Raw genomic sequence first — 72,089 nt, forward strand, 5'->3', positions numbered from 1 at the left:
ACCTCAAAATTAAGTTAAGTTTTTTGAGCGGTGTAAAAGGATTGCAGAGTGATTGGCACTTGGAATTGTTCTCTATTTGATGTTATTTTAGGGTATTTTCATTTAGTTTTGAAAAGGTGTTAGTGTAGTGTTGTTAGGTATTCCCTTTTGGTAGAGTGTTCATCGAGAAATACGGGGAGTAAACAAAATAACACTTTAGTTGAATTGTAATTCAGCTCCCCCTGCAATCACTGCAACAAAGTGGGTGTTATTACTGTAGAATACACTGAACAAGAAGGAGTATTTGTCAACTAAAAGCACCAATCAGTAATGAAGACATATCTAGCTAATAAAGCGGGACGCCTCTGTGTGTGTGTATATATATGTATGTCTGTTGAATAAGGTTGGACAAAAAGGCTCTACAACGCTGGCTTTTCCGTGTCAATAATTTCACTAAGAGGAAACTCAATAAAAAGTAATTTGCCAACATTAAATATCCAACAAAAGCCTTATAAACTATATCGTATTAAGTTGCTGTAAGCTGTACATTCACAACTTCTAAACAGAGGCAGAACATAACGTAATCTCAGAGCTTTCTCCACAGCGCTGTGCGAAACTATCTCGGAGCTGACCGGAAAGCAGTTTTCATCTGACTCACCCTGGGTCCGGTTAATTAAGTTTACTGCTAACTTATAACACTAATAACACTATTGTTGCCAAAATATCCCCGCAAATCAATACTTCATACTTCATACGTCAAGCAACAAGTGTTAAATTTGTTAACGAATTATGAGAATATGAGATTATTATGATATGTCATTATAAACGCTGACTGTGGTGATATCAACATGCAACATCGTTGACGAAAAAGACAACACTTAAATTTTCTCTCTCTCGCTCTCTGTCTCTCTGCACGCACACACAAACAGTCCGGTTCTGGTGGTTGATCAACGCAGATATGTGCTGATTAGCTATCATAACGGGCCGGATGTGTAGCACACCGCCATGAGTCCATGGACGACTGTCTGATTAGGTACCCCACATTTTCATTGGGATATTTTGTCATTTAATTCTGAATCTGCAACGTTCTCTGTCAGGTAAATGATGGTACAATGTCTTCCTCTGATGTAAACGTAGCCTACACTGTAAGTCAGTAGTAGGCAATACAGTGGAGTTGCATATTAAGTGGTTCGGGGTCCTTCTGTAAGTAATTTTGGGGTACAATTTGGTTTTGGAGAAAGCGTCAAGCAGCAATACCACAGGCCAAGCAATCGGGCCGTTCCAAACAGGCACATTTTGAAAGGGCACTGTACTAGTACATTTAAAATTGAATTATCATATATAAGTGAATAGTTTGTTTTGTAGATAAAAAATCTCCATTATTCTCAAGTTACCATACTTTAAAATATGCTTTCCTCCAGTGTTCACAGGCTTACGTAACTACATGTTTAAATAGAAAGGTCACAGGATTAAAACTTCCGTCACGTGTTACGGTCACCGTGCGGCAGTAAATAGAACCACCATATGCATGTATGGTGGGGGGGGGGGGATACGAGGGAATACTTATTTTCGTAACAATTAAGTATCAAAAACTGAGGAGGACACGCTGTTGGATGCTGTCCTCCTCTCCTACTTCAATGCCTAACGAATCTATCTCTCTCTCTCTCCCTGACCCTGTCTGTCACTGGTTGAAACCTGAAAATATTGTAAACAAATTAATAACATAACTAATTCCACTGGTCGGACTGTTCAGCTCTGTTTCAGACTGATACCTCCGGTTCAGGCTGGTCCTTATCCTCAACATGTGACTTTTTCAGTCGCAGAAAATACTTTTCAATACTCATCTGGATTGAAGCAGCAAACATTCAGTGTAAGAGTAAAAAATGACATAACATTATTTATAATACGTTTATTTGATTCACAGTTGCTAGTGTTTTGACCTCGACAACTCAACTGCAGTGGCTCCGTCTCCTTCGCTGGAGCTCACGCTAGCTGCATTTGGGTTAGCAGCAGCAACAAGTGTCGTGTTAGCATGTGTTGATGTGAGGTGCTTCATAAGATTTGAGTTGCTTGAGGCAGACCTGGATAAAGTCTTTTTTCCTGGGCATAGCGTGCATGTTACATAAACATTCTTGCCTTTAATTTCAATGAGGGAAAAGTAGTGCCGTTACTTCCAGTTCGAGAACACTACCTTTGAATTTCCCTGGCTCGTCGCCATTGTTGCTGTTTTGTGTTTAGTGGTAGTCAGAGCGTGCAGTGAGACAGCATGAGCAGGGCATCCGCCCACCCAGCCAATCATCATCGCATTTGCAACGGTGTCATCATCCCCACCCCTGCTCTCTCCAGGCAGCTGATGTGTAGCCATGTGTGGCTCTTTTTTTTTTTCAGTGGCGCACTACAAAGTGGAAACAGGAGGCCTGAAGGAGTTCGCCGACAACCGGATGTCAGGACTCTCAGAGTGAGTGCTAGTCTCTCTTGTAAACTTACTGGGTTAAGATGAGTTATTTTACAGTGAATGAAAGGCTTGATCCCGCCAAGTAGGTCATTGAATCAAATCGATGCATTGACGGCAATGCTGCTGCCAGTTCTGCAGTTGTTTACCTTTTTCTTCTTCTTCTAGTCCGTAGAAAGAGCAACGTCTGTAGCCTTTGCTCATTAGCGCCACCGCTGTTCAGGAGAAGACTGCAACTAGTGTCGCCAGCACCAGCGCAGGTATAAATAGTCACGGCTATGTATGCAATGTGCGCCGGTCGGTGTTGATAGTGTCTATGTGTGGGAAACACTGTGGTTGACCATGTAGGGAGGAGGTCGGGGTGGGTCATAAAACACAGGACTTTCCAACTCAACTGAAATGCCATTTAGAAATACTTTTAGGGATAAGATAAAATGTTTCGTGAATGCGGCACAAATAGCAATTTCACAAAGGCATGCAGAGTTGGATGACGCAGAGAGGAGTGATTTATCCACAATTGACACTCACCTCCAAACTAAAACTTTTATTGTTGAGTGATCTTCAGCAGAGGATAATCCTCTCTCCTGTCATTGTCTTGTCATTTAATAAGGTTGCCCAAGTTTTCTCATTTCCTCTGGATTTGCATTCAAATGATGGTTGCCATGGAAGAGATCAACACTGACCATGTAAAGAGACACTAGTCCCTCTCTCCCTGTTTCCACTCAGAATCATTGAGCTTTTGCTCATATTTCATCTGACTGAAGTTGCTGTTATGTGCAGAACAACGGCGCGAACACTTTGGTGGACATACTTTCTGCATTACATTTGGCTCTTTTTCTTTGCTCCTTTTGATCTCAAGCTTGTACTATATTGTGCTGGATATTCTCCTCTGAAGAAAGCTCCATAAAGGGGGCTTTAATAATTCATGACACCAGATTTAGATTTGTGCCTCACTGCTCAGAAACAGAAAATTCTCCAGTAAGTTACTGTGGATCAGCTTTTTCTATGTTTGATGTACAGTTAAACAACTTTTTACCAAGCATGATATATTGTTGATCACATACCACTTTATTGTAAATGCAACGGAGCAAGCACTGACGGACCAATTATATCCAGAGCATGTGCTGTGCCTCTTTTCATTATTAGGCTCATACCTCAAAACATTTTACAAAAGCCAATTTATTCTGGAAAAGGCTTCCTATAAGGAGCCTGGGAAAGTCTAGATAAATGCTTAATCAAAGTCTCAAGGCACCACAAAGAACAGACTCGTGCAGCCCTCTCTTTACGTCCACTAAACATAAACTACATTATGGTCAAACAATACATTAAGAATGTTATCTTCAGCATGTATGATAAAGTATTTCATGCCAAAGTGGCAGGGCTAAATAGGCATGTTAAAAGAACTTTATCAGCAGAAAGAAGTACTATCATCCATCATTCAGGAGTCACCTAAATGCTTTATGCTGTATTATTCTGTGCCTTAGCTTTTCCAACATACACATTGTTGTTATTTGATGTCCAGCATGTTGTAACATTAATCAAGCTACAGTGTTTGGGTGTAATGGATGCTCTAACTAGTCTTTAGGTGGATATGGTTTATGTATCTGGCCTAGTTGCATTTTAATGAAATGAACATGATTGAGGAATATGCACCAGTCAGTTTGCTGTTTCTAGTGCTAATGCAATGTAAATGGAGCAAAATAATCTGCAGTGAGTAATGTCTGTTTACATATGCATCATGCAGTCTGTGTTTGGCTTCCCTTGCATGCAAAGTATTACCTAGGTAATTGATTTTGCAGGGTTCATTAGGCACAATTTGTATATCAGATGGGCTGGAAAAGAGAGTCGTTGATTAGTTAGATCTTGCTTTCGGAAATGGCTTTTTTCACGTTCTTATCTCTGTTGTGACGATAATGGCACCGTACTTAAGTATTTTTGCTGTGTTAATAAAGTAACACTGGTGAATCTCAACAACTTGTTTTGTATTCATACATGGTTTGTACGGTTATTTTGTTGTGTATGTGGAGTCATAAACAAGGGAGATAATACTGTGGTTTATGCTGATGCTTATTTAAACACACACACATGGCATAAGTGCACACGTGCATACATTACACTGTAAAACAGCAGTAAAATGTTTTCATTTTCCTTGTTTTTCAGTATCCAAATTATACCAATGCTGAATATTTACCACCCAATGCCACCCAATTGCTTGCTATTCCTGTTTATGTTTAAACATTCCATTTCCAATTCCAATGTTGCCATGGTAAAGAAAGACTAAAAAGATTCAAAGTGTAGACAGAAAATGCAATACCAAAAGCAATACAGATACAGTTATTTAGCTCAGGAAATCAGAGGTGACCACGCGGGTCAGTGACCTCCTGGTCAGTGGGTCAGCGCTCCAGTTTCTCTAGGGATGGAGGGTGAAATATAGAAGGCAAATCCCAACACTGGTTCTCCAGAGGGTTTTTGTGCCAAAGATTGTTTTTTTTTCTTTCTTTGACCAGTTCAAAGCAAATTATCCATGAAGAAATAAATGGTAGTATGTCCTTGAGCAGCAGACAGATAGGTAACCAGCATTTACAAGAAGATACTTTCCAGTAATAACTTTTCAGTTCAGCTCTTGATGATTACTTGAAGAATGAAGCCTTATCTCCCAAGGATCTGGGTATCTCAAAAGGTTGAAACTACTGCTGTTTCTGTCTATTAAGTATGCCTTCAAAAATTAATTTAAATCTTATTCAGAGCTTTGTCGTTAATGATTTTGTGTACTATTTTGAGCAAGTTCTGGCTCTTACTGGCAACCAATTTAGCTGTAGATTGTTCACCATTTCAAGGGCCCCTTCAAACTCTCAATGGTCCTTTGCTGATGTTTGCAAAACCATTAGTGCTTCCTTGCAGAACCTGGTGGTTTAATAGTTCTCTACTCTTGCCGATTTGAGTTGAAGTGGTTTAAGCATTTGCTTTTAGAAGGAGTTAGCAGCTGAATACCTTTGTTTGAAGCTTCATGCACCATAATGATTCTGCTTAGAGCCACTACTTGCATAGAGAACCTGTCTACATATTTCTCTATAGCACTAGGAGGGTTCAGCAGTTGTGCAAACCGAGAAAACCTAGTTTTCAGAATTACACAGAATCCTTATGGTGAGAACTGTGTTTCTCTCCATTCTGGGTATCTTAATGACCTATCTCTGTGGTGCTTTAGTACTTGCAAGCCCAATTTGCTGGCTCATGAGCCAGCTTGCCAGCATAATGTTCTTTCTCCTCCACTTATTAATAATAACCCTAACTTTCTGTCCCTCTGAGTCACTACTCATGATGCTTTGCTTTGAACAACATGACAGACTCCTAATACGAACCTGGCATGTTTTTAAGGTGGAGTTAGGTGGAAAATATTGAATCTGGAAGAAAAAAACTGTCTTTCTTCACAAAAAAGGTCCACATGGTAGCTTTAATTGATGGTTTGTGAACACTCAGTACTTCCTGTGTGTCCTACATGTATTTATTGTCAAGGAAACATTTTGAAACCAAATTCTGAGCCATAATTCTCAACTGTTTTCTGAATGAGTAGAGTGCCATGTTGCCTGCTTTATTATACTGTATGTGTTCAGCACAGGAGGGCACATTAAAACGTACATTCTATTTTGGTGATTTTCATGCTTTCAAATAAGTTGAAGGATTACATGCTCCTCCGACAATTTTTAAAAACCTTAGGCTCATGCAGTCATCCAAAAACACTTTGGATAATGGCAAAATGTGTTGTCATGCAGCTTAAATAAGGCTGCTTTTATTGGGTTCCTGATAAATTCCCGAAATAAGATTTAGAGAAGATTTAGAGAAGATATATATATATATATATATTGTATAGATCAATTTAAGCTATAGCTCCAACAACACCCTTTAGGTGTGATAAAGTCACAATATATCATGGACTGGAGTGAGCTATTGCTTTTATAAAACAGTCATCATGTATGGCAATATGTTATAGTCACATTCCAATTTAAATAGATTTTTAATAATAAATAATCAATTAAATAGGCCCTTCTGGACTGGCTACCTGCACATGTAATGTTAGCCTTCATTAGCAGCTAGCACAGACTTTTAGCACAGACTGTTTATTTTGCTTTACACTAAAGAAAGGCACACAATAACGCAAACAAACTAACCAATCGAGACAGCAGTATGAGCAACTAACCGATGGAGGCAGTGGTGGAAGAGCAACTCCCGTTTTCTGCAAGGTAAAATTGCTGTTAAATAACAAATGGAGTCTGGTGGCTTTAAAGAGAGCAGAGATAACAGCTTCAGTTCCCTGTTGAAAAGGATGGCAAGGTAAAGAGGTGAAAATATTCTAAATATAGCATTCACTTAAAGCTATAGTGCGTAGTTCTGTCGTCCCCATGAGGAATTGTAGGTAATTTCAACAACACTGGCCATATGACACAAGCCTTCGATGATGGCGCACCACCCCCACCCCTCCCCCACCACAGGACCGTAGACAGGGGGGATTCGGGTGGTTCGAAAGACCCCCCCCCCCCCCAACTGCCAAAAGATCCATAGTTTAAGTCTGTTTTTTTTTTGTTAACTAGGTTTTTGTTGTTGTAATAACAAGTGTCTTTTAAAATAACGACGGGCAATAATTCTATTTCCCCTCAAATAAAAATGATCTAAACCAAACCGAAGCCCTAAACTTGTTCAAGGTGTCGTAGGTAGGATTGCGAAGATCCAGGACTTAGCCAAGAACTTTGAACATCGACAACTTCTCAGTCCCTCCCCCCTTTCCACTAAAGCCCAAAATCCTAAGCCCCTCCCCCCACAAGGCAGAATGGATGCGTGTGCATGAGAAGTGATTGACACGCAGTTAGACACCCATCCTGGCCCTGATTGGTGCATCTGAACAGGGAGCGGTGGATTTTTGCAAATCGCACTACAGGCTGTAGGTGTTGCCAGAGGAGCCAGATCTGTTTTTTTTTAAATTATCTGTTTCATGTATAGTTCTACTTGAACATAGGGTCAGTTTCAGCAAATATGACAGAACGTTAGTTTTATAAGGCTTACCTACTGCACCTTTAAAAGCACCATTTCTGTGAATGTGTTAACTTGCACGTAACATGTAACAATCTTACGTCTAATGTATAAACAATCCACACAACTAACTTTATGCACTCAAAACAAAAACGGTGAGGCGCGCGTGCATGCCTCATAATCCAGCACAAATTAGTGCATAAAAAGTCACCAAAATGAAGTATTTGAACCTCATAATTAAATACAAAATGAGGTAAAAACTGCAAAAAAGCTCCACTTTTTAAATAAGATGCAAATGAACAGCTTTTCTCCATGGCACCAGCCATCAGTTTCTTTTTCTAATGTTTTTTTCTCAGACGCGGAGTGATACTTATTGTGCAAAGGAATTTGAATTATAGCTGTTGTATGTGGTTATTATATCACAGCTATGAAGCAATCAGATTGCTTGATTGAGCTACCCGTTTTATAAATATATTTATACACTGTAACTATGTGTTGTGCGTCTGCCAATTCTCAAGTACAAGGTATATTACATTGTGTTAAAAGAGGTGTATTGCAGCAGCGACTTACAATTATATCATATTACAACCCATGTTACTGAGATTGGATGATGAAGTCTTTACCCTACCTGATTAGAACAGCACATGAAATATGTAACTTGACTTAATTTTACTCTGAGCTATTTTTGTCAGATCCTCTTGTCCACTTTGCTGTGCAGGTTAATTGTCTCCTCATTTCAGCCTCTGTGTGTGATGCAACTTTAAAAGGGACATGATTACAAATTCAAATGCTAATTTCCTCTGAGGCTCAAGAGGTGAACATGCATGAAATACACATGCTGCTAGTAACTATTTATATGCAAGGCTATTAGAATAGGGACACAAATTAACCAGACATCACTCTGGATTATGTTAAAGTGACAAACTGCTCTGGTGGGGCCTCTCACTACCTCCACAATGCCTCAAGCACAGTGGAGTGGAAGCGTTTTAACACTGTGGGATAAGTACAGTACACTGACGTCTTACCCCAGAGCTACAAGAGCTGACCCTTGAATCCATAGACACCGTGGTAATCCATTAGAGGGATCAGGGACACACACTACTCAGCACACTGCACATAGATGCAGTGCAACGAAAATAATTGTCTTCATTTTGCTCGCAACATGTGTAAAGATTCACATTACCCCTGTGGCATCCTCCACTCAATGTCTGTTGGCTAATATAAGCTAACAATTGTACAGTTGATCTCTGCAGTGCCAATGGCATTAAAGTAATTGGTGGGATGTTCAGCATTGCTCGGGTGTAAATTGTTAGCAACTTTTATTTGCGACATACTAGAGATCATCCCATTTGTCCTCATTGTAGATATTATACGAAATAAATGGATTGTCTGTGGGAAAGTGATTGATTTGCTGAATTGAATTGGCAAATTGGGATCATTTTCCAGAAATTTCACACCATTTTTCTCTGCAATCCATCACATGGATGGATTTAGATGATGTTCATGTATTGTGACCTTGCATGGTGAACTCCCATTACTGTCAATCTCCTATTTTGCCATCTGCCTCAATACAGATCACCCAGTCCAGGCCAGAGTGATAGAGAAAGACAGAGTGGCGACACTCCCATTGGACTCCGTTGTGCGCTTTTTACCGCCTACTTCCGGGGTATGCAGTCTCGCATAGTTCCAAACAATCCATTCACACTCACGACATCATTCATTTTCATTGCTGGCCATCGAGTAACTTCTGAGGTAAGTTGATTAAATAGCTACCTCTTTTGAATTGTCAACTGTCTATATTTTATCAGAGGCCCTTTATGATGCATGTACTGATCATTATTTGTATGTGTGCACAGCGTAATTATATATATTTTTTTATCTTGGTAGCCGACTGATTGCCTGCTAGTTTGTTAGCTCGTTAGCTCGTATGTTAGCTTGACTTCGCCAGCTGTGAAGGTATCGCTACACCAACAATTACGGAGGAAAATAGGGGAGCGTCATGTCTTTTTATTCTTTGCTGAGGGGAGGATCATCCAACATTTTTCAGTCCGGGGGGGGCTCACCCAACTTTTGTATTCATGAAACAGCAACATTTCAATGTGGCTTGTTTTGGTGCATATTATATATAGTATATAGTATAGTCTCGGCCCTCCTTCGCTACCAGATGGGTCTGACCCATGAGTTTGCTGTGGGGCAGGTGGAGCTGCCCCCTGGTGGCTGAAATGGATAATTGCATTGTTTAAAAAATGAGTGGAATAATTACGTCTGACATGATCAGATATTTTATAAATATCTTAAATAACACAAAACAACTAAATGGTGGTAGGTAATACATCTGATTTCATATACTGCTTTAGTAAAAAAAAGTATTTCCTGGCTGACGATGGCAGCAGCAGGACGTAAAAAACGAAAATGACTTTTGCTAGTCTGGACATCTTACCGTGCCAAGGTTGCAATAAAGGTTTCCTAAATGCCACATTTGATGTCAGCTTACTAATTAATTGTGGGATTTTGTGTAGATTTGGACTTTTATATGTTTATTCCACTTTGTTTAAACGGCGAAGTGGATGAAGCCTAGTGACGAGTCCATAGCAACCAGTTTGTGTGTTGAATGTTACCCAGAGTGCCTTGCTGAATGGTCTCAATATTTTATTGTTTTATTTCAAGTGAATACAAGTTTACTAGAGGAGTAACTTAGTATTTGAAGTAATGCAGTAATGCAGGAAGTGTGCATTTAGTTTCCATGCTTATTGTGTTTCCACAACAATGTTAGTGAGTAAATCTACTGAAATGGCCACTACACCATAACAGAGGAATGGGATGCGTCAGATGAGAATGCAGAGGTTTAGTCAGGTATGTCATGGCTGTTAAAAAAACAATGGGAATCTGTATATTTGCCAAGTGCAAACCAGTACAGAAGGTATCAGTAAATTGCTGGGGGAGGGTCATGCCTTGTCCAACCAGTGTTGAATTTGTTATTTCCCAGTGTCCTTTGCTGAATGGTCTCAATGTTTCATTGTTTTATTTCATGTGAATACTAGTTTACTAGAGGAGTAACTTAGTATTTGAAGTAATGCAGGAAGTGTGCATTTAGTTTCCATGCTTATTGTGTTTCCACAACAATGTTAGTGAGTGAATCTACTGAACCACCACAGGTGCCACCACACCATAACAGAGGAGTGTAATGTGTAAGATGAGAATGCAGAGGTTTAGTCACATAAATCATGGCTGTAAAAAAACAATGGGTATCTGTATATCTTTGCGAAGTGCAAACCAGTACAGAATGCATCAGTAAATTGTTGAGGAGGGTCATTCCTTTTTTTACATATAATTTTGGAGGGTAATCCAAATTGTATTGCTGGTGAAGGGAGGGTCAGGTCTTTTTTGATTAAAGATCCCAAAACTCCTCGAGTGCCCCCTGAAATAAATAACGAACAGTTCCTGAAACATTTCAGACCGTCCTGCCAACCTGTATACATTTTAACATTAGTGTAGGCTGTAACATTTTTTCACTCTAAAGTCGCTGAAGCTGCTGCTGTTTCAATCCTGTCGGCTCTCTGCAGCGGGCGGGGCTGCTGCTCAGTTCCCCCCGCGACTGACGCGCCCACACACACAAACACACACAGTGGATGCAGGAAAAACCAGAGATGAGACGACACGATGACCTAAATTGAGGACAGCTCCCGCAAAATCAGGCATTTTGGGCCACAACAATCTAAAAAAAACGAAGCGAAATCCTGGAGGGACTGGTTAAAACGAGACAGATAAGAAGAGGCATTGCAACAATGTTTACAAATATACATTGTAATGCTGGCTGCACAGATTATGCAGACGCAGACTGCTACGATTGACACACACGCACATTGTTAAAATAATACACTGGACTATTAGTCTTTCTACATGGGTTTAGTTAATGATTGGGCTATAATAAGACCACGTTGGCTATGTAATCGCTGACAACCGGGACAATTTCATAGTGGTTGGTGTAAAAATATAATAACCATAATAATTAAAAAAATAAATTTTAGCGTCCCGACATGCTTTTGTCGGGACTCGGGATACGCAACTCAAAATCGGGACTGTCCCGGTCATACCGGGGCGTCTGGTCACCCTATGTTTAAAGCGCCCATATTATGCTCATTTTCAGGTTCATAATTGTATTTTAAGGTTGTACCAGAATAAGTTTACATGGTTTAATTTTCAAAAAACACCATATTTTTGTTGTACTGCACAGCTCTCTCTCACTGTTGCATATCCTCTTTTCACCTGGTCTCTGTTTTAGCTACAGAGTGAGACCTCGTTTCTTCTTCTTCTTCTGTACTATCTTTGATTGCACTTGCACATGTGCAGTAGCTCAGATGTAGATCATGTCAGCTAGCTAGCTCCATAGACAGTAAAAGAAAGGCCGTTTCTCCAACTTCGGTCAGTTACAAGACAGGATTAGCTGGGAGACTTCTAAATGAGGGCGCACATGTAAGTAGTTCTTTTGTAGATTATGGTGAACTGTGTGTTTTGTCGCAGTGCTTTGCTATTGAGAACGAGGTAGCATGTTTGTATGCGTGTGGAAGAACCAGAGACACAAAAGAACACCCCAAATCCCAGAAAAAGTGTTTTTTTCATAATATGGGCACTTTAACCAGAAACAGGTCTGAAGTCACTAGCGCTAAACCCACCAGATTCCATTTAAAAAAGCAATACTTTTAGCGTGTATAGAGCCAACATGTTTTTACATGTAAATCTGTAAACTGTGTGTTTATTTCAACCAACACTAGAGTTGTGATGGTTGGAAAAGTGAAAAGACAACCCAAAACAGTTTTTCACAGTTTTATTTAGTTTGTGTCTACTTTGAATGAAATGTATTTTAAGATGCTAAAATTACTATTTATTTACATGGAGTCTGGTGTGTTTAGCGAACGCAATTTCGCAGATGATTTTATGTTTAAAAAAAGATCTTACTCTTTAACAAAAAGGTCAACCTCCTTAGAAAACCTTTCCATAATGTTGTCACACTAATAATATTAATCTGAGCCTGTCAGTGGCAAAATGAGCACTTTTGTGAAGGTAAATACAAGCTGGACAATTGCCCTATGCCCAGTGTACATTGTAGCTTGTTTGATCTGGCTTAATACTGGACCAATTTCAAAGATTGTTTTCCCCATCAGTCACTTAGACACAAACAAATAGGAAAATAGGGTCCAGGTTGAAAATAACAGTAGTTACCCTTTAATGGCAAATGTCACGGCTTCAACACGTAGGAACAGCATTTGCTTATCAGTGCAAGCACACCACTCTGTTCCTCTCAGTTTTTTTTTTTTTTTACTAAACTTCCATTTGTCTCAAATAATAAACGTCTGATGTCTCTCCAGTGTCACCTTAGAACCAAAGATCTGGGTGACTAGTCTCCCTTTTAGCTTTAAGATTGTAATACCACTATAATACGTTTATCTCTCAAACCATCACAGCCTATTATTGTAATTTTCATCTGTGACACTGGATGTACATCATTTAGCTTTTATATATGGTCCTTTTTAACATCTTGAAAGCAAAGTATGTAAGAATGCTTTTTGCTTAATACAATTATAACATATAAAATATACTATACACACATGTACAACATGTAACGTTCATGCATTAGCGATTTCTCTTTCTGTCTCAATGACAATAACACAGCAATTTAAACAAAATGTGCTTAGGAATATCATTCTGTTTTTTTCACAGAATCTGATGTGGCTTATTACACTCAACAGCATTTACTAAACATCATGCATCATTTTTATTTTTGAACTTTATTTTTTGAAAATATAGTTTACAAATATTCAGTCATCACAGTTCGTAATCAAATAAAATTATACAAAAATACGTGCAAATAATATAATATGAAAGTAAGTATGAAAGTAATAATCTAAACAGAGAGAAATAAAAAATAATAATAATAATACAAAGGTAACATCATGCATCATGATGGTTTCTTACAATGTTGGGTGACAAATGCCTCCCAAAATAAATTTAAAAAAAAGGCTCCCTGCCCTTAGCTGGTCCTTGTGAGTCGTATCGGCAGAGGTCACAGAATGAAGAAGTGAAGTGGCATTAGTCAAGTTGTTGTTCAAGCACAAGATAACAATTGTTGCTACCATATTTGTTAACACTTACTGTTGATGCATAGGTGAAATGTTTTATTCTCCTCTAAAAAATGAGCTGCATACATTTCCTTTAGAAAACAGGAACCTTTTATGTTTTATAAGTTATGTCTGTCAGGTATATAGAATATTTACTACACAAACTCAGCTGTCCTTAGCGTCACCACTAAGTTACTTTTTTTAAAATCAATTTTACATATATACTATTACATATCTCTATTTTTTATTCCAGATGAAATGCTAATACTAAATCAATGTTTTAGATACTGTTTACACATTAATTAAAATGATGTTAAAGAGTGTACTATTACAGTGATATTAGCTCATATCTCATTATCTCATAGCTAATCCTTTACAGTAGTGGTTGTTGTTGATGTACTGACATAACTAAGTAGCTTTGTAGCTTAGCTACTTAGCTTAGTAGCTGAGTAGCATTGAGAGGGATAGGCTTTTACTGTAATATTCACTGGTTGAATAATGTGATGTTGGTATAACTTTACTGTAATACATGTATTAGATTGGTAGATGGCACACCTAATAATTTTACATGTAAAGATTGATATACTATTTAAAACATTTTCTTGATTTTGTATTTCTTTAGTATTGACATGGCCGATAGATGTCAGCTGAAATGGTCTCAGAGATGCTGGATGAAGAATTAGTGAAGGGGTAAGACTCAGACTTATCTAACATTTCAGATGGAGACTACCTGGACTAATCACTAAATCATCAAAGCACTTCCTCAGCCAGCTCACGAAGGAGCATGCCAGACCACACATGAGGAAGAAATTCAGTTAATCATTGAAGCAATATGAAGGTGTGGGGTGGCAAAAGCCACAAACCAGCACAGAAGATTAGCAAGTGTAAATAAAGTGTCAGATCTGCCCAAGAAAAAGTGAATGCAATAGCATAAAATGAAACATACGTGTGTACAATGATAACAGCCAGAAATAGGTAGTTTGTCAAATGCAAAAATCCTTTTCCTTTATTCTTTTCTTTTAAAAAGATAACTAAGACATCTATGAAAAATACAGATCCATCATAAGCTTGTAGCATTAGATTGCATATTAAAAGCTATTGCTTCTAATACAGGTACATTTTGGTCCACTAATGGAAAAGTGTACGTTCCAATGACGTATCTAAGGGTTAATATGGCTTCATACCAAATCCTACTCGCTGTCATATTTTAGTACAAGAAATGCACAGAAAGCTTGGAAAACTGAAAAATAAAGAATATAAAAAAATAAAATAAAAAAATAAAAAAAAGATATACTCCATCCATTATTTCCAAACACTGACACCTTTATAAAAGGTTGGCTGGTATCTAAGTAAAATCGGTTAAAAGCAGATGCCATAAAGTAGTAATGTGTAACTCGTGTTTATGTGTGCACCACTCACCACATTTCTGCTTCTTTTTTTCTGTACACCCCTCCCCTTGTCTCATTGTATTTCTCTTAGTCTCTCTCTAACTCTCTCTCTCACACACACACACACACACACACACACACACACACACACGTTTGTTTCACTATATTTGTGGGGACCTGTCATTGACATAATGCATTCCCTAGCCCCTTACCCTAACCTTAACCATCACAACTAATTGCCTAACCTTACCCCTAACCCTAACCATAACCTAATTCTAACCCTAATCCTAAAACCAAGTCTTAACCCTCAAACAGCCCTTTAACCTAGTGGGGTCCAGCCTTTTGGGCCCCACAAGACTGTGCAGACCCCACAAGTATACTGTATTCCCTGGTTTTTGGACCCCACAAATATAGTAAAATAAGCACACACACACACACACACACACACACACACATACTTATGTGTACGCACACACACACACACACACACACACACACAAATGCGCATGCACACACACAGAACCCCACTGCACCCTCTTTGCAGGAAATTTAATGGTCTCATGAACATCAGCCAGGGTCATGCTTGGGTCACAGCCAATTTATCTTAGCAATGCACTGTGAGGGGCGCTGTGTATGAAAAGCATCTTTACATTAGCTGGGGGTTGTAATTGATTAGCTAGTTTGTGTATAGAGAATAGATTGCTGTAGTGCCCTAAAAAGGGAAGGATGTGATCAAATTGAGCCTTATTCTCCTGTCAGAATATAATCATCTGCACTGTGCTATGCATTTTTCATACACTGTAGTCTTCATTGTTCACTCTCCTGTTAGCATTGTTTTTTTATTATTGTGGCTGCTACAACCACTAGCAAAACATATTTTTTGAATATATGGCAAATTAAAGATAGATAGATTTGCACATATCATGCAGTACATTTAATCCAGTGTCTACTGAGCAGTTATTGTGCACACAACATTTGACAGCTTGTTGGCAGACATATGGAGGGACATGTTTGACTTAGACAGCCATAGAATGAGGCAATCCTTTTTACCCATGTGTATCACTTATTGTATAAAAAAAAAAAAAAAACATACACAAATCTGTTACCGATCCGACTGATGTTGTGAGGCATCAGTTTCGGCACTCACTAGATGATAGTGCAAATAATGCAAATTCTGTAGTTTGCAAAACAGCGTTGGACTGGCATTGTCTATCTGCATTTACCTCTTTTCTCAGTTGACAAGCAGCTTCATTGTTTATTCCTCTGGTATCGTCTTAGTTGGCATGCGTAGTCTGCCGGCCAATCTTATCTGGGCTTGGACAAAAGCCAGCTGCAGATAGTTATAAGGAATGGAATTGCATTAATTAAGTTCCGGTAACCTAATATGTTGAAACGCAATATGGTAAAATCAACCATTGGCATTTCCAGTATGTGGTTGAGGCTCAGGCCTCTGCATATTCCATAAAAAGCATTCTGGGAAACATCTCTACTGGAAAGAGCGGAGGTCTTTGTGGCTCTGTGGTGACACAGACTCACCACAAGGCAAGCTTTCGTCTATGTCCTGGTTTTGTAATGACTTCTCATGTCTACTCACAGTTCTAAATGCATTCCCATCTGTGAAATGCCAAACAAATTAAATCTTACGCACGACGATTGGATTCAGTCATATTCCTCATTATGGCCATTAGAAGCCAATGAGGTATTGCAAATATTTTATTGCCAAATTTAATGAAGCTGCATTTCTCCATTTGGATTTCTGGGATATTTGCATATGCCAGCTCCACGCGGCTGACTGTAATGAAGCTATTCGGCAGACCCTGATCCACTTTAATGGCATTGTCCAGGTGTATGCAAGCAGCTTTAAGACTGTGGCGCACGCATATCAAAGGTGTATTTTTTGATCACAACCTCCACATACAGGTCAGCTGGGATGATTATCAATAATAGCAAAAGCTGTACAGCTTAAGACCTATGGAGGAGTGGTTAGCGCAAATCTATGCAGGTTCACAGGTTTCTACCCCAAAGGCCAGTTTCACCATGCCTAAGTGAGTTGCAGATGTATTACATATTTATGTGATGAGAAGCTTTGTGGGATGCATCTCCAAATGGCGTTAAAGCGCCTCATTTTGTTTTTTTGTGCACTGTTTGGTCGCATGGCATCTTTTGTGTGCCTCTTTTTGAATACTGCATAATAATTTGTACTGATACTGAATCGGTAATTAATCACTGCTGAATTTTTTAGCCAGCATAGTAGTAGTTGTCATCAGGGAATGGTGTTGACTTAAACAATGGAAACAGCACAGAAGCCTCTTCTCCCAGCAGCAGTGCTACACTAGTGCCATCTAGTGGAATGTTGCTGTTGCCAGGGAAGATAAATAGGTATAATGGCTCACAGTTTGTAGTAATGCACTCACCATGAAGCTTGTCGAGCTCTTCACGCCAAGCAGGAAAATGTTGATGCAAAAAGTACTAATAACACAAATCCCCACTAAGTCAGGGGAGGCCTATGATAGGGGACGGACACTTTGCAGATATGAAGTGTTAGTATGAAACTGGGGCTTATAATACATTGAGCTCATATCTCTGCAAATAAGGAAAACATGTCTAAATATCAGATTGTAAAACACATATATTATTAACAGTCCCAAATGTAAGAATTTTGCACACTGCCAGAGCAATATGTTTTCTCTCCCTTTTATGTGAATGGCAATCTTTTATTCTACACAAGGCAAGACCACCATCGTGTGGTCATCTAGGGGTTGCGCACTGAGGCAACTGAAATAAAAAGTATGATTTATTGTACACATCGAGATTACTATTCATCGCCAAACATAGATTCATTTTAAGCCCTGAAAATTAAAAACATTTTATATGAATATATCAAAGCCAGATGTTGTTAAAGCATTATACTGCACAATGGTGAATTTTTTTTTTTTTTTTTTCTTCATATCATTCGGATGTTGGTTGGAAGGATTAGGTGGAAGCATTCAGTCAGATAACTCACCTCAAGTGGTATAAATAGTCCAGAGTGTGTGGATTATTTCTCCTTAAATAAGTCAGACCATCAGTTATTTATTATTTTCTGTTGCAGTTGTTCTCTATCTGGAATCGCTGTATATATTTTACCCTACTCGCTGATATTGACAGAGTTTTTTCTATTATTACACTTTTGTATCATATGATACAATACAATACAGAAAATGTGTGTTCTTCAAAGTGAAACCAATGTAGTAAATCACATCTGGTGCAGTACCTTCCCTTGAGCACAGCATTGTAACAAAAGTGGAGCAATATTTGAGTCACTTGGCTCTGCTGCTGTTTTGACATCCAGCAGAGGAATGCTGTGTTGGAGTGGCTTTTCTGTCCACAGGTAAGCTGTACATCATCTTTTGTTTGCTGGGAAAGCTGCCATTACTCTGAATTTGGTCAAGTGTTACTCCAACAGTTAGCAGCAGCAGGTCCATTATATTGGTTTCTCTACACACAGCAATGTGAAAATGAATGAATATTGCTCTCCTCTCCCTCAAAAACCACTAATCTGTCTAAATGCCCTCCAGCAAGGCACTGAGAAGAGCTGCTCCATGGTTAACAGTAGAATGTGGTGACCTACCTACGGTAGCTCTCGAGTCTAAATATAAGTAATGGAAAGTGTATTGTTTAAAAAAGAACAAGCAAAGTAGCAAACTTCCCTTGAATAAAAAAAAACCCTTAAAAAATGTGATACAGGCAGCACAGTAAGATAATTTCAGCAATATTATCCTCATAATTGACGACGTACTGCTACACTACTGTGTTGTACGTCTTCAGATATTCTTTTCTTGAAAAAAGAAAAAAGCTGTGCGGTGCCAACAAGGAAAAATGTACATGAATGGCTTTGTAAGAAATAAAGGTGCCCTTTGAATGTAAATGTGCACATACAGTATGCAGCTTTAGAAAGAGAAGAGTACATTCATTTAATCTCAAAATACTTGCCTCCACCTTTATACCTCAAAAGTTTTTCTTCTGTATCATTCTCCTGTTTTAAAAAGTGCTGTCGTTGCACATACACTTCCCACTCATATATTTTACCAAATGAAACATTGATGTTCCCTCTAAGCCTCCATCCTTCTTACTACATGTTTCACAGACAATAGCACTTTGCCAGCAATTTGTTTCAGCTAAGATGTATGGTGTGATAAATATTTAAAATCAAATTTGGCAAAAAGACATAGATGGATGTGCCACCCCAGGCTGTCGTGGGAGCCACACACTGAAGTACAGGGACGTCCCTGCCGAACTCTCTTATACAGACCGCACACTCACACATATACAGTACAGTACCTGTAGATGTGCCAGACCTGTCATCATTACTATGTTGCACCAAAGTCCTCTTTTTTCCTGATGTTTTACTGTATGTACTGTAGGTGACAGTGCTTGCATGATTTTGTGGGCATGCTTGTGTGTGTGTGTTTGTGTGTGTGTCTGTGTGTGTGTGTGTGTGTGTGTGTGTGTGTGTGTGTGTGTGTGTGTGTGTGTGTGTGTGTGTGTAAGCAAAAACAAGAGATTGGTGGCGTGTGTAACAGATAAATGCAAAATGAAGTGTGTGTATGAGGGTGTACAAGCGAGAGAGAGTTGTTGGCATGGCTGTGTGTGCGTTTGTGGGTGTGCAATGAGGGTTGTGTTTGGTCGAAAGGAAGCGTGGTGGTGCATCATGGCTGAAAGAATGCATGTATGGATTAGGTAGAATAATGTTGGTGGTTTGTTTACATTCCAAACACTCCCGCTGTGTCTGCTGAGAGAGTTGTCGGCTCTTTGCCAAGGATTCGATTCACTAGCATGACCCCCACAGTATGGGTATGGGTTAAGAGAAATTAGTCAACAAGCAAACCCAAGCAGAGTGACTACACATTGATTTCCTACTCACTGATTGAGGCAAATCTTTCATGCTGAGCGCTAAGTTGAGAAACTAAAAGCATAAGCCAACATTGTGCTGCTCTTTAACTGCAAAATGTTTTCTCCTTTCAAAACACAACGAAAGATTGAAGTGGAGGCAGGCATGAACCAAAATACTCAATCTGTACTTATCTGCTCATTTTTCGGGGATGACACTAACCATTTAAGACTAAGGCAAAACTTCAAAAATTAAAATGATGTGCAGTATTTATCATACTTATAGTGGTATCAAACTAATGCAGCTATTAAAATAATTAAAAGCCTTATGATATAAAATTCAGAAAACACAGAATCCTGTATAGATAGCAAGTAGTTTGCCTTAATGCTGCCTTAAAGGTCCAATGTGTAGGAATTTCTCCCATCTAGCGTTGAGATCATACATCGCAATCAACTCTCTCGCGCCACGCAGTTCAAAGTACGTATTACAGCTACGGTAGCCTTCACACTTTTTTCTGATGACACCGGTCTCTTGCTCTTTTCAATATCCTTTTTCTTTTTTCTGGGCGAAGAAGAAGACTCCTGTTCCTGAAATTTGGATTTTGAATACCTGTGGTCCTCCATGCTTCTTCAAACTTGCCTCGGCCGGGAAGCTACGATACCCATTAGCAGCATTAGCAGCACCTGTGAGTTTATCATGTGACAGCGAAAACACGAAAGGCGGAGCAGTATTATCCTGTATGTCCTTTAACGTATTTCAAGATGGCGCATGAATATGGAGCGTCTACCTCAGTTCATGCAAATGAAAATGTAAAATTTCAAGTCAATAGGAATACTTGGAATTGATGGTGGTGGTAAATATTCATGAAAAAGGAGAAGTTTGTGAACGGGCAACACAGATTTTGATAATGAACAACTAAAAACGTTACACACTGGACCTTTAAACAGTAACTGGAACTATTAGTTTACTGACCTCTTTCATTAAGACTGAAAATAAGTCAAATTCAATAGGTATTGGATGTTAACTCGAGTTTCCCAGTATTACAGGTTTAACCATAACTGTAAATGTGATGCCAAAATGATGAATATACTAAATATTAACTCAAATATCCAGAGAAAGATGAGAGGTCAATGTATAGCTGATGCCTGGATGATGTATGACCATTGAAGTGCTGCTCCATTCATCACCATTTAACAGTAAATGCTCAGTTTCCGGGGCTTGTCGTCTGCTCTGTGATGACAAATAGCCTGAGTTTAGATGACTGATAAAGGCACAGTGTAAATAATCTGCTTGGGAACAGATGATGCACCCAGCACTTACCTGCCTGGCCCCTCAAGCGGCTTTTTTAAACCATTAGGAAAAGTACATGGAAGTGCCCACTTTGGGAGTGGTTTGAAAAATATATCCCTACTTCAGTCATTAATCAACTTACCTGTGCTGACCAAGCTTTGCCTTTATTAAAGTTGGCTGTGTTGGATTGTGAAGAATGCACTGTATCTTTTTAGTTTGGTAAACATTTCCCAGAATTTCTTTTGTGATAACTGTCATGAATGCAATGCAGCCCACTGAAGGGATAAAAATGAATTTTCCCAATGTACCACTTACTTCTTACCAATGATTTGCAATACTTTTGCAAATAAATAATCATTTAAAAAAGGTGTGATGTCATGTCTTAAGCTACAGTATCAGTAAATAAAAAATACAGAGGGACATTGCTGTGATACGCCAAACATTACAGATGGAGAGTTTCATGGACAATGTTCCCAGCAGCAGATACATCGAGTGAAACGTGCAAAATCCTATTTCACTGTCTCCTGGCAACAAGATGTTCCTGTGTGATTAACCCATCACTGCTATGCGAGGGTGTTGCTATCATTGTAGGCTATCCACAAAAATGTATTGGATCTTTAAGGAACACTATCTCAACTGAAAATGTCAATATATAGCTTCACTAGGAGAAATGAACTGGACATTAAAGTGAGAGTGCCTGTGTTGTCAGCCTAAATCCATAACACAGTAGCTAAGGAAAGTAGAGAAGGCAAGTTTCAAAATGCAATGTTGTCATGTAGAGATAATGTTTTCTTTAAATTGAGCCCAGTACCAAACACGTCCTGGAAACATTAAAGGTGTGTGACATGGTAATCAAATAACATAAGGGCTAGTAATTAAAAATGGTACATGATTGCTTTAAAGTAACCAGACAGAAGCCTTCCCACCATCTAATAAGTTGGGTTAACATATTCCCTCTGTAAAACAAATATGTTAAGAAACAAACATGTCTAAAAGTGTAAGTAATTCATATGTTAGTGACAAGTTTCTTTCAAGTTGCAATTTTATGTTTTTATTTCCAATGTATCCTGATGTGTTTTAATTGTAATAAAATGAATGGAACTTTAAAATAATTTTTTCATTGGAATATATTTAAGGACACATCCACCTCTGGATTCCTCGTTTTTGTATAAGCCACTGTTGGCCATATGATTGCCAAAGATATTTGACTGTTTTCCTATGACAAAGCATATTTCCGATCCGTTGAAAGCAGGTAAGTTAAAGTCAAGTTAAGTCAAGTCAAATCATCTTTATTTACAGCACATTTAAAACAACATAAATTGATCCAGAGTTACAGTCGAGGCAGATGGCTTAAGGTCCGCCTCAATACAAAAACAACTGCATCAATGCAAAACAATAGATGTAGCCTAACTTATTATATATTATATTATAGTATATATTATAGCCTGTTAATAATGTATACAACAACAACTTGTACTGTTTACAATGACAGTAGGCCTAGATAAAACAGGATCGTTGCTCTTTTATTCACTGCGGCGAGGCAACGAGGATGACGGGAAAAGGGGCAGAGGGCAGAGGGCAGAGGTGAAAGGTCAAAGGTCGATCAGACTATCTGAATGGAAAGAAAGTTGGAAAAAAATGATGCCCAATTTCGGCCATCTCAAAAGTGTTTTCTAGAAACGGAAGAGAAGAACACGGCCAGCAGAGAGAGTTTACAAAACTGACTGCGATAAACTGAATCACAGTAAGCCTTTTAATAGATGCACATGTTGTCGAGAGAAGCACCATGAAGACATTTAGAAGAGAAATGCTGCTAGGTAATGTTACGTGCTAACGCCACTTGCCTCTTGCTTTGTTACTGTGTTTACTGGGTGAAAGTATGCGGCTTCGTATGACGTAAAATGTTAACTGCTGGACATACTGTATTTTGATAATACGATATAGTTATTTAAAACACTAAAAAAAATGCACTCAAACTAAATGCCAATTAGTTATTTTGCTACTTAGCACGATAAAACGTATGTATGCTAGACCCCGTTGCCTTCGTCCATCTATAATATTAGGCAACAGTTGTTTTGGTATCATAGGTATGCTAGCTAGGTGATGATTATATCAACAAAACAATTATAGTTGTAGTAATTGCAGTTACACGATGAAAAGGCCTATTTTTTACTGTGGTGGTTTTGATGTAACATAGCCCACTTTGTTTCATTCAGTATGTGAAGGTAAAGACCAGTAACAGAGGCCCTTGTCACTGTGCTGTCACTAGACATTTTGGCTTAAAGTTAGCTGGAAAAGCACAGGTGTAATTAATCACATTAATAATGATGGCTGGATTCCACTTATGTCATGCTATAATTATCGCTTGCTGATTGGCATGAATAGCCATACTTCCATGAAACAGAGCTATAATTAGGGTTATTACTCACACCTGTGCTGTTTCTGCTATGACAAGTCAAAACATATTTTGTGCAAATTCCTATAGCTATGTGTAGCTATCTGATTAACTGATTAATACAGGTCTTTGACACATGGTGAATGACACGTTTGACAAACGGAACAGGCCCTGCTGTTTGAATACTGTTCACAGGAGAGTTCGTAGATCAGACAACATGAGACTAGCATACTTTTTTTATCCTGACTTTCCATGAGCAAATTTTGGCAAATTTTGTGACACTTGAAATTAATGCCAGACCCGGTTTCCTTTCAACCCAATGTTGACCTCCCTGTTAGTACTCTATTAGAGTATTAATTTCCACTACTTTGCCTGGTTTCAATTTATTAACCTACTTGACAAATTGTCTTCACAATTTTGTGCCTTCAGATTTAATAGATGTATGATGTAATATACAGCATTTATATAATGGATTTGAAAACACTCTCATAACAATGTCCCTCTGCTGTCAAGGGTTTAGATGGGTAGACCTTTCATGAAGCATAGGGAGTGTTTCCTAATAGTTACAAAGGTTTGCCATCATGCTGAAAGAGTGACAGTAAAGTAAGATTCTAACTTTCTTACATCTGACTCTCTGATCCTTTCTTCCTTTTGTAGTAGTTTTTGTACACCCTTCATAGCAATTTAATATGTTTTGCAAGAGAGGATGAGGCAATAACAATGCAATCTCTTTTTTGTTCTCCCTCCAGTATGGCAGAGTATTCCTTCTAATCTTTTGGAACTTCTCTGCAGATATTCCTGAAAGGCCTGAGATGACATTCCTACTGAGGTTTTGATCAAGCCATTCCCTTTAGGTGTCTAAGATTCTTAGCCTTCATTCATTATGACAATACTTTTCCTGAAATGTTAATGCTTAAGGCCCAATTGTTTCGCCAGTGATCACAGAATCATCAGAAAGTTACCAATATGTAACTGCTATATGTTCCTCTTTAACATTAGATATAAAACCAGTGTTGTTATGCAATATATCCATACTGTCACAAACCAAACAAAATAATTGGTTTCTTGTGTAATAATAGTGTGATATATATTTTTTTAAATTGTATGCAATGCTGTACTGTATTTTTTACATCAATACTTTTTGACTTGTAGTCAAGCATCATATTCAGTTGTTTTGGCAGTAGTGAAAACTATCTGATTTACTGACACACCAATTTCACCACACATGCCTTGGCTTTTTAAGAATAGACTGTGCTGTAATGACACATTTCATTCTTGGGAATTATAGCCGTGTATTTACTATGCTATAGGTTGTATAACAAATTATTGGCAGTTACTATACTACTACTGATGCAAAGATGTTCACATTGTATTGTATTTTATAGTCAAATGCTGTACACACGTCACCCAACATACATCATCCAAATATGTTGCTGTTAACATTCCTTTTGAAGATTTAAGGGCAAATTGACGCTTTACAAATACTGACAGTCTTTGACTCAGCTTGCAGACTGCTGGCTAAGCAGTTATTTTAGTACACTTATTCTACCCTTAATGGCAGGCATGTTTATCTTTTCCCTTAACTAAACCAACATCCCACTTGTTTTCAGCCAAGCAACTTCCTATAGGTTCTCTGACAGCATTGGCACACAAACGAGTAGGTTACAATGGAGAAGGAGGTGGACTAGGAGGCAGGCAGAAGAGGTGGAAACAGTAGAAAGGAGATTTTAAAGCAAGCTAAGCCACCAACTGCTCCTGCACATTTTTTCTCTTATCTTAATAAGTAATGAGGCTGCCACAGGCTGACAATGAAGTATTTTGAAAATAGTTCTAATGTATGGCTTTGAAAGGAGTGGTTGGGCATTGATGTATGGCACAAACAGGCTTGGAAACAAGTGAAATATTAATGGGCTGTTTCCCAGGAGTTAATGTGGGATTTACCTGATTGCTTTGGTGAGAGACCGGCTGGGATGTGGGTGGTGGGGCAGCAGGACAAGGATATGACTGAGAGACTAGACTTTGGGATTGGAGTGATGTGAAGGTGTGGATTGGCTTTCAGTTATCAGATTTAATACAGCCAGCCACCATATGTATTAACATTGATCATCGAGCCAACTCATTGCCGCAGGACTAATTGGCAAGTCAAGAACACTTACAAGAGGCAAATATCAAACCAAACAAACTGAAGCCTTTCTGTACAATTGTAGGATTGTTAAAATGTATCTAAAATCTAATATTTCTATTCATAAAGACTACTAATTCAACTTCTATTTATTAACTCTTGCAACAGGAATGAACACAACCATCCATCTCTTTTCTTGTTGCTAATTAATCACCTGAGACTATTGGATTAACACTTTGTCAAACCAGCCTATCATATCTGGATACACCACAAGGGAGCAGCAGTGTTAAAGGAAGAGGGCTCAGCAGGTTGTTAAAACACATCACATCATAGTGCAGGGAGGACAACTGAAGTCTGTTTCTGTTTTTGTGGCAATTTTCCAATGTGATAGACATGCAGTGAAAACAAAAGTTCACAGTTTTTAGTGAAAAGTCAGAACAAGTATGAAATCCCAAGTAATGCCTCCCTTTGCCTGAAATAAAAATCCTCATAACTGAAAGTTTTTTGGAATACATTTTATATTGTGTAAACAGTAAAGGAATAGCAGAAAGGCCAACTGTTCAAATAGTGTGGCAAAAGAGTGAGCATAGAGTAATAGTCTAAGTGCTTTACCCAGGAGATGAGGCCTAAAACAACACTGACACACAGAATTAAAAAGTTCCGTTTGAGAGCAGCAGTGGCATCCCAGAATGCTTGGAAATGCCATTCAAGCCCTGAGAAGGTCAATAGTTAGAATAACTTTTGTTAGAGGAAAAGGAAAAATTGGCTTCACTGTCACAAATTGCTTCCAGATTCTTTTTTTCTCGGAGCAAGTTATTACCAAAATTGAGTGCAGACACTGACACCGTTTTAGCAGAATCATACATTTCTCTTTGAAGTGTAGAATGAGTGGACACTCTCCTAAATCTGAAACATGGCCCTCTTTCTTGTCAAGTCTCCTGCCTCCTATTTGTTGCATGTGGAATCAGTGCTCCGCTGGCATTTTATGCACATGAGGTTAAGGAATAGTTTTAAATGATGGAAAATTGCCCAATATTTCAAGCAAATGGCCTAGTTTTCCTTCCGTACTTGTCTGTGGTTCCTGCATATGTTGCTAAGATGAATCATGTTTTGTTTTTGTTACTATGTAGAAAGCCTATTCAGTACCTCACCATTTTAGTGATTCATTTACATCAGTTGTGACAGTCCCTTATTTAATTGACATCAACAGTGGTTGCCATGTTATACAGTATACATACAGTATATCATGAGGCATTGATCATGATCATGATGATCATGCTTTGCTTTCCTGGAAAGCTGGAGGGTTGCTGCTTCTGTCCTATACTGTTTTCAACCTTAAGATCTTGATGTTGTAGTTTTGACCAATATATGGATATCATAATACAAAATTCCAATGTTATTTTGGTAACTGTGGACAAAGGCACCCTTTTGGATATTCATAGTTTAATTTGACCAAGGAAACAAGCTTGAAACCTATTTTCATACAGCAACAGACAACATTTGTTCTCCTTCGTTTCACCAAAAAGTAGTTCCATAATGCAAAAGGTAATCAGGGTAATAACTTTTAATGCTAAACTCAAAATTGCTTCTCTTTATAGTGTGGTTATAATTTAAACTGTATTAAAGCCATCTGAGCTTTACATGTTCTTGGCACATAGGGCACACAGGCTGCTCCTGCTGACCATTCATGTTTACAGTCGCTACAATAACAGTGATTAGTACAACGTTACGATAAACTTATAGGTAAATTGGCCATACTACGACAACAGGACCCAAGTTGTTAAAAACACAAACAGAACTTCTTAAAATCGGGCCTCCACTGTTGTAAATCACTTACAGATTAGTTTCCTTATGATGTTTCACAGTGTTTGGTGCTTTGGATATTAGCTCTCCAAACAGGTTCTATCACTCAGGTTTAAGTTCTCCGTTTAGAACCCAAAGTGCTTCAACTGTGCGATAGATAGCTCTTTTACGTTGGGATTGTTCTCTTTTTGAAGGGAAGTGTAATGTGGGGTGTTAAGTAAGCCCTTCCCAAAACTAGTGCTACTGCTTTCAGCTAGTCTGAGAAAGACTCATGGTGGCAGTTGCTGTGACAGGGCGACTTTCTCATCTTCTGTCAATCATCGTCTCCTGAACAAAACAAGCCTGTACTTCACAGCTTTAATGAGGCCTCACAATGTGAGTCTTCATTTTACCTTTGAAAAAAACATCCTCAATTACAGTAAACTTCTATTTCATTGGCCGATCAAGCACCCTTAGTCACTATAATATCCTGTCGGAAGGCCGTATTTGCCACACTCAGGCTCTCCTCCCTTTTTCACTCCTCTTGAACAGAGTACCACTGCTGCTTGAAATGAAAAGCAAATATTAATATTCGCTGGTGTTACTTACTGGAAGGTAAAATATGGGAGGCCCAGGGAGGTGTTATACATTCCCCATTTAATGAATTTCACTTTTTTTCTGTAGTCTGTAGATTTAAAGAGCAAATGGGTTGCTCATGCTAAATGGTAAAAGCAACCCTCTCTCTATAATATGTACAGTTAACCATTTAAAAACGTTATTGTAATCCTTTTAGAGGTTTGATAGTGAATAAACAGCAGTATCTCAAATAGTCTTTAAAGGTTTTTGGTTGTTGCATACTTGAGGTTTTCTGGGTATCACACAGCCAAGTCATTGAGTTTATGAACCAATGATAAGAGTAATTCTAAATTATGCATGAAATCAGAATTCACATATGGTAATGCTGGATATAAATTCCTGTTAATATGTGTTTTGGTTTGCAGTGATTGTATTGAGGGAGGTGTCTAAAGTAGTGGGTAACTGGCTGAGAGGATTATGTTTGGATGTCACATGTTTATGAGTTAGCTAACGATATATAAGTCAGACAACCAGCGGATTAGCCAAACTGTTTTGTTGTTTTACCGGGGACCACTTAACCTCTGGTTAGCTGGGCATAAATCTGGCCTCAGTTGAGCTAGCCAACACACATAGCCTCCACATCGTTCTTCCTCCATCCACCTAGCTACTCTGCAACGCTGCAATTTATTAAAAACCTGTAAAACACATTTGCAAGCTTTAATTATCAACAAAAGTCCTGTGCAGTATCTTTTTCAATGTTTCAGAGAACCAATCCAATTTACATTAACTCCAGTGCAAAATCGATATATAAGCAATTTATCTCCAATCTTTTGTCGAACACAGAGACACAATAATTTATAGCAGTTGGTAGCTATGAGTTTTCGGGGCTGTTTTTGTTCTATTAATGCAATTTTATTTGACCAAAGATGGACATCTTTGTACAAATGATTAAGAACAGTTGCTTAAAGCTCCAATCCCAAACACCGAAAGCTGGTTAGTATTGAAGGCTCTTTATGAGAAGAAGGGAGAGCATGCTCTGTAATTTCAGTCCGATGGATGGCTTTCACACCAGTGCGCTCACATTAGGAGACCAATTACTGCATGGGGAGATGAAAGAGACTTAGTAAATATGAAATAGGTCGTCTGAGGTGACATTAATAGAGTTAACCCAGGGACAGGGTGAGATCTAAGGGGCCTCAACCATATTAACCAATCTGTCTGTGTCTGCGCACACAACAGCTGATCGAAGATAATGACCATGTGTGTCATCAAAACACAATGGCCACTATCGTGTGTGTGTGTGTGTGTGTGTGTGTGTGTGTGTGTGTGTGTGTGTGTGTGTGTGTGTGTGTGTGTGTGTGTGTGTGTGTGTGTGTGTGTGTGTGAGAGAGAGCATGGGTGCTGGTGTGTTCATTTTACTTTGACTCTTCCTTATCTAGATACCTGCTGAAGAAATAGAAAATGCACTGCATACATTGGGCCTCTATAGGAAGGATGTCTGTTGTGTCTGTCAGCTCCTTACCTGGTGAATCTGTTGACATACCAGCATTGAGTACAGATGGAAACAGATCCCTAACCATGTTTTGGTGGTATAAGGGGGTAGACAGTAGAGGTTGTGAGTGGATGGCCTTTTATTACATTCATTGTAGCATAGGTTGTTTACCGTACTCCACCCTCATGCTCCTGACAGCACCTTTGAAATATGGCACTTTTGCTTGTTGGCTTTCTTCAGCTTTTCCGTCCAGATTTAAAAGCATATTGGTGTTTATGCACAGAGAGCTATAATGATCCATCCTACCATGCGGACGAGGGGACTGAGTCCTCTGCTCCACATAAATAAGCACCAATTTGGCCATCTGCTTGGATTCTTTCTGTCTCCCTGGAGACCCCCATCTGCCTTTACATTATCAATTACAGTTCTGCCATGCTGCTACCCCCCACTCCTCCACCACCACAGACTTGGCCACAAACCCCCCCCATGTACGAGCACTTTTATCACTAACACCAATATCCTCCAATATACAGCAGTAGCCCTTGCACTTTTTTACCTATCACTACCATTACCAAATACTTATCTCATTTTGTTGCTATCTAGTTATATGACTCGCTGATCATGTGATACATGAACATAATTCTGTTTAGACAGTACAGTGTTTTGACTGCTTTGACCTGGTTGATGGACACGTGCTACCACCCCACCTACTTCCGTAAATGTAACACTTTAAAGTTTCTTGAAAGTGTCTTCGACGTTTCTTTAAATATCTATCAGTTACTTTTCGAAATCCACATGAACCATTCTTCACATCGGCATGAATTAGATCCATCGCACAAGAGTTTGTCAAAATGTCCCAAATGATGTCACTTTTAAAGCTGGTTCACCCGTGCACTCCCGTTATTTCCTTCTTCCAAAACAGTGGTGAAGAACAGCAGGAGCAAATGCCAGGAAATCAGAGCACACAAGGCCAAATTGCCTCCCTAGTTACCCTGTGACTGGTTGCTGAAAAGCAATGTAGCATTTAAAAAGTTATTTTTAAATGGAGTCTGTTGCAGTGCTCACTCCACATAAAATGCACCAGGGATACATTACATCATACAGCAAACTTCACATAGAACAATGAGGGCAAAACACCATCACCGATTTGTTTTAACCGAATATTCTCTAATCCAGCTCAGCTAAACACACAAAAACACAGAATCCGTCAGCATGTTAGCGTGTCGTTAACTACCAAGCCTGTTTGTAACTGTTAGGCTACTTTAAGCTCTTTATCGAGATGAATTGTAGATGAGAATTTGTTTGTGTGTGGTGTGTGTACGTGTATGTACATGTATGTGTGTGTATATGTATATATTTGTATTCATGTATTTCTCCGAATGATTTGTATATGTGACAGGAAGATGTTTGTTAAATAAGTAAATTTGTGGTGTCTTGTAATCCCATGTTGGATGGGCCAAAATGTTTGGCATGACACAGAAATAAAATCTAACCTAATATATATATATATATATATATATATATATATATATATATATATATATATATATATATATATATATATATATGTGTGTATATATATATATATAAAAATGTGTATATGTGTGTGTGTATATATATATATATATATATATATATATATATATATATACACACACACACACACACACACACACACACACACACACACATGGCCATGTACACATGGTGTATGTATGTATATATATGAGGTTTTTCTCAAAATATTACCCTTCTCTCCCAGGTCTGTAACATTATTGTTTTTTCCTACAATGGCCTTAGAACGCTGTCGGAGCAGAAGCAACTTGCGTTTGCCAACATCAAGCTGACAAGAAACTCTGTGGCATTTTCTGATCAAAGATACTTACAAGTGCAACAGCAAGAACGCCAGGTCAGCATCTGATTTGCAGGCTTCTGTTTGTCTCAGGTCTCGCCATTCTGAAAACGCAGGTCCGATATTTACTTGTGTCTGACTCCTTGATCGGTCAGTCTGCCGTTTCCTCTTTCTCTGTTCCTCCGACAATGCTTTCCTAGCTTTCTGCTTCTTTTTTGCCGGTTCAGCCATGACGATTGTGTGAAAAACTCCATTGCTACCTTGTTCTTATAGCTAGCCGGTTCCTGGGTGGGGGCGTGTAGCGGCGTGTATGTGTGCAGTGCCGTGAAGCAATTTGTTACATCGCAAGACCTGATATCACACAATACTTCCTGACGCTGAGGCCGGCGGCCCGCTGGCCCAACGTTGCAAGGGTGGTTTTTCCGCTCACAGGCGCTAGGGGGAAGCGAGATGGCCACCATTTAACCTGACAAAAGTCATATAACCATTCCAGTGACTCCAAAGCTGTTCAGTTAAGGTAAATTAAGCTAAAAAAAACTGCATAGTTCCCCTTTAAAAGAATCCAACCTACAGAGGAAATAACAACAGGAAATGCTGAAAAGAAATGTGTTAGATATTGTCTTACTACCACATGATTTTTACAGGAATAAAGTACAGAAGCTGTTTAGTCATTGAACTTACAGACTGCAATATATAGTCAGCTGTCATAACTGAACTCAACATACACTGAATGCTGTAGCATGTGTTTTCAAATCATCGTTTGTGATTCTTTCTACCTGCAGTGTGGCACTCTGTACCTCGGATGATTGGGTGAGTTTGTTCCAAAGTGTGAATGTGAGAAGACACCAGCTTGACGGTGAGAAGCCCCCTTGTTCTGCGGTTTCCAGGAAAAGCGGTGAGGTCCTCAAGGGAACAGGTATGTGTGGGAAGAGGACCCTTGTCAAGAGCATGGCGCCTCATTAATATGGAGACAGGTGCTCTTTTGATGAGTTCATAAGCAGTTCACCAGCAGCCTGGAAGTAGTGCACTTTACAAGGCTGTTCAAAGATCTTTGACATCTGAGGAGAGCCAGTGAAGCCAATAATCCTACTTTCAGAATGTGAGTCTTTCCTCTGAGATCAATCCCAGATCGAAACATCAAATAGAACTGCTGCTTTTCTCTTTTTAAACCCCCCTCCTCCCCTTACAAAAATCACTTACTAGATGGTATTAGACAAGCTAGCAAAAGTGTCATTACCGCTGGGAAGAGGGGATGGATAGATTTCCGTGAAATTGTGGAATATTTTCCACCAATTTAAGCCTATAGTTAAGAGTGCAGCATTATTGATAAGACTGAGCTCTGGGTCCAGCGCTGTACCCAAGGGCCCAGAGAGAAGCAATCCACAGAAGTGGGCTTTCATGTTCATCTATGTACAAGAACAAAGCGAGGATTAAGTCTGGGCCTTTCATCCACAAAGCGGGAGGAGTATTTTAATTTTTTTTTACTTTTTTACTCACCCCTAGGGAAGGCCCTGCGCTGGGCTGGAGCCATTTCAGGAGTGCCACTGCACTATCGCCTCTGGCAGGTCTGACGATCCCCCACACTGTCCTTTGCCTGACAGAGAAGAGTGTGGGAAAATATCTGCCACTTATAGACATGATGGCAGTTAGTTACAACTCAGCAGCAAACACCTTTTGTCTTTGATTGTTGATTTACTGGTGATTTAATTTGATTTACAATATGCCGTATAAATCCAAATATGCTTGAGGTCATACTTATGGGGTTATAGCTTACAGAGTAAGAGCACAAGTTGTCTTGCCTGATCAGAGTGAACTGTGATCTTTATGCACTGACAGGAAATCAGGTTAATTATTTCTAGCCTCCCTTTTAATTTGAAAGGATGCTTTATTTTGACGACAGACCGGTCAATCTGTTTGTATTGATGCTGTCATTTCTGGAGGCAAGAATGTGCCCAAGTTAAATTGTAGATATGTTGGGAATCATGTTTCATCCGTCTCTAAGGTTTATAAGTAGATTACCTTTTGTAATTCGTTTTGTTACACCAGTCAATAAGCGTCCAATGCAAATGTGGTTCATTTGTATTTGAATTGATGTCCTGTCCCCATTAACTTATGCCTCTAATGCATTCTGGTACATTAGTAAATAGACCTGCCGGATTAATCATTAGTTCATTGGGATCATTTGCTTTCCTCGTGCTTAATCGAATCTCTGACATTGGTAATAAGGGCAGACTTCACCTGCCTCCCTGGACACTCAAAAACAAGGAAGAGTAATTTCAGGGGAATGTTTATTTGTTTCAGTTGTGCACTATGTTTTTATTTTAGAAAATGGCTGTCTGTCAGACAACCATAAACACAAAAATGTATCAGTATGTTTTATGTTGTTTCTCTTAGTGATAAAGTTTGCTAGTTTAATTGACATTTAGAATTCAACCTGTTTCACTTATTTCAATGCACCCCTCGCTCCCCGTTATCTCCCTCTCTCACATTGACCGTGATAATTAATGGCTTTTATGTCTTGAGAATAAAACCTCTAAATAGGCTCCTTGAACATTATTTATTTAGTTCTAATTAATTGAAACATACCTGGATTGAATTCAACAAGGCTACGGTTGCCGTGTCTCCTTATAAGAAGCCTCTTGTTTAATGTAAAGCCTGCATGACCACCCTCTATCCACCTTTTTACAGCATGACAGATTTGAATAAAGAATCATTAATGGATAAAAGCGCAGGTCTGAAGTATAAATACTTCTGGCTGCTTTAACCCCTGCTGGTCATTTAGCTATGGTAACTCTAGGGTTCAACAATAAGGACATTTACTGTCTTAACATAAATCATTTTGATGCTGTGGACATGGATTGCTATGGTTGTAGAGTTACAACGCATCATTGGCCTGTGCTTTAGTGTTTGTGGCCTTGCAACAGGGACATGTCATCACCCCTTGAATCAGCACCACCAGAGATGACACATGGGTCATTGCATATCTAGAAGGCAGTGTTGCGGAAAAAAAATACGGGCAATATGTGCCGTAGCTTGTGCTGGAATTGCAGAGAATAACCTCCAGTGAGTTGTTATGAATATATTTAGGGTAACACAATTGCAGATGATCTTTTGCAAGCAGTCTACAATGTTAGCAGGAGTGATTCATTTTTTATGTTAGGTATCAGCATTTAATGCATTGCAATACATGCTTAGTGGCTGTTTTGAGTTTTGAGATGTGCCTTGAATAAATAGGATTGAGACCCATTATGTGTGGGGGACATGACCGGGAATACAAAGTGTGCCAGTTTCCAAGTGTGTAACTGTATTAAGGCTGCTCCTGTTATAAACGTCATATGTAAAATACTGTGTAGACACTTAGCTCAGGTGTATTAGAAAAAAGTCTGCTCTTTCTAAGTCTTACAGCAGATTTATCTTTGCACTCTTTCACTGTGCGAAGACTCACTCATCAGCTAAGACGTGTGGATTTACAGCAGCAGCAGCCGTTATGCCCTGTGTGGTATCCCATCCAAACAAAGAAGCCCTTTGTAAATGTGCCCTTAACCCATAACCCACCCAATCAGCACTTGTGTGTTTCTTTTGTTTTCCAACCATCCCCAAAATACATCCATCTCCTTAATTGTTTTTCTTCGGGCGGATAACATGGTTCAGAATATAGCAACACCAGGCTAGGAGGATCATAGATGGAGTCAGGCCACACAGGCCCTTAAAAAGCAAGATTAATAACCCTGTGCAGATGATCTCATAGTTAAGTGTTTTCTGTTGTATTTACACATCCGCCTGGGCTGTCAGGCTTCTGCTCGTCTCTGAGAAATGGAACCGACACATCCTGACACTAATGCATTACTGAAAATATTTGAAATGAATAAAGCTCATGCTTTCCAGCAACAGAGATAGACATTACAAACACTCCATTTGACATTGACACAATGGCGCCTGTGCTCAATGCAAATACTGTTATTCTCCCCCAACCATTCTCCTTTTGATTGAGGAGTCACACAGGGGAAAATCTCCCACACTCAATGCAAACTAATGAGACATATTAATGACATTAGACACTTAATTTAATCCATGTATAATTCATAATACTTGATTGCCCTGGTTTGAAGGAGTACATTTTGTGAGAAAAATTATCCTATTAAGACAGGTTTAATCCAAATCTAAATTGTCAAAACACCCAGCTCTTATTGCATCTCACACTATTAATTGTCATAAGCATTTTAGATTGATTATTCACATGTCTGGGAATGAGCTTTCATTCATGATTTTCACTGTTGTAAAATAGGGATTTCACTGTAACACATTTCCTCAAATGATTCTTTATTTTTACATAACTAAGAGGGGATATTAGCTAAATCAATTTTCAAGATAAATATATCCATACTAAGAAATTCATCTGAAATAACAACTTAATCTCTTTTTCCTCATCTCCATCTGTCTCTTTCTGTCTGTCTGGCCAGAATTATGCTATAGTGAGTTTCTGGTCTTCTTAAATTTTTTATAATGCAGCCATGGAGGACAGTAATATAGCCAATCGCTGACGTTTCCTGTGGTGTAGTTCACAACACAGTATATTAAGACAGTAACACTTAGAAACTACTCACTGTCACATCATTATACATGGTCATTGAGCAGCTCTTTTATTTATACTTTATTTGCCATTTTATTTAAGGCATTTTGCCTTTTGGAAGGGGAAGAATACATAAAACTTTTTTTTAACTGCTGTAATATTAAAATGACACTTACTATAACCATTACATTTGGGATTCCCCTCTATTCCACCCTCTAAACAAAAACCCTTTCCCCTTTTAGCTTCCTTATGGCTGAACGATTAATTAGCAGTTAGCTCCGGTTAGCGGTAAGCTCCGGTTAGCGGTTAGCTCCGTTATAAATATATGGAGTGGAGGAGCTGCCACTGAGAGGGGTAACAATCAGACTGATAAATGACATTCGGGGAGCTTTCAGACCAGCGTGGCTGCGGTGTTTCAACAGTTTTATTAGTACAGTTAATTCCACGGCAAGAACACCAGCAACTAGCTAACATTCGACGTAACGATAGCCTCTCCTTACAAGTGCAACGTTGATAGTGTCATGCACATGGCACGCAACTTCACGAGGGGGAGGGGCTGGAGGCAGCTCCTCTCTGTGCACTGTAAAAAAAATACACTGTTGTGTGTGTGTGTGTGTGTGTGTGTGTGTGTATATATATGTATATATATATACATATATATACTATATTTTTACTTATTTAACTGTCTAGTGTGTAATTGTGTGTTGTTCATACTATAAAATGATTTATTGTTTGTCTTTGTTGAATAATACAGAAGACAAAGAGCTTAAAAAAATAATCGAATATCGAATTGCAATCGCAATATTTGGGAAAAAAAATCACAATTAGATTATTTTCAAAAATTGTTCAGCCCTACATGGGAGAATTAACTCACCTTAAGCCCTCACCAGAGGGCATTAATCTTGCAGATTTACACCACTTTTATGTTATTTGATAATCAATTTATCATCAAAGCTAAAACTGCATGGGAACAGGAAATGGTTGTTGAGTTCACAAAGGAATAATGGAATGAGAAAATTGACAGAGCACATTGCAATGTGACTCGTGCATGTCTCTGCCTTGCATAACTCAATCTGTTACTGCTTAGTTGAAGACAGTGTAACATGTGACACGTTTTAATTTTGTGTTACAATAAGTGAGGATTCCCTGGCATAACACCATGGCAGGACCACTGGGAGAGTTGAACTCTTAAATAATTATGAATGCATATTTGTACTGGTATTATTGATCATCAAGTATTGTACTTACTGTGTGAATCAGGTCTGCATAATATCATCATGAGATAAAAGGTTATCAAAAATATAGCCCCGACCAGCCAGAATAGTTTTGACTTGGGTAATTTAGGGTTAAATTACCCAACTACTTTGTTATTTACAAACTGTTTCTTTGTCTTTATATGATACTTGATACTACTTACAGTTTATGGGGGCAGAAATGATCCATGAGAATCCACACAAAAACCCTGCTGTTATAATCAGTAGAGCATTTGCTTTAATTTGCCTTATCTCGCTTACACACACAATTTATGTGAGTGTTTGCTGGTAAATAAGCATTATGTTGTCATTTATAGCATGCTTTTTTCATTTCAAAGCCCCAGTTGTGAATTGTGATGTTGACACAATGGCTCAGTGTTTAGCATTGTACGAACAACAACTGAGTTTGCATTTGTGCTCTGCTTCTATCTGTGTGAAGTTTGCATATCCCTCCCATGACGGTCCTCCAGTTGCTCCAGTTTCTTCTAACAGTTCAAATTACCCACAGATATGTCTGCGCTAACCTTGTGATGGATTGTTGACCTGTCAAAGTAAGTTTCATCCCTTCCCTAACCCCCATCCCGTACCCCTTGTACTTAACAAAATATTACTATGCCACTGGCAAAGAGAGTAGCGTGAGTTAAGTGGAGGTGCATGAAGGGATAGTAGTGGAGCAAAGGTGGCTGAGTGGCTGGATTGTTGAACAGCTGTAAAAATGTGACCTCTTTTCCATTTTCCTTCAATAATAACACAAGTCAAGGAAGCTTTTATCTGACTTCATGGCTAGATGACACAAAATGGATTTCCTAATCAGGCGTCTTTGAGTGAAGCTGCGCTGGGTGTTCAGCGTTCATCAGACTGTATTGTTGTGAAATCACTGGTTGGATCCAGACCTCTGATCTCTGTTTTATGAACATATATAAAGGTTGTCAGAAATTACAGGGTTTGTGGCAGACCCACGGAAATAAAAAGTAATAGCTGCTCATCTGTGGACATAAATGCAATTGTATGCTCAACCTACACAGCAACAACTACAAATCTTACACCATATAGCATGTTATTTCAGTCAGTAGTGGTTTGCATGTTCCCTGACATTAGCAATCCTATGTATGAATACAAAATGCCATGTGTCTCACATCTCTGTGAATATATGACCTCATGCAATTCAAATGAATGTATTGTCTTCATGTGATAAAGATTTCACAGCAAAGTATTTCTGTCATGAAATCTATGCCGGTGACAGTGATGCCTGTGGCTCAAAGGACTGTTAAGGGCTGCTGCAAAGCATCACTGCATAGCATTTTAACCAAGCAGGGGATTTTGATAAATAAGAATTGAATTTGGTTCCAGCTGTGACATGTTGATTGATCAAAAAGCTCATGGCTAAGGCCTCCCTCCTCTCCCGTCTTATTTATTCTTTGTCGAATGGTTTCAAAATCAATACTAGCCTTGTACACAACCTTTTCAGCTGCGGGCACTAAGGAAGGGGGGATGGAGAGAGAGAAGGAAAAAGCAAAACACCTGCTCTCTTGGTGATTGTTACTAATTTTTCCTGTCAAACATTTGAACACAGAATAATTGTTTGCTCCATGGTTTCAGGGCACAACAGATTATTGTACAATCCATTTAGATAACTTCTGAGAGGGTTGGAAAATGAAATTGCCTCGAACCACACAAGTCAAGCTGATAAGGTGATCTATCAGACTCTGCAGCGAATAACTCAACTTATAACTCAAGATGCTATAGTCTTGGATGAGCTGGATTCTTCATGTTAGAGTAAAGGAAGCAAGTCCCTTGTCACGGTGAAGATGAGACTTATGTACCATTCACATGGGACATTTTGGATCTGTCACATTTACTGAAGTTGTGTTGTTGAGGGTGGGTGCGTCTCAAAACCTTTTGACATCTGTATTAACTTGTCTAATCAAAATACTTTATTTTTGATGGACCTGATTGGAATATGTCAATCCATAGCATCTGGCTATGCATCTGGCAGGATTTGCTTGTAGTAGTAGTAGTACTTTACAGAAACAAAAGAAGAAATAGTGAGAGAGTGTTTGTTAGACAGTGTCAGAGACAGCAGCATATGTTTTGATATAAACTCCCTCTTGCAAAATTCTCTTCTTTATAGCATTTACTACCTTTCTGTTTTCTCACTTTTAAAGTGAACGTTTGTATTAATAGAGAAGAAAAGAAAAATGATAATATTCTTGTGTGTGTGATCAGAATTGTTAAGGATTTTTACATATTGTATGCATTATTTTCTTCTGGCATATACAACGTATTTATAAGTAAGCAATTTTTTGCTAACTTTATAGTCATAGCATCTTAAAATGTTGGTTGTTGTATTGGGGTTTGTGCACCTGTCAGCTTAATTTGCTGTTTTTCTGCACCCTAGGGGCCTAATAAAATGCAGCTTTAAACACTAGCCGACATATGCAAACATGGCAGCCCTTACGTTAGGGTTGGGTATCGTTTGGATTTTTTTCCGCTGCCGGTGCTAAAACAATGCTTTTAAAATGATGCTAGTGCCTAAACGGTGCCTGAACCGATACTTACCGAAAAAAAAAAATAATAATAAAAAAAAAATAATAAAAAAAAGGAGCACAAAACAATAGTAGGCGCCATTAAAGAACGACTTGTTTATCGCAAAGGCCATTATAACAATAACTTATTTCACCAGTAAATTGCTTGTAAACGACAATGCAGCGCTGCTTCTGTTGCCTCGTCCGTTTCGGAGCCTCAGAGAGCAGTGCAGGCATTTAAGTGACGTTAGTGTCTTTATCTGGCTCTATCTGGCTCACTGCCTGAACACAAGTTTAAAAGTCCCATGCCATGAAAATTTCACTTGATGAGGTTTTTTAACATTGATAAGAGTTGCCCTAGCCTGCCTATGGTCCCCCAGTAGCTAGAAATGGCGATATCTTGCTCTGCCTTTGAGAAAATGAAAGCTCAGATGGGCCAATCTGGAATCTTCCCTTTATGACGTCATAAGGGTAAAGGTTACCTCCCCTTTCTCTGCTTTGCCCGCCTAGAGAATTTGGCCTGCCCATGAGAAAGAGAGCGACATCATGGCTTGAAAACGAGCGAAGCATGGCAGTTGGTCAAGGCCACACCCCCACCCTCCACCTTGCCCCCCCTCTCTCCTCCTCAATAGCATTTAAAGCTACAGACACAGAAATGGCACGTCCTAAGTAAAGCTCATTGTGGGACTAGCTCGTAGTGGCTGTAATTCTGCACCAAGGCTGAATTTCGGGAAGGAGACTTCAGATACAGTATTAGGGGACCACTAAGGCCTATATAAAAGAGACTTCAGATACAGTATTAGGGGACCAGTAAGGTCTATATAAAAGCATCCAAAAAGCAGCATGTCATAGGACCTTTTAACAGAAAAATATCTTGATATAGTTTTATGTGGTTTTTAAGAATATATTTTATGTTCTAGCTATGTATGTGACATTTATTTATTTATTTTGTGTGTTACTATATGCTCAGGAAATGTTCCTTATTGTTTTGTAATAGATGTGTATGACCCCAAAGGTTTTTGGGGGTCTGAGGCCATCATGTAACCTGTTGTTCTGATTTGGTCACTCACAGCTCAGCGGTATTCATAAGGTCTTGTTCACTATAAAGTGAAGTGCTTAAAAGGCAGTAAGACAAGGGGCCAGCAATGAGAGATGATATGTGAAACTCATCACGTTGTGTGGGTGTGTACATGTAAGGGCCTCTCTGACATTGACAGGATGAGGTCTGTGTCTTGTTTTATATTCTTCTTCAATTGTTTATTTTACTGTCATCCGTGCTGCCTCTATGCAAAGACAAAGACGAGAACCACTTTTGAGTTAGTGTCCCTCTGCCAGGCCTGATAAGTAACTGACCCCAGTGTTTATAAAAATAAATGGACATTCATGAGCCATTTACAAGACACGTGAATCAAGTGGAATGACTTGTCTCAAATTTTAATGAGTTTATTGAAATTAAAGTTGAGGTCACTCTATGATATTACCATTAACCTGTCTTTGAATGGCTCTGCAGCTGTAATCCAAGCACAGGTTGTACATTTTCCCATTCACTCCCCCCTAGGCTATGGCTATAGAGAGCTAAAGGAGTGTTTATCAGGCAGGAGTGACTCTGCTCTCGAGTCAGCCCCTGCACTGAGACAGGAGACACATCATAACATTGTCTGTCAAATGATTTGTGGCGTGCTTGGTGTATAAAAGCTTTTAAAGGCATTGCTCAATTCATTTTTTGAGCTAATGGAAACTCGAGACAGCTCCATCCTTCTTAAACAATGGGTTAAAGAAATGTAACAGACACACTTTGTGTAATAGTTTGTTCAGGTGTAATGGAACCTAGTAACCTAGAAAAAAAACAGATGTTAACTGTTGGTTAACTGTTGGAGTCTCTGTGTGACACTTATGAAAGGATTGTTTCTGGGTTCCTTGCTGTCGAAATATAAAAAAGACGGAAGAGGGGATATAAACCTAGTTACTTAGACAGCTGGGGGACATTTTATTTGCTCTGAAATGTCAATCGTCTGTGACCATTAGTGAGGAAGCTCCAGGAAGTGGCTCTCTGTACGCCTTACAATTAGTCGGGATGGAGGGGAGGCCGAGCCAAACCTTGTTCCGCTCCGGTCAGCTCACGTAATTATTATTGTTTTGGAAATCCATTACAATCCAGATGATGTAGCTGAAGAGTTTGTTTGAGAAAGGCTGAGTTTTGTTAGGGGTTTATGCAGCTGCTTTGGCTAAGACATGGAGGGGTTTGGTGCTTTGGCTTAATTATTTATTAAATGCAGAGCATTGATGCCCAACTTTAATAAAAAAACACTAAGAAATATCATTACAAAAGGGTTTTCAACCGTACATGCATACATTTGTTGAAATTGCTCAATTTATAAGTTGCAAAACTCGAGATGTGGTTATCATGTTTGAATAACTACACTCTCATCTAGGAGTCTTCATGACTTCTGGAAAACCATTTCATAATCAGAATTTACTTGGTTAACTACTTAAGCTGATTTTCATATTCCTAAATCTTTTTCCGAAACATTTATTAGGATGCAAAGGATCCAGCCAACAGTTAAGACAATGTTCAAGAGCTACACAATTATACAAGTACAGTTCATAAAACATTAGCACTATAAAAGATTAGAAACCAACAAATCTCTCTAACTTGCTGTGCAACACAACTAGCAGACCAAAAATGTCATTGCACTAAAAGACAAACTCCGGACTTGCCTTTATTAGGTTTTACTAAGAAACTAAATCCAAGAAGAAATTCTTTGTTCAATTAGTGGAGTTGATTATTCATTTGAAAGCCATTGATTATAGTGGATGTGCTGTCAGCATCCTCATTATTCCCTTTGGAGGATAAGAGTGCTTCGTCAAGATGCATGATGAGTGGATGATGTGTACCTCTTAGCAGTATGACATCTTCATCCATCATGGGAATTCTGGATCTCTTAATCTCCAGACCCTCACCTCTCAATCATAGCTCCTGCAGCCGCTGACAGTCAGTCACTGTAACATGCAGGAGGAGCCACAGATGAGCTCTCCATTAATGAAAAAATAACATATCACACAATACAAATGGGTACGAAGAAGTGAGAGCACTTCAGAAATGCCCAGATAATTAGGCTGTCCAGCAGCAGATTGATGGATGCACTATAATTACCTTTGTGTTATTATTTCAGGGCCAGACAAAAAGGAAAAGCTGGTTTCTCTACTTTGAGCTGCACTGATTCATTAATCTCATTAATGTGTGGAATTAATATCATTTTATCAGACATTCCAGAGCTGCTGGTGGTGTGTGTGGCTAGAGCCATGATTCAGAACTGTCAGACAGCGGGGATGCATCAATCTAATTCAACATGCTGTCAGCTCATCTGCCTTCCAGCCACGAGATGGGGGGGGGGAAAGTGTACATAACAAATATGAGGCTGTGTTTCCCTTTTGTTTATTGTCAGAGCTCTGGTTAAGTGTCACTTTTCTATTCATTCTTTCAAAAAGAGAGGTAATGTAAGTTTGTGTTGGTGCCCAGTCATTTTCTACAAAATAATGCTTTGTAAAATGTTGATACTAATTTATTGGACAGGCATACATTAGCCAGTATAAAAATAAAGCCTCCGTAAATATTGCATGTGGAGTGATTAGGAATTCTGGCTTATGTTGCCTGCCAGTTCACTACACTTTCCTTTTTTTCTATACTTTAGTTTTGCCTCTCTCAAACCTTTTTTTGAAAAAGTGTAGAATAAAAAGTAATTGATTAATTTGATTTAGATCTGAAATTACTATCATGCGTCTACATAGGTACATTTCTTTTGCCCTCATGCATGCAGTTACAATCTCACCCCAGATTTAGAATGTGTGGCACTTGTACGCAGATTTTCAATTTCAATACAGCTTAATGTTTTTACTTCAAGCCTACACTAAATAATCAAAATTACTAACTGCACAGTTGTACAAAAAATAATAGATGATTATTGGGATTTTGCTTACTCGAACTCTGATAAGCATAAGACAATGTCAAGAAACCATCATTGACAGAATTTTCTTTAAGCCTGCAAAAACTGATCTTTTGGCCACTCTTGGGCAGCGGAAACACATTCTGAACACAATATTGACATCACCTTTTAAATAAAAAAAATAAATAAAAATGGGCCATGGCGGATGTGAAGCCAATATTCACCATTTTGGCTGTTTTTTTATTTTCTACCAGCTCCTGAGGGAAATATTTTGCTCTTTTAGCTGCTAAATGCTCCACTGTGCTCTCCAGCTAGCTGCTGCGGACAAAAACAAAGCTAAAACAACGACCAGACAGCTAAACAATGAGCTGAAACTTAAAGGGAGCCACCTGTTTAACATTGTCACATTGTTTTCACATTGTCATTTGGAACATTTATTTAGATGTTAATAATAGCTGCTTTAAGATTGTCACTACGGTGCAGAAACTTTTGTGTTCTTTGGTTATTACCCGTTTATGGCTATTTTAAATTGAAATTTTGGCACAATTGTTTCCGCCTGTGACTCTACTGCTGTGTCTAAAACCTTTAGGAGAGAAGTGCTGTACATTTCAACTCAAATGGAGAATTTCCGTTAGAGAAATTCAATTACCAAGTATAAAATTCAGTTTGATTTTAGATTCTCGATGTTGGATAAATTCAGCAACTGTAGTAGAGTGTTTCGTTCCCACCTGCAAATACAAAGCTCAATGCATTACAGCTCTGTTTGGAAGATGGCTTCTTCTCATTAACGATGGCCTCTGAGGCCTATGGGTACTGAAGTTTTTACAGCAAACAAAGCTGAAAAAAATTAAACGCACACAGTGTGTCGTTAAATTATTCAGGAGATGCCTGTACCTGTATATTAAGGAGCATTGACATTATCATTAAAAAAAGCATATTATGGGGAAATACTTCCCAAACCCAAAGCTTTGCCCAATATCCTGTTTTAGAGTGGACTTACCGGCAAGAGGAAACAGAAAATATTTATATAGAAAGCAATTGTCTTTTTTCAAAGACACAAATTAATTTGACTTGGCTGCATTGTCTTAAATATTGACACATCATATATAATGCTGCATACATATAGATTAAGAAATTGCACCATTTCATTTGTTGTTTTGTTGGAGGATTGGTTAGTGTAGGTGTTAAATGGTAGATTATATTTTACACTAAGAGTTGATATACTCTATTTGCCCAAGCAACATCGCCAAGCTGTCAGATTTGCACATAGGCTCCCTCTATAGCAGTATGATAGAATAGTAATGGAGGCCGTAGACCTCATCGACATCATATCCTATCACCCTGCAGGTGGTTCAGTTTGTCGATGGGAGGAAATGGGATCTTTACACCCAATTTGAGGTGAAGTGACTCAGAGTTTACATGTAGGATATCCCGTGACCCTGGCATAATGACTTCCAGACTGCAGGTGGTCCTGCTCTTGTGTGTCAGTGATAGAACGCCATAAACAGAGTTAATCGCATTCCTCCAGCAGTCTCTCTCTCTCTCTCTCTCTCTCTCTCTCTCTCTCTCTCTCTCTCGCTAACACACACTTATTCTCTCCCTCTCTTTCCCTTGGCCGCTCATTTTTCTATCTTTCACACCCTGTCTTTCTCTGTCCTCTCTCTCTCTTTGTCTATGGAAAAGTACCTCATCCAATAACCAAGGGGGTAAGCAAGCGTCCACAAAGCGTAGCTCCTATGGAGCCATTTTGTTGCTATCAAGCCATCACCCGCCATTAGCATCCCGTTGACTGCCATTCATGTTGGCGCCACTTTGACAGTGAATAACTTTACATCTGAAGCGTTTAAAGACTTTATCTGTCCATTGTTTATTTCTAAAGAAACACGACAATGTATAAAAGGCTCCATTACCTTGTACCTCACGTTATGGCTCCGTAGTAGACGTTTTTGTAAAAATAGGCTAACGAATGTGTCATAACCACGCGACTTACTGTCACGTAGTAGAGGAATTACCGCACAGTACAGGAGAAGCTCGCAGGCAGTTTCGACTTACATTAGCTGTTTAAGTTGAATTACTAATGTTAACTAGCATTTTAGTTAACAATAATTAGCCTGTGCCTATGTTATCTCCTTACATATACCTACGCTCTCCGTTTCTGCAAGATTCGGAATGATTGAGATTTCTCTTGGCACAGCTACCAGAAGACTTCCAACTTTCAGACAGGTTGCTCACGTCACATCTACGTAGTCAAGCTCAGTTGGAGGCTGCGCAGTAACGCTCAGCCATCACCGGAAAAGTGCTTCTAATATACTTCACTGGTCTCTGTAGAAAACAACGGCGTCACTTCGTCCACTTCTTTAACTGTCAATGCCAATAATGCATACACGCCTGCACTCACACTTATCCATTCGCTCATATACCTAAATTTCCTCAATTTTGCCTCACATATGTACAGTAGTGTTCACACACGAACACATACACAGCAGACAGACATATGTAGTACTGTAAGTCTACTATGTCATATGGGCGCCACATGAAGAAAGTTTAGTAGGCTGCTGGGAGGGGGGGGGGGGGTTGTCTTACAGAGGGAAATCATAGTAACCAGTGTGAGCCGTCACAGAAAACAGCTGTTCACGCATCCTTTCTCTTTTTAATTGCACTTCCGTGGCATCCCATAGGCCGTCTGGGATTAAAATACAAAAGCCACTCCTTTCCAAGTACAAACGCGGTTTGTGTTTAATTGTTTTCAGATTTTTTTTTCTTTCCACCATCCATTAAAGCCTTTTCCAGGCCTTAATAACAGAGTGGTTTGGGGGGACTAAGTCAGACTCAAAACTCCATGAACAGAAGTAGTTCTTCCAGGCCCGTGCTGATTCCAGCAGGCAGCATGTTGCCCAAATGGAAGTTCCTTGTGGAACAGAATACAGTACTCATGAAGACAGTCTGGCTTTTTTGGCACACACACTCTTTGCTGTTATTTAGCACCACCACCATCCTTTACTGTACATCCATTCACAAACATGTCGGACAGCAGAGTTTTTCGATACAACCATATCAATTATGATCAATTACATCATCTAAGAAAAACAAGAAAACAGTAACCGAGTGCTAAAACCCTGGGACTGCTGTTAAAAAAATGACACATTAGAAACATAAGCAGTGTCAGAATACATTTCAGAGGAGTAAGAGCACATGTTTGGTGTAATTTGTGCAGGAACAACTACCGATATGCTGCAGATATGTCTGTACTGGAACATGGTACAGTAATGGTATGCTAGTAACCATTTCAACACCACTTTATATTCCACAGGACATTTCATTTTAAATAGGATACTTTTCTTTACTTTGCACCAAGTGAACATGAATTGTAATCACCAAAGCTCCAATCCACAAACGGTAAGAGTCCCATCACAAGTGGTCACATTGTGAGTGGGTGGTGTTTAAATTGATGTTGAGCATATAGGTATTTTAAAAGGCCAGTGGCTTCTGTTTGGCTCTATGTTGGATAGTGGTGTTTGTTGGATAGTGGAAGTGTCGCCCAGCATGTTTCCTTGGATTAAGGTGGCACCAAAATCGTGGTTGCAGCTGTCGCCGTGGTCCTGCTGCACGCCCTGCTATGCCCTGTTACACCCTGCTACGCTCTGCGGTGCCCTGCAGTATCCTGCTACGTCCTGCTATGCTCTGCTGTGCCCTGCTAAGTCCTGTAACGCCCTGCAGTGCCCTGCTATGCCATGAACTACTACAACTACTATTTCTAGTCACTGTTCCCTTATCTTTTATTGTGACTGGTATTGTCCCTATTCATCACACCCCCAACCGGCACCTTCAGATAACGCCTACCAAGAGCCTGGGTCTGTCTGAGGTTTCTTCCTAAAAGGGAGTTTTTCCTTGCCACTGTTGCACTAAATGCTTGATCTTGGGGCAATTACTAGAATTGTTGGGTCCTTGTATAGTATACAGTGTGGTCTAGACCTACTCTATCTGTAAAGTGTCTTGAGATAACTCTTTTTATGATTTGATACTATAAATAAAATTGACTTGAATTGGTGCCAGTCTACAGTCTACAACTGATTGTAGGACAAACAGGCTTAACATTTCATGGTAACAGAGAAATATCAACTTATTTTGGTATGGTCAAACTGCATTTCAATCTCAATACATTTTGCAGCAAAATAGTATGATTATTGTACATACAGTAAAAGGAGGTAATTACTGAGCCATTAAATCATTGTATGCAGGTATCTAAAGTATTCTTTTTTTGTTATTTCATCCACTTCCTTATAAAGAGCAATGATGATGATGAGAATGTTTGCTCTGGAAAGATCACACAAATATGTAAACATGCTATTACTTCAAATTGCTCCCTGTTGTCTACTGGCATTAAAAGTAGGTGAAACACAAGCAACATATAAAATGGGTAGTACAAACTTGTTTCAAACCACTCCAAACATCCTTAATGTGAATATGCCTTAGCGTTGTTACCCGATGAAACAAAATGATATCACACTACTGATGTTAAGGAGTGGGCAGCTCTGCTGTCCTATAGGAGCGTCTTGTCCCAGTTTGGGATGTTGTTGATGTAGGGGAGTAGAGCTGTTGAGGCACGCCTGAGAAAGATTATCATTAGTCGGGGGCGGTGTGGGCAGTAGGAACCCATGAAACCTGCCATCCAGGCCCTAATTGGAGGTCATTAATCATGTGAGGCTGTCCTGCAGTGAACAGCCCTGTGTTTCTCTTTGCCGTTTGGCCATCATGTAGAGGTCTCCTGTGTAGAGGAGGACTCCAATCATGCTGGGAACAGTTTGGTCATGCTCACACGCTTATGGCAAGAATTGCTATGCATATAGTTGAGCTGTATCAGTGGCTGTACTGGTAGTATTTGTAACAGTATGGAAGTAGTATTGCAGTAGTAAAAAAAAATTAAAAAAATTTACTAGATACTACTAGATTTACTAGTTTTACTAGATGTACCAGTATGCTTGTTGTACTAATAATACTAGTCATTGTCCTTTGCATTCATTTAATTGATGTAACAGTTCAAACTGTTAATGTTATGGTGTTCAGACTTTTCAGTTTCCTATAGTTTGAAATTACTTTACCACCCATGACTTGACATAAAAACTAATTAAATTTCAGTTATTGACAATCATTAAATTACAACACTGCCCTCCCACTTTAATAGTCGGTCTTTTGTCTATGACATGAAATTATTCCAACTCAGCAATGGGAGTCTTAACTCACTGATATGAATTAGGAGTAAGAGTATATCTGAAAGCTGGAAATCATGACCCCCTTCCAACACCTATTGATTGGAGTAGCAGAAAATCCATAGTGGCTGATTTGTGAACCATTAAGTTTTGAACCCAAAGCTCATAATGCTCATATTCACAGCTTTACTCTGTGCTGATGAGGGTGAGGGTGGGATAAAGAGGCAGGGGGTTAGGGCATTAGATGCTGAGGGGTTAGAGGCAGGCAGTTAGAGAATGAGGGAAAAGCGTTGGAGGGATTGAAGATCATTAAACAAATCAATTCACCTCTATCTGGAAGATTGCCCACACATGCAATAAAACAATGAGGCAAGTGCACAAGAGGAACAGTTTGTTCTTATCATATTTACACGTCGGTTCTAATTTATCTTTACATTTATTGACCAAATGCAAAACAGTGCAGGCAGGAGTTCTTATCATCCCTCAGCTACAGTCCTCATTTAATACAGTAAATCAAATGGAGGAAACAATGCCAGCACTCTACATATATTATAGCAACCGTCTATAAAGAAATGCTATTCTCTTGTGCAGTCATCCCAGTTATTTATAACATATGGAAAGTAAGGATTTTTCCTGTTTGACAGTTAAAAGCACCATCAAAACGGCAGCATATTTTAACATGCTGTTTTGTCTTAGGTAAACTTCTCATGTGTTGATGCATTCTTTTCCATTCACTTCATTTTATACGGAGTAGAGAACTACAAGTTTGTTGACAACCATGATCTAGCATTTAACTAAAATAACTCCACAGGTTTTCTTTAACCGTGTTGTTTTTATTTCTCGTCAACCCTGTAGAATCTGGAAATTGTGGTTTTGAACAAGTAGACCTGTTCATACTGTAGCCCAGCTCCTACGTTAAGATGTATTTCCCTAGCTACATAACTCAAGCCTTGTTCCCTCTCCTTCTGGTCAGCCAGAGGTCACTTTACACAGCTGCCTCACTGACCTTTTTTTTTGCTGTATTCAATTGCCATCCACCTGAAAATAAAAGATTTTCATGGGTACATAACAAGATTTTAGCTCTCCATCACCCTCACTATTTTTCCATATACCAGACAGCTCCAATGCAAGCTAAATCCGACCCTGCCAGTCAGGAAAAAAAATGGCAACAGCAAAATTCTTAAGTGAAATGAAATGATAATTAGCCATTTCTAAAATAAGGAGCCATTACACCAGAGGTGTCAAAAAAGTCATGAAGAGACATTAATCACAGCCTGCATGACACATTCTCAGGTACACATATGCCCGTCTCTCAGGCGTCACTTTAACACCATGTGCATGTAAAAACTGTGGCAGGCCTCTAGGGAAACACTAATATCTTTTTCATACACATTTTGATTTCATCTTACGGCGAGCCGCAAATGAAAATTGCATCTGACTCACAGAAAGCCATTGAGATCTGCTGGATGTCGTCCATCTGTCTACAGTAATTGAGCAAGTATTTTTTCGGGAGGAGAGGGGCGGGCACTACAAACCTGGTCAGGCAACAGTTGAGCCATTTACTGCACAGGTACTGTTAGAAACCTGCCACCCCTGTTCTGAAGCCAGGAGTATATTGGTACAGTAAGTATGCTTAACTGTAATTATATAGCCATTATTGTTCAAAGATTAAAACTTCTTCTCTTCATCATTTTGAATTACTGTTTCAAATTCATTTTAACAAATTGGTTACAAGTAGATGAGAGATGAACATTTATTTTATTGTAACAGTGAAATTTACAAGTGAAATTGATCAGTTTGGCCTTCTAGTGATTTTAAGAACTCCTGTTCTGTGCCGCATATTCTCCCTGCATTGAGAAAGGATATTTTAATTACAAGGTCTAATGCAGTGTCAGTTTGATTGTGGTAAAAAGATGTTGAAATGACACAGTAACGTAAGGTTTTCATCATGGTGACCTGCTCTAGTAACACTTCAAGCTTATCAGATAAAAAATATTTTACAAACGCACAGTATGTCAACAAAAGTTTAGTTTTCTCCAGCTAGCACCACTAATCTATCTGACAGATAAATACACTATGGTCTAAGGCTAATGCTACTTTTTCACGCTATTTTCATAAACATTTTAAACTCTCCGTTTTCAAAAATAACATTGTGCACAGCTGTTAGTTTTCAGAAAAGTGTGCGTTTACACGTACCCGTGTATATATGCCGTCAATGCCGTCAAGAGCATGCCAAACCTGTAGGTGGCAGTGTAACAAGAAGCTCAAGCCCACGTTAGCCGATCAGAATCCCGAAAATAGCACAATAGCAACGAATCACTTCCTCTCTCTTCTCTTCCTCAATTCCTCGGCTGCCTAAACCTCCGTTTGTCTCAGTTTACATGCAAACGTGCAAACAAAGTTTTCTCAAATCTCCACAAAAAAAAAGTGCTTCTCTTTGCAATACAAATTACTGTATATAATTGTTACAGATAGACAGACTGTCACATTCATATTCTGCATCCCCCATGAGTGATATTAGTACACACTGTTGGAGACCCACTGATACAATGGAAAACATCCCTTTCAGAAATCTTGAGAAGCAGCCTGATCTGCAGGATATATTTTACCAGCTCCTTCCAAGATGTGTTGAGTGGCGTCCTAATCAAAAATCAATGTGCCCACTTGAGTAGGCCCACAAGGCTGCTGTAGCGGGTTATGTAATCTGATAATATCAATCATAACTGTGTTAGAGGCAATCCATCTGACTTTCACAGGACTGGGGTCAGTGAATAGAGGGGAGGCAGGGTGATGGAGCCTTGGCCTCCCATGCCATCAATTACTACTTATTATGGGGGGGTTTACTCTGCCAGAGAGCTCTGTAGCCCCCCTACCATAAATAATATTAACAGGACCAGCCTCATCAATCAATACTAGCACAGTTGTATTGCTCCAGCCTAAATGGCGGCTTCCATGGCTCTCCAGCCTCGATCAATGACCAAGGCTCCTCCAGACTAGCGCATAAGGGTAAATCTAGCTCTGTTTGAGCCCTGGGGTCTTCAGCCTGCCTTCTCTTGCTACTCCAGTGTTCTTTATCCCCTGACTCTGTGACTGCCTGTCTCTGTCTCGCTACACTTATGTTGAGTACTCAACCATCACTACCATCTGTAGCTGCTGCTAACTGCTGCTGTTGCAGTATCTGCCAGGCTCATGCAGGCTGGCTTGTTAACAGTATGAAGCCCACACAGAGGAAGTGTCAGAAAAGTGTCTGGAAGAGTGATTATGTAGAATTAATGAGTCACTTACTGTTTCCCCTCCCTCCACACTTTACCTCCTTCCACGTTTTTGTGCGACTTCCTGCTGTAAGGGATTCGGTGCAAAGAGGAGCATTTGAAGCACTGCAGCGTAGCCTCTGGAAGCAGGAGGGTGCTGGGTCACGGTGGTGTGAAGTGATAACGCCACAAATAAAGCAATGTGACTTCATTTCTTGCCGCCATGTTCACCTTTTAAATACAAATTTATGGGCTGTTGCTTTAGCTACAGGCGGGAGGTCGAGATGGGCTGCATCAGTTCAGGAGAGGTTGGGTGGTATTACGGAAGCAAATAATTAGCGAGTAGAGTGCAAAGCAAGATTAATTAGCCTCATCATCTGCCTGTGACCTTAGCTCTTGCGAATCATTCCCTGCTTGACCAGCTCTGCCATAAGCAAATCATTCACCTAGGGACTGAGCGCCTCATGCCCAGCAACCAGTGAGAGAGTAAGTGGCTTCAGCAACCTTTGCCTTGTGACTGTTATTTGGGCGGCTACAGCCCATGTGTCATTGTGAGATATGAAAACACTCCCTTGTGTGTGTGCTGCAGCTGGGAAAAAGTATTTGTCAGGTAAACATATCTTTGGTTCATAAATTATATAATGCAGCTCTAACTATTTGTTAGATAGAAATGTTGAGTGTTAGGTCTGACTTTTCAAATCACTATGACAAAACAACAATAATAGCAAACTACCTTTGGTGTGACTCGGTGGGACTGGGGATCAAACTTGTGCCATGTGGGCTCTCCTGCTGCTCACTGTTTGCTTAGCTCTCGCCATGTTAAAGAACTGACATGTCTGTTTTTTGCAATAGTTTAAAATCTGTTGTTTGTTCATAGGTTTTTATACAACTATGAAATGTGTTGTCCATCATCTCTCATTCCTCCTTTTTGTTCCAATTTTTTCCAAATAATCTTTTCAGCCACAACTGAACTGGTCTTAGGATTTCTGATCTGACCATGCTTCATTACTAGTGACTGACAGGATTTAACAGTCCTCTTTATCTGTGACTGTTGCCCCTGTCTGATTAATTCATTTAATCATCCACAACATTCCGAAACAAATTCAACTCAAACTCTAATTAAGGAAGTACACTATAGAAATGGAAAGAGTACTGTTTCTGTGTCTTTGGTTGCACTGTATTCTTGTACCTTCACTAGGGAAACTCGGCTCAGTCCAACCTCAGCAGTGACTTCAAATGCTAGCCTTACACTGACCTGCAGACTTCAAAGCTTGATCAAGCCTTCCCCAGACAAGGAATTCTGTGGTTCAGGCAATTTGTTAAACAGGCGAGAGGTTTAGTGTGATTTGGGAGTGAAGGGATGTTTCAGTAGTCCTGGCTAACCCGCAGCTCAGCCACTCAGGCCCTGAGAGAAGCACTGGGGAACCACCTCCACTATAAAAAAATTTAAAAAAAAGCCACAGATGCTGCTTGGCTCAGAAAAACAGCCATTGTTTTTTTCCCAGAGAAGATGAGTGAATTACTAGTTTTTTCTAGGGCTGTCAATCGATTAAAAAATGTAATCTAATTAATTGCATACTCTGTGATTGATTAATCGAAATTAATCGCATACATAATTAACGGTGTCTGAACCGATACTTTTTAAGAAAGTAAAAAAAAGAAAAGAAAAAAAAGGGTACTAAACAACAGTTGGTGACATTAAAGAACGGCTTGTTTATTGCTAAGGCCATATATAACAATAACTTATTTCACTAGTAAATTGCTGTTGAACGACAAAAACAACAACCAGATAGGAAAAGGACATATACAATAACTTCAAATGCACCATGAGGCTGTAGTTTACCAGTTTTATTGAACGCACCGTCTGTGTTGTTTCTCCGACGGCAGCTGCAGATCGTTACATCCCGGTGTTGAATCCTCTACAGTAAAACACAGTCAAACTTTACACCATTTAGCGTTAGCTGTCAGCATTTTAACCGTGTTTAATCCAGCTACTAGCTAAAGGTAGGCTGCCTGTTGCCTCTATCGTCTGTTTCCGAGCATCAGAGAGAAGCGCAGACATATCAGTGGCACCAGATTTCGGTAGCCAGGGTTGGCAGGAAGAAGATTTTTATAAGTAAATGTTCCAATTAATGATCCAGGCAGAACATTATCGTCTCCCTCCTTCATTTTACAGTCCAATGGTGGCTAGAACGGCTCCGGGTCAAACGTCAGTATGGAATGGATTAATCTGCTTTTATTTTTTATTTTGACAGCCCTAGTTTTTTTACATGTAAAAACTGCAGGGTTAGGTCCAGCATGAGAGAGAGAGAGAGAGAGAGAGAGAGAGAATGTTTATATTACCGTTTATTGTGTTTTCTATGTTGAAGCTTTGGCAACATTGTTATTGAAACTTTTATGCCAATAAAGCCCCTTTGAGAGAGAGAGAGAGAGAGAGAGAGAGAAAGAGAGACTGAAATGGGGTGATGGTGGGGGTGGGAATCTCAAGGCTCTTTGCCAGCTATAGAACAATAAAAATCCATTGCTGGAGTCCCAGAAAGATGCGCTCCTTGTTCACAGTATGGGCCCGAGACTCATCTAAATGCCTTCTCTGTGGAATACAAGCTTCAATTGACTCATTGACGATGGTGTCAGCCAAACATGTCTGAGTAGTATCAGACAAGGAGGCAGACATTTCACAAACAGTTGGTTTGTTTTTATAAAGGGGAAGGCCAAGAGAAAAGTTGCCTCCAGATATTTTTTCAAAGTAACATTTCTGGCTTATGAAACGAAATCAAAAGTCAAAAGATTTTGTTTTCATGATAAATTGAATTATCCTTCTTTGTCTCCCTATTTGAAATCATCCTGCAATTTGGAAATTGTGCTTTCCTAAGATTACGTATTGCAGGCAGTTAAAAATGCATACGTTCTGTTTTCAAGATGTTTCATTTTAAGCATTTTCTGAGGAGGAAAGTTCAAACCACTCCCTTGATGAGTATGTGCAGTTTGACATAAGTACTGTATTTACCTCCAGTAATCGTCACAGTTGGCTGAAACCTGTCAAGTTAAGATGTATGAGCGGGTATGTAAAACGGACATAATTTCATGGTAAAGATGGGAAATGTTATTGCTGTTTGATTATTGAACCTTTTGGTGCAATTGCAAAAGCCTTTACTCTGGATTAACATTCAGGTTTAACTCAATTATTTATGTGTACACCAAAATGATGTTTTGAAATCTGTCTCCCCTTTTAAACACTGTAAACAAAGGCTATCAATCATAACCCTTGGCAGCTGTAATTGCTACCAGAGGTGGCGAGTCAGCTCACTCGCTGCTGCATTAAGACATTGTTCAGTCCCACAGTATTCTGTGCCAGTCTCATCAAACAACAAAGTATCGTGTATAAGTGCATGGTAATCTATTTCAATTCGTGTAAACTTTTAAACTGTTGTGATTTGTTTTCTGTTTATAGGAACTGATTTCCTAATTATCTTAGCCCTTTTATATTATGGGCAACTTGTGTGTCATCTGGGACTTTATGACCCAGTGAATTTGGCAGTCCAAAAAGTAATTCTTAGTCTCTTATTCGTACACACTTTGTGAGTTCACTGTGGAAACACACGACACAAAATTATTCGACAATCAGTCTCTGCTTTCTCATCCAGCAGCACTGTGTTATTTATTTTTTGCACGTCACGTTTTCAAATTTGCAGTGAATCATGTACTGTATTATTGTATATTAAGTATAATCTTGTTGCCTCTAATACCGCTCACTCTTTTTCCTTATACCCCTTTGGTCTATTAGATGTATTGTATTGAGAATATCATAGACAATTCATCGTCATGCAAACAGACTTTAAGTTCTCATTTTATTGTGTCAAACATAAAATATTGAAGAGATAATTTGGCATTTTATAAAACTGCCTGTATTCCTGTTTTGTTTCATGTAAAGAAACTGTTTTATTGTATTAAATTATATGTTACATACATTGAGGCTCTCTCTATCATATACAGGAAGTTGATAGGCAAGTGGTGGGAGTAAGGGAGAAGCAGAGACGCTGCTCACTGACTCCTTTCACATTAATGAATGGAGAGGCATAGCTTTTATGGAGCTGAGCTGTATTGACCTGTGGCTGACATCTACTTTTTAGTTTCATAACATAATCAGCACTTGACACACAATTATAATAACCCAATGCAATTTACGGCATTCTCTGCAAACACATAGATTTTTTTGAACCGCTGCCTGAACCAATTACATTAATATTGCCGCATAATTAGTTTACACATTACTAAATTACTGACAGATTAAAAGTGAAATAGCAGAGTTCATACCCTGCCCACATAACTGCCAGAGAGGAAATTAATATGGATTCAAAAGGTCCTCAGAGGCATGAGCAGTAAAAGGGGGGGAAAAAAAGCAACAATCTATAAGGCATGGATAATGCTTGGATAAGGATATCCTCTCTGCAGGCTTGCCAGGTGTTAGTTTCAGCAGGGGCATTGAGGCCCAGTAATTAATATGGTCTTTAATTTGATTTGCAAATGAATATAGATAGGCGCTGCTCCTATGGGGTGGGTTACAGTACTCTCAGTTTAGAGGAGTGTGTGTAAGACTACTGAGGCTGCCCATGCTTATCGCAATTATCAAAGCCCCCCATTCAAGCCAGGCTCAGACATGGCCTCATTTTATCCTTGTACTTATATAATGTTTATATACTGTACTATCAATATATTTACAGTATGGGTGTTGATGAGTAGCCTTTAGAATATTTATTGCAGGAGCTGCTCTCATTTTGAAACTGGGAAAGGTGCATGCTAGAAACCATTGTCTATGTAAATCTATCTGTCCATCTTTATTGCATCTTACTTCCAGGTTAGTGGCTGGCAGATGAGCTGCTGGATGGCACACTAACTTTTCAGCAGAAATGTATTGCTTTGACCTTTGATGTCCACATTGATCCAATGTACTGAGTGGCCATTTCCCCAGAAACAAACATATATAATTGGTATTGGGTTCCAATGGTGCTCTTTCAATGTCTTGGGGATGCTTTGCAGCAATCTAAATCAATTCACACTTATAGACACAATATGGATGCATTAGTGCTGACTGGTCATTTGAGGATGGCTGAGAGGTTAGAATTCAATAGACCTTCATCAGGCACAAACAATCCATCTTCTTCAATCCTCAAATTCTAATTGTACACGGAAGCTCAAGATGTAATCGTAATGAATTTTACTTTTAGTGTTTTTTGCTATTTTTGTAAGTACCAATTGAAAAAGCACCTGGAAGAAGTGCTGGTAACAGCTGCTCTATGAACAACATTGGATCTTTAGTATGCCATGATACACATGGGCCCTCTGTCCTCAGGTGTATCTTGCACCTTATTACATATGGTCCGTTGGAAAAAAAAAAGTGTGTATTCTTATTCCACATGCACAGCAGATCTAAGTTGTCTTTTTCTAAAATCCTAAAAATGTTTGAGGTGTTTCATGTACACAGTGTAATACGTGATAGATTGGAGATGCACTACATGTTAGGATTCAGCCATCTCAGGATTAACAGGCATCAGTGCTTCTGATGCCTTTGTCTGTTTACAGCCTCATAAATTACGTCTTTGCAATGAGTCAGTAATACAAACGTTGCTTGAGCAACAGATCTTTACGAATCTCAGAGGTCGTGAAGTTACTTGCTGCATGTTACTGCAGGAAAAAGGTACATTTAGACATCTTGCTAACTTTGAATAATACATTTACATAATTCCCCAACTTTCCTCTCAAAGATATTGATTCACCTAATTTTCCCAACATCTCCTGATCCCTCTGGTCTTGTTGGTTTTCATATCAGTCTTTGAAGTTAGCTGAATAGACCCAGAGAAAAGATCTTAATTCTCCTTGAAGTTCTTTGGCTGTGGTGTATGTGTGTATGTGTGATGTGGGTTTACTGAGGAGGACTACTACAGTAGAATCTCTTCATCGTCCTGGATGTCTCTCAGTGCTGTGGGACTAAGCAAACTAGTCAGTCCCTCCAGGATCTTGCAGCCTTTTTTGAGATTGTTGTGGCCCAAAATGCCTGATTTTGTGGGAGCTTTGTTGCAATGAAGTTGCGAGAGACGGTGAAAATTGCAAAAAAAATTGTTTTTGGTATACTATACTCAGGATGCTGCAAATGTTGGTATAACATGAAAATGGCTGGTGGATTTAAGACAAAAAATAATTCATTGATTGAATCAAATCAGAATATATGTGTCAGTGGCTTGTTGATCGTTACATTGTTAGTTCATTTCCTTTCCTGGCCTGGCCTGGGCCACACATTCATACAGTTTGATAAAGTACTTATTGGGCTTTAACTTACCATTGCACTTACAATAACGAGCGTAGCTGTCCTCAATTTAGGTCATCCTGTACGTCTCATCTCTGGTTTTTCCTGCATCCACTGTGTGTGTTTATGTGTGTGCGTCAGTCGCGGGGGGAACTGTGCAGCAGCCTTTCAGAGAGCCGACAGGATTGAAACAGCGACTTTAGAGTGAAAAAACGACAGCGTACATTGATGTCAAAATGTTTAGAGGTTGGCAGGACGGTCTGAAATGTTTTGCACGGTCTTTCGCTGTACATTTCGTTGGTAAATGTGAGATGTTCGAGTCACACACTCATCTTAATATCAGAAACAAGGAAATTAATGTATTGCTTATTGCGTATTACGTCAACCCGTTGTCACTCCAGCTTGGTCAGTGGCTCTCAGAGTCACATAATGATGCAAAGTCTGGCACGTGGGACTGCTGGGATTGGTTGAAGTCGCTAGGAACTCCGGTTATTGGTCAAATTTGAGGAAAGGTTGCCGTTATTGGTCAAAATTGCGAGTCGCACCGAACTCACGGTGATTTGTTGATTGCGTGAATTGTTGCGATAGCAACATCGTGAAATCCTGGAGGGACTGACTAGTATAGAAAATGTCTCCATTCATTGACCACATCAGGAGTATAACAGATGGATCACTGACTTATCGAAACAAAAATTGTGCATCACCTCACAAAGTCCATTGCTAAGGAAGATGTAAGGTTATGGCTCAGGCTTAAATGAAAATCATAGATGAGGCCAGCTCAAATGCCCTAAGGTTGTCTGTGCTTTTCAAAGAAATAATGTTCTGATCTTGTTATGGGCTCTGTTTTATACCTCTAATGGTGGTGCTTACTCTACATTTCGCCATTTTCTTGTCAGTTGTAGACTGGACTGTAAAATATAAACTATAAAAAAGTTAAACTATAGATGAGTCATACAACTACTGCAGCTCGGTTTTGCCACAATTACACATTTTATGGTATATAATAGTACACACCTGCACAACATGTTAACAATCATTTCATGTTTAGTCCAATTCTGCAGTTTAAATTTGATTGCATCTTCATCAATCAAAAAGAGTTAAAAATCATTGCTGAATTTACACAATCTTTTATGGTTTTGATTAAGAAAAAGTAAAAAACAATGTTTTAACTATTCACCCTGCATCCAGTGTTACAATGTTTAATTGGTCAGTGCTGAGGAGATTGGGCACTAGTTACCTGTCCATTACGCAGCCTGGCTGTTTACTCAGCTGTAGGGCCTCTGTCTCCAGTGTAAGGTCAAAAGCAACAGGTCACTAAATATTTCATTTCCCAAGCAAAACATGCTTCCCCTCGTCCGCTGAAAAAAAGAAACAGATCACAGTGATGAATGTGCAATCAGGCTGATTAACTCGTTATTAGTTGTCCATGGGATCCACTGAAGGAAATGAGTGCAGGAATGAAAGGTTGTTTATATGTCTTCTGGTCAAAGTTATGAATGTGATGTGAGGAAGAGGCCTCCATGAACTTTTACCTCTTCAAGTTAGTGATTTGAAGTTGAATTATGATGCCAACATACAGTACATCACTTGTTCCCACTGTCTGGGTCTTCCTTATTCAGTCATGTAGGTGTTATCCAAAGCACCAAACCGTACCATGAAAAAATAAATAAATAAATAAATAAATAAATAAATATATATATATATATATATATATATATATATATATATATATATATATATATATATATATATATATATATATATGTGTATATAGTGACCCAAGTGGGTATTGGGTCCAACTTCTCAAATATTTCCTCCCTACTGCCTTTTCATTGTTTTCTTTGACTTTGACAGTCTGTTTGCCAGCAGATGGTGCTGCAGTCTCTTTACACTGCATCTACAGTGGAGCAAGATAACATATGCTCTCCGGGTATCCCACAGACATGCACCACACACTTTTAAAAGAAAAAAAACAAGTCCAGCTTAGTTCCTGAGTTGAGGCAAATGTTTGTTGAAATAAGTGGAGATTTCCTGGTTTTCTTTTTTGCAGGGGAAAAAAAGGAAAGAAGCAACATTTCTTTATAGGATGAGCTCGAGGTGTTCTGCGATTACCCTTACTTGTGCAGCTCAAGCTCTTTTTTTCCCCTCGTTGAGTAGGAACAGACAATGTTTTCCATTCCAGTTGCCTCTTACAGTTGCAGAGAGGGTGCTGGTGGGCTCAGTGTTGGGGCTTTTACTGTTGTGGAACATGGTGGGTAAGATGGCTGAGCCAAATATCACAGCTAGCATGGATGGTGGCAGGCGTTATGGACGTAAGTAAGAGCAGCACTAACATCTTTCTTTATAAGCAGACTGAGAGGAGAGGGTGAGGAGAGAGCACGCTGGATTTCTTGTAAAGAGGTTAATAATTAAGCTTATGAGCATCTGCCAGGGCCATGTTGTTTCTAATTGAAGAAAAAAAATGTCGTAGCTAAATATATTTAAAAATGAATATTTTAATGATTCCTCTCCTTTTCAAATATATTATTTTATCTTTAATACATTATTATTATTATTGAGTCAATGTTTTTTGTAGAACACCTGTGACTTCAAATGGATAACATTTGCTTTTCACACCATTAGGGAAGGTGTAGGCTGACCAGGAGAGGGAGGGGTGGGGGGGACCGTAGCGTGTAAGCTATTGAAAGGAGGAATGTGAGAGAACATTATTGCCCACACTTAATGTGAATGGAAAAAGGGGTTAAAGAAATGACAGCGTACAGTGGGTGGTAGGGCCTCAGTGCAGCCTGGGAGGAAATGGAATGAGAAAGTGCAGTCAGGCAGACCACTCATTCACCATGACAAATGGGAGAGGCCTAGGCCAAGGGGATACCTGATACCCCACGGTGGGCTGTGTGCACCTGCCTGGGCTCCATAATAAACCTCAGCCACTTGTAGCAGCACACCTCCATTGATTGCAGAATTAGAGATTAATAACTGAGGTATTAATAACAAAGAGGTTGGAAATACTTGAAACAATTATATTTTTTATAAGAGTATTTCACTCTTAATGCTGTTTCCCTTTTCAAAGTTATTTTTCAAAGTTCCATGAGTGTGATAAAAACAAACAGGGCAACAATTAGTGCATGAAGATAATGTATGTAAAATACATAAATGCATGTAATACACATTCTTAAAATTAACCAGAGATAGAGATAACAGAAAATTCAAGGACATTTATGGAATAAACTTATAGCCATGTGGCAAAGTTTTGCATTATTTCTCATTCACAATTTACCCCAAAAAAAGAAAGACATGACATATGGTGTTCACCTCAGGAATCTATGCCTTTGAAACTAGAAACTTGGGAAATTTAAATGTTTATGTAATCTTGTTGCTCTGTTGGTTTGTAAGACTTTTTAGGCGTATTTATGCACTACTATAAAACAGTTAGTCGCCCAAAGACGAGAACATTTGAGGAACTCATTTCAGTAAATGTTTTAGTTTTGTCTTTCTAAGAAAGGTTTTTGTCACCATGTTGTTTTTACCAAAATATAGCAAAATAACTAAACAAATTGTAAATAACTGGGAACATTACTATTACATTTGGTTTACAATTTGTACAAATAAAAAAAATAATAATGATTTATAATTATAATTTAAAACTACAGATAAAACTTCATGCAGCTTGATCAATCGTCATCCTACTACAGATCCAAAAGCATTAATATGCTCACAAAGAGTTAATGAGTGTTTCAACAGGAGGTCACAAGCAGCATGTCATGAGGTTTCCATCTAAATTAAGTCATATATCAAATTCCAGAATTAGAGGGGTACTGCTATAATCCAATTGTGTAAGAGGACAGAACAAGAGACATGCGTAGATAGCAGAGAAGCAGTCTTCTGTTCGCATATAATCACACGTGGTTCAGAAAGTATACTCCGCCTCGGGGCTGTCACTCTTCCTAGAGCATCCAGGAAGGATTACTGACCTTCTCCCATGCAGGCAGATGAGCTGTGGTCACTCTAACACTGGTCAGTCTGTGGCGTCAGGGTGCAATGCAGCGTGCCCTGAAAATACTCAATCTCCTCTCTCATTTCAGTGTTTAGATTGGGCTGTGGAATGACCGCAGGCTGACAGTAGTAGGGCCTGCTCTACTCAGAGGAGAAGAATAACAAACTCTTTTTCTCTGGCCAAACATGAGCTCACTCCTCTGGTTTTCTGTCACTTTGTTAGATTTACAAGTATTCCATCCTCAAAAAAAAAAGAGACCAACTGTATTACTTAATATCACTTTGCTTTAAATTACCATGATTTCTATTTATACAGCATTATGTGTGTTATATTTATATATGTAAGCAAATAAGGCAAATAGCAGCATAACAGGAAAGTGGCAGTTTCTCCACCAAGTGCATTACAGTTTTACCTGAGTACATTACATTATCACACTTAAACCACAGCTAATTAACACACACACACACACACACACACACACACACACACACACACACACACACACACACACACAACAAAATACACAGAATATTGTTATCCGTTTTGTCTGGTTTTGGCTAATGTGATAACTGGCTAAACTGTGTTGGTTAAATTATAATCGAGCTTAACCATTAACCTAGTGTACAGCATCAGTTCTGTTACTATGGTAACTTGCAGTCAAATAAGGGCCTGGGATCTCATGAGCACTGATGTAGGATGATGATTAAATTGTTGATTGAAACGGAGGTTTCCCAATATACAGTTTTAATCGGAAGCTCATCAGAATTTGAATGTGACCATAGTGTAAAATATTCAATATAAAGTTAGTTCTACACATTGTTTTGACGCCAGTGGTGTCATTCTGAGTTAAATGTACAACTGGCAATAGTTACTATAGTAGTACTAGTTGTTATAGTTACTGTTTTACGAATAGTTTAGTCCTGCTGCCCTGGCTGCTCTGTCTGTTGGTCATCGTTGTGGTAGTTGAGCACATCATGCTATGCCAGTCACTGCTGTCACTATTTCTTGCTGCCACAGCAGAGGAGAGAATTTCTACGGCTCACCTCCTCATCAACAGTACATACTGCTCCAACCTTAATAAGTAGATAGGGCAAAACAGTGTTGTGATTGTTTCTTTTGGATTCCAATCCTTCAATTTTAAGACAGTCTATTCCTTTAGGATTAAGGTGTTACCGCACATAGCTACAGTGTTTTCATTTTTTTTTTTAAATGGGTCTGTGCATACGCTTTTACTTTTATTTTATTTTTTACTTCTCTGTGCACTGTACATGAATGCTTTTCCATGTCCCAGCAGTATTACAATCCTACTCATCAGTAGCATTCTCCAAGGTTTAAAACTCTCTGTGCAGAGTTTGTATCATCTCCTCATGTATGTCTGAGTTTCCTCAGATCTCTCTGGTTTCCCCCACAGAAAAAGACATGCATGCATGTTGGGTTTTTAGATTACTTTTACATTGGCTTTGAACAGTTGTCACTGGCTGCCTCACTACGACTGCCTGCTCTAAAATAGTTAGAAATTGTACTGAGTATGCCATACATTTTATTCCAACTGTATACTATAGCCTGGCACTGTTATCATTGTGTAGTATTTCTATGCATTTACCATCAAGCTAGCAGTGAGTGCGTTTTTATTCCTGTGCAAAGCATCTGGGTTAATCTCATATTAGTCAAGAAGGATCATTCTCACAAACAGTCTTAGACTTGTTTCACAGAACTATGCTCTAAAACAACTGCATGGCGTCAGTGGATTACTCTGTATCACTCGAGAGATTCAATACTAAGAAAGGTGGTGAAAATGAATTCCCAGTTTGTTAGTCAAATATTTAAATGTTTGAAAAACACCCAATGCTCTTTGAAAAACATCTAATGTCAATGTGAAGATCTCAACTCTGAGCGTATGTTGAATTTGTAGAATCACAAGCCGGTATGAGTGCATGCCTAAAATTTGAGTCATAAAGTTTGTATACATAATTGGAAATCGAATTAGTATCTAATTAGAAATTCCCTTAAGTGAGTTTATGTTATTACGTTTCATGTTTCTATTTTACAGCCCTCACTTTGTGTTCTGTAAGTTGCTCATACCTGGTCCTGTGTGCATGTATTGCACTGTATGGATTAATGTTATTTGGTGTGTCCTGTGGTTTGCATTATTCAGTTACACATTCCGTGTCTATTACACACGCTGTACTCTCGCAGTTGCTTCTTTTTTTTTTTCATACTCTAAATGTATTTATTTGGGGAGGAGCAGTGGGTGGTAGGGACATCTGTTGCACTAATGCCCAACAGAGTAAACAATATGTTTTGAATTAAGATTTGACCTTAGAATAAGCCTTATCTTATTATAAATCATAGTGAGTTAAATATGCTTTGTAAGTAGATCAGGTCATCTGGAGTCCCCCCTCCTCCCCATAGGCACAGTCTCTCAGCAACGAGGGTGTTGCGATGTAATCCAGATTCATAATCCAATGATTCTTACAAGCTGTTTTGTGTTGTTAAATACTGGGTATTTGTGTTGATTTAATATCATTCTAATCTCCTTTTAAACTGCCAGTTGCTGTCTGGTTCATGGCCATCTTGTTTATTGCTTGCTCTCTAGTGTTCACTACTCTTCACTGTAGGCTGGGAAGTTAAATATGACGAGCCCACTGGACTACATGGATGGTGCTAAACCATTGATGTTCATTGATGTTTGAAGCTTGTTCATTTTACTAAATAGATTTTCAAATACATTTTATTTGTTTGATTTTTTTCAATTTTTCTTTTTTGTCTAATGTTTAAAGGTTATGCTGACACCATCTGATCATCTTCTTGACAAACTTTGTATGAAGACGTTCTGTGACAGTGATTAAGTACAACCAGCATTTTTCGCTGCTTTTTCCAGCCACCGTCTTTGAAAAGCAGCATCTTGGCGGAACGTGCTACAGTGACAAACTCACTTCACTGAGGAATTTTTATTTCCCTGTGAAACCATGATCTCATTTTACAAAATTAATTTGCCACAATTAACCCTGACTGTATTATAAGTCTTGGTAAATGCCACGATAAAACATTAAAACATTTTAGTGGTATGTGTAAAATAACTTGCGTTAAATTACATTTTCATTCATTTGGATAATTTATGAAAAACATTTTCATACCAACACTCATTGCTTCTTAGAATTATTATATTAAGGAATTCATAATAAAAAGGGGAAAGTCTGTCCGTCTGTGTCTATAGGTCTCATCTTTTCTAAAAATAAAAATAACGCATGAAGATTTACTGATCTTCTGTTGACGCAGGGTGTGTGTGTGTGTGTGTGTGTGTGTGGGAGAGAGAATGTTTGTGGTTAGCTACATATAGCAGAAAGAAAGCTTAGTAAAAGATTTAGAGCTTGTTGTATTCAGTCCAGTTCAACAGGTGGTTCTGAGAATGTTGTACTTCTGTACTGTAATAGGTGTTCACTGTCATTTCTAATTAGCAATAATTGAGTCGTCATAAAGCTTAGTCCGATTAATATCCTTGCTATTTATATTTAGTTTTATTCTAAGTGGATTCTGCTCCCAGAAGATTTCGTCAGCACTCAGACTTGCATGTCCAATATTATTAGTTGCTATGAGTTGAGCCTGTGCAAATCTGTTAATGCATAAGACCATAAGAGCTTCTTATGTTCCAAGCCAGGTCAGAGTGAAGACACATCAGATTAATATTTGATCATGCAGAAGGGCCCTTAATCAGATTTGCTTATTCCCTTAGCTGAGTGCTCTGCAGCAATTATCATAATTGTTGCGCTAAACATGCTTGTCTTTACGGCTGGTGGTTGGACGTGAGCGTGTGCCGGGAGAGGGGGATTCCAGCACCAAACCCAATTAATGCAGGATGGGTGGCTGGGCATGCTGAGGGAGAAGGAGGATACAGTGAAGGAAGGAGGGGGGGGGCACTGGGCAGGGATGCTGGTCCAACCCACAGTCAGTGACATAGCCCCGGGCAGCAAACTCAACTCTAGCCACCTGGAGCTCCTCAGGACAGGCTCTTCCAATGCTGTAATCCCCTCTCTCTCTCTCTCTCTCTCTCTCTCTCTCTCTCTCTCTCTCTCTCTCTCAGCCATGCCACCAGCTCCAGCTGATATAAGGGAAGTTAAAAGCAATTCATAGATTTCCTGGGCTTGTAGATACCAGGGTTTTGTAGTTCATCTTTCTTTCTCCTCTTCCTTCTGACCTATGAAATATATATATATATAGTGATATTTTATAATAATGCTGAAAATGTGAAATACTCGAGGGTAATGTACTGCAAGTTTTAGCCTAGTTAACTAATTCAATAGTGTATTCCTCTTTATTCATTAAATGTTTAATTTGTATTTGAATTAAATCCCAATGCTCATGTATATCTATTTATTTGGACCCTGGAGAGTCTTGTTGTAAATATAAATGATTTACTTGGGTTTATGTAAGCATGCAGTAGGTTTAAATAGAAAAATAAATCAGTAAAATTCATAGGTGACTCTTGTTAATAGCATATAGTCTAACAAAATTCAAATAATATGATCAAATTTGAATTTAATATAACTATTTTGATGAAAATGATTCACCTCACGGTCTGTGGATTAATCAATGTAACTGCATTGTTTCTGAAAAGACACATTGCTGAGTTTGTTGGGGATTTTTTTCAAAATTAATGCTTTCATGCGGTGACGACCAAACCAAAAAACACAACTTTTACTTGCTAGGATTAAGTGAAAAGTGGAAATTATGTTTATTTATTTTTGGAAATTTGTGTTAACTGTAAACAGCTAAAAGTTTCTACTGTACGTACACACACACACACACACACACACAAACACACAAACACACACACACACACACACACACACACACACACACACACACACACACACACCCTCATACACACCCTCATACATGGGGCAAGTTGTCAAAGCCCAATTCTTGATTTATGTCCTTAATCTTACACTTCCAAAGTTTTATTCTGTAATACGATATTTTCAGAAGAACAAAACTTTCAATCGATTGATTTCACAAAACCACTTGAAACCAGTGATTCTATTATTAAGATAACTGTACAGTACATGTTTTACAAAATAAGACTTTAAAACTCCCTGTATTTTAAATATTTAGAATTTCAGTTTACTTGATAACATGGACACAATAGCCTCTATTTATCGAAGTTATGTTAAAGCCTTTATCCACAACACTGTTGTTGGAGGATAAAAGATTAATATGATTTTGAATAAGAAATCAAATCAGCTTAAGTGAAATGTTTAAAATGGATGTACAGATTTCTGTGATGACATAATTCAGGTTATGAAGAATATAGGGAAACAGACAGAAAACAGTGTGTGTTTTTCTGAAAACATTTTGGATGGAAACATTTGTAACTCAAATCCTGTTAATATGTCAAACCTAAACAATAAAATGACCAGAGAAACTCTGCTCTGTGTCATTTTGATTGCTCTCTGATGAGTATGTTTTCAGTTAACCAGTTTGTCATAAGCATGTCTATTAAATACATGAGCCTGTGGACCTGTTCTGTCTGTATGAAAGTCATCCATCCTGCTGGAGGCATGGCACTGTGCAAAGAAACACTAGGAGAGATGGTTCCCCATTAATCTACGTTGACTGGCTGGAAATTGCATCTTTGTAATGAGTATTAGGTGTGCATCTACATGAATTAAAGCTGAATGAGCTTCTGATTGATCACCTACTCCCAAATGACGCTCCTTCCATGATCATTATTGTTTAAAAGTGACTAAATCATATCAGGATGATTAAAAGTCTCGGCTCTGAGGGGAGGGAAGATAAAGTGAAGACACACTGTCTGAGAAATTGTGCTTCTGTATCCCCAAATTCTGTTTATATGGTTGTGATGTATTTCCTCTTGAGGTTGTGGATGTGTGGTCAAACGGGACTTATATTTGAATCAATCAATTTAATTAAAACAGAAGTAGAGGAATTTAACATGAGTGTGCATTGGCCATTTTCAGAATTGTACAGCACACCAAGGATACCAATTACAAGTACAATATATGATGTAAAGAGAGACAAATGTGTAGTGAGTAAATATACTGTATATTGACACATCAGCTTTCAGTATCTCAAGCTCTATTTAAAGTGCTCATATTATGCTCATTTTCAGGTTCATAATTGTATTTAGAGGTTGTACCAGAATAGGTTTATGTGGTTTAATTTTCAGAAAACACCATATTTTTGTTCTACTGCACATTGCTGCAGCTCCTCTTTTCACCCTATGTGTTGAGCTCTCTGTTTTAGCTACAGAGTGAGGCATCTCACTTCTGTACCATCTTTGTTGGGAGTCGCACATGCACAGTAAGTACTGCTAACTTGTCAGTTGCAGAGCATGAGGGAGTGCCATGCTAGCAGCTAGGCGAGCATTATAACGTGTGTTACAAAGTGACGCACTTTCGTCACGGAAGTAAAGGCTGGACTACAATAGAGCTGTTTGGAGCAGTTTGTGAACAGTGTTTTCTGTTGGAGATGGTAAGTCCCTTTGGGTTGGACTTTGGGCTTTTTCACTTTGTAAACCTTTAATGTGCACAAAAAGATATATAACACAATAAAGGAAAAGGGAAAAGCCAAAAGCACAATATGAGCAGTTTAAAGGATATACATAATAAATGACAATGGGGTTTGTCTGTGAATAACACTATGGGTTTTATGCAAGACATCCTGTGTGAGCTGTAGTTTGCTCTTTTGTTTCAAGTGTTTTTTAGCCATTTGTTTTTTTCCCAGTTCCTCCCCACACAACTGTGTATAAACAACAATAAAACACTATAACCTCAACTGAGCTCAATGATTGACCTGCATCCACACATCTGCAAGTAGTGTACATATAACAACTCCATACTTGTTTATAGATGCCACACATTCAGCTATGATGGAATGATGAGATTATTTATTTTTTTAAAAACCTGCCCACATGAAAAGGGTAAATAGAGTGCAAAGGCAATGTTTGAAGTTGGGGCCAAAACGTCCAGGTGTTTTTACAGGCATTGTGGCATTTATGTGGTCTAACTATATGTCTGGAGTCGCCTACACAAAAGTGCTAGACATCCCTGCCAGGTATTCACTTACTTCATAAAGTACATTCAACTGTGAGCAGCTGATTTGCTTCAGTTTGAGTCTCAGCTATAAAATCTTGATTGTTTGGACTCCCATTTGACTCCACACACCACATCGCAAAATTCAAAATGTTCACACGCAGCTATTTTGCGGTTTCACATTTTAAATCTTTAAGATGTAAAGCATTATCAGGGAACCTGTTATTATATGAAGAATAGGCTAAATTGTAACTATACTTTTCCCGGGAGGAGTCTGGCACATGTGGGAAAAATAACAGCTTGTTTAGAAAAGATGCAGCTTCAGAAAAAGAGCAGACCTCGTCACCTTGTATCTCGACATATTTACTGTACCTGGACACACTAATGTTCCTCTGAAATGTCTTTCTGGTAATTATACTGCCAAGCACCCTGTTGGGGTAATTATACTAAAAACACCCTCATTAGCAGCATCAAGATGTGCACCCTTAGAAGGCAAGTTATTTGGCCAACTCCACTTCATACTTAACTTTGTGCTTGTTTCAGTATCTAATCACTACTTTTTAATGTGGCTAAATTAAGATTGTTGCATGACATTGAAGTTACATTTAGTCATTTCTGTAAAGTGATATTGTCCCTTAAACTGGCTTGAAACTCATTATGCTTGTTAGCTGGTGGCTATGTGTAGCAATTGGTTTAAATGAAGAATGCTAGCAATGCTTACAAGCTGTTTACCATTTAACTTCAAGAGTTTAAACCGAACCACCCGCAACTCATAGCGCACGCACGCACGCACGCACGCACGCACACACACACAGACACACACACACACACACACACACACACACACACACACACACACAGGTTGGGGAAGGAAGTATTGGTAGAATTAAAAATGTCCTGTCAATCTTGAAAAAAAACACTTTTTTTCACAGTTTGTTTTTGCTTTTTCAAACGTTTTAAAATGTAAAATTGTTCTTTTCACATACACATTTTCAGCGCTTATTTCTACGTCCCATTTTTTCTGATATAAAACAAAAAAACGGGCCAATGTGACCCGAAGTCAACACAAGGGTTAATTGAAATGTAATACTATAAACATTGAGTGGAAGTTCTGCAGACATTTTGCACAGTAAATATTAGTTTCAGCAGATATTTCTTCCACGGTGTGATGTTCTGTTTCACTTAACCACAAATGCTTTACTGAAATTTGTACGGATAAATTGCTTAAGTGTGTCATCCCAACCATTAAGGGCAAAAGACATAAAGCATGGAAACATGTAGTGGTGAGCTTTGCTCTGCTCATGCAAAATGGACATACTACTAACTATAACAAACCAGCAAAGAAATTACAACAGTCCCGGGCGTTGCATTGTCTGGCAATTTGCTCTCTTTAAATTATTCAGAGGCAAGGCTTTTTTATGTCAGCAACTTTGTGTTTTCCATTGACAAAGCTAGCCTCACCTAATAGTTTCACTGCGTCTGCCGTTTTATGACTGACATAGCAATAAGCAGATTGTCCAGATATTTATGCCATCTGCAGCTAGGAGAGATAATTAAAGTATATAAATTAATCAAGTGCAATTAATTAGAGGCTTTATGTTCACAGCAGTACATCTTTGCATGTATAATTTATATTTATTGATTTGTTTGGTTTCATTAGCCTATTAGACAGTGCAAATGCATTAGAGGGGAAAATGCACAATTAGCATGCAGTAAGGGCTGCTGGTAATTGATAGATCAGCGAGCACTCCCTGCAGATATAAAGCTGTGTAAACTGTCATAAGCAGTTATAATCAATGACTGATATTTCACTCCATATCTCTTGCTTGATTGATGATGTTTTTGAAAGCAGCCCCCACCTAATGGGGCCCTGATAGGCATGCAGAATTTACTGTTTAATCAGGGGAAAGAATTTATTGCGGTCCAGAACCTGTGTCGTTGCTGGTGGAAATGTATGATTGGTCTCTGTAAGTGCTATGCTGATGTTATTTGCTCCCGTCAGCAGCCAATATGGCTGAGCATTAAGAGCTTTGTGCTTCCCAGTTGATTTTTCATTGACTGTGCTGCCATCGTTCATCACTGGCTGGTTTCCCTCCGTTCTGCAGAGCTGAGAGGAAAGCAAGCTGGGTAGTCAATAGCAGCCAAATGTGTTCACAGCATTCCAGCGTTTCCTGCAGTGTTAACGGTGTGTAAACTTCGTTCAAAATGAAAGACACTTACTTATTTCCCTGGTAATGAGGCTATATCCTTGTTGAATCACATAATAGAAAGTTAATGTTTTGGTATTTCGTGTAATTAGAAATGTTTGTTACATATCCTGCTGACATGCACATACAGTACATGTAGTTACTTTGCCAGAGGGGTGAAAGCACACGGACATCAAGGAGTAGTGCCATTTAAGTTGGTGGGAGTGCATGTCTAGTAGGTGTTTGGAAGGCAGATACATAGATACATACATCGATAACTCTTTCAATTTTTTACTTACGTCATTCATACTCCTCAGTTGTAATTTCAGCTCTCAATAACCCTGTAATGGAAACTGGAGTCCTCTAAATCAGTAGCTCCTGTTTGGTGTGGCTGACATATTTTGAAGATGTTGTCACTACGTCTTGCGTCATTGATAACTCATGTGGCTGTAGCAATATAATTACTCTTA

General features: G+C 38.9%; 1 long non-coding RNA gene across 1 annotated transcript; it reads left to right on the forward strand.

Annotated features, from left to right (window-relative positions):
* The first annotated feature begins 2,257 nt into the window (after positions 1–2,257).
* Positions 2,258–22,213, forward strand: LOC144522882 (uncharacterized). The gene is made up of 4 exons (XR_013502459.1): positions 2,258–2,437; positions 9,028–9,205; positions 14,192–14,259; positions 21,566–22,213. It is a non-coding gene; the product is annotated as an uncharacterized LOC144522882 (long non-coding RNA).
* Positions 22,214–72,089: the final 49,876 nt, after the last annotated feature.

The sequence above is a fragment of the Sander vitreus genome, chromosome 1 (assembly GCF_031162955.1).
Source record: "Sander vitreus isolate 19-12246 chromosome 1, sanVit1, whole genome shotgun sequence".
Classification (NCBI taxonomy): Eukaryota; Metazoa; Chordata; class Actinopteri; order Perciformes; family Percidae; genus Sander; species Sander vitreus.